This window comes from Primulina tabacum, chromosome 8 (assembly GCF_025594145.1).
Source record: "Primulina tabacum isolate GXHZ01 chromosome 8, ASM2559414v2, whole genome shotgun sequence".
Classification (NCBI taxonomy): domain Eukaryota; kingdom Viridiplantae; phylum Streptophyta; class Magnoliopsida; order Lamiales; family Gesneriaceae; genus Primulina; species Primulina tabacum.
Window position 1 is genome coordinate 10446963 of NC_134557.1, and position 72089 is coordinate 10519051.

At 35.0% G+C, this 72089-nt stretch overlaps 2 protein-coding genes across 2 annotated transcripts; both read right to left on the bottom strand.

Moving 5' to 3' along the window:
• Positions 1–12766: 12766 nt before the first annotated feature.
• On the bottom strand, positions 12767–17040 carry LOC142553713 (uncharacterized). Its single transcript, XM_075664160.1, has 3 exons — positions 16849–17040; positions 13975–14283; positions 12767–13012 (listed from the first exon to the last, which is right to left on the bottom strand). The coding sequence occupies exons 1-3, from the start codon at positions 16950–16952 to the stop codon at positions 12943–12945; spliced, it is 483 nt and encodes a 160-aa protein (XP_075520275.1). The 5' UTR covers positions 16953–17040; the 3' UTR covers positions 12767–12942.
• Positions 17041–34333: 17293 nt separating this feature from the next.
• Positions 34334–36564, bottom strand: LOC142553714 (cytokinin dehydrogenase 9-like). Its single transcript, XM_075664161.1, has 5 exons — positions 35878–36564; positions 35672–35799; positions 35318–35578; positions 34978–35240; positions 34334–34888 (listed from the first exon to the last, which is right to left on the bottom strand). Exons 1-5 carry the CDS (start codon positions 36476–36478, stop codon positions 34579–34581), a joined length of 1563 nt encoding a protein of 520 aa, XP_075520276.1. The 5' UTR covers positions 36479–36564; the 3' UTR covers positions 34334–34578.
• Between the last annotated feature and the right edge of the window lie 35525 nt (positions 36565–72089).

Genomic DNA, 72089 nt, shown 5'->3' on the forward strand with positions numbered 1-72089 from the left:
ACTAAGGAGCTTCAACGACAGGTAAGTGAGTTGTTAGATAGAGGTTTTGTGCGTGAGTCCATGTCACCTTGTGCTGTACCAGTTTTACTAGTTCCTAAGAAAGATGGCTCATGGCGTATGTGTGTAGATTGTAGAGCAATTAATAACATAACCATTAAGTATAGGCATCTCATACCTAGACTAGATGATATGTTAGATGAGTTGCATGGTGCATGTGTTTTTAGTAAAATTGACTTGAAGAGTGGTTATCACCAAATTAGAATGAGAGAAGGTGATGAGTGGAAAACTGCTTTTAAAATCAAATACGGGTTATATGAGTGGATGGTCATGCCTTTTGGCTTAACTAACGCTCCTAGCACCTTTATGAGGTTAATGAATCATGTCTTGCGTGCTTACATAGGGAAATTTGTTGTGGTTTATTTTGATGATATCCTTGTGTATAGCCAAAACCTGGAAAAGCATGTTGAACATTTGAAACTTGTGCTAATCACACTGCGAACTGAAAATTTATACGCTAATCTTAAGAAATGTGATTTTTGTACAAACAAACTTGTCTTTCTTGGTTTCGTTGTAAGTTCACAGGGGATACAAGTTGATGAGGACAAGGTAAGTGCTATTCGAGATTGGCCAACGCCTACTACTGTTGGTCAAGTCCAAAATTTTCATGGTCTTGCAAGCTTCTATAGGATGTTTGTAAAAGATTTTAGCACATTGGCAGCGCCAATGACGACAGTGATTAAGAAGAACGTTTCATTCCATTGGGGCGAGGAACAAGAGAAGTCTTTTAATCTTATTAAGCAAAAATTAATTAATGCTCATTTACTGGTTTTACCTGATTTTTCTAACACTTTTGAAATTGAATGTGATGCTTCGGGTGTAGGTGTTGGCGGAGTGTTGATGCAAGGAGGACGACCGGTAGCGTACTTTAGTGAGAAGCTCATTGGAGCAGCGCTAAACTATCCAACATATGACAAGGAGTTGTACGCACTTGTGAAGACGCTAGAGACGTGGCAGGACTACTTGAGGCCTAGGGAGTTTGTGATCCATACGGATCATGAATCCTTAAAGCACCTTAAGGGACAACAGAAGCTGAACAAGAGACATGCCAAGTGGGTGGCATTTGTGGAAACCTTCTCCTACATAATCAAGTACAAGCAAGGTAAGAAAAATGTAGTGGACGACGCATTATCACGGAGGTACGTACTGATCTCTACCTTGGAATCTAAAATTTTGGGGTTTGAGCATGTGAAAGAGTTGTATGTGCTAGATGAGGATTTTAAGAGTGTGTTTGAAACTTTTATACATGGTCCACATGAGAAATTCTATTTGCATAACGGTTTCTTGTTTAGAGAAGATAGGTTGTGCATCCCTAAATCATCCATTCGTGAATTACTTGTTAGGGAAGCACATGGGGGTGGTTTGATGGGGTATTTTGGTGAGGTTAAAACTTTAAGTGCATTGCATGAACATTTTATTGGCCACATATGAAACGTGATGTTGAGCGTGTGTGTGATAAGTGCATAACTTGTAAACAAGCTAAGTCTAGGACGCAACAACATGGATTGTATACACCACTTCCTGTCCCTAGTGAACCTTGGATTGACATATCTATGGACTTTGTTTTGGGGTTGTCTAGGACTAAGAAGGGGAGGGATGCGATATTTGTTGTTGTTGATAGATTTTCTAAGATGACACATTTTATTGCTTGTCACAAAACTGATGATGCATCTAACATTGCGGATTTGTTCTTTAGAGAAGTCGTTAGGTTGAATGGCATGCCTAGGACTATTGTTTCTGATCGTGATGTTAAGTTTCTGAGTTATTTCTGGAAAACTTTATGGGCAAAACTTGGCACAAAATTGTTGTTCTCTACTACTTGTCATCCCCAAACGGATGGACAAACTGAGGTTGTTAATAGAACTTTATGAACACTTTTGCGTGCAATATTTAAAAATAACTTAAAGAATTGAGAGGATTGTTTGTCATTTGTTGAGTTTGCTTATAATCGTTGCTTGCATTCTACTACCAATTATTTGCCGTTTGAAATTGTGTATGGTTTTAATCATTTGACTCCATTGGATGTGATGTCTTTACCTGTGAGTGAAAGGTTAAACATGGATGGCAAAAAGAAGGCCGAATTTGTTAGGGATTTGCATGAGAAGGTCAAGGCCAACATAGAAAAGAAGAATGAGCAATACACCAAGCAAGCCAACAAGGGGAAGAAAAGGTGGTGTTTGAGAAGGGTGATTGGGTGTGGCTACACTTGCGGAAGGAAAGATTCCCTCGAGAAGAGACGTTCAAAGCTATTACCTAGGGGCGATGGACCATTTCAAGTCCTTGAAAGGATCAATGACAATGCCTACAAACTCGATCTACCAGGTGAGTATAACGTGATTTCTACTTTTAATGTTAGTGATTTTTCGTTGTTTGATGTAGGTGATGAACAAGATTTGAGGATAAATCCTTTTCAAGAAGGGGAGGATGATGCGAACACGGGTGGTCAAGCTCCAAGGGAAGCATGGGATCCTTTAGAGTTGCCGGAGGGACCAATCACGAGAGGACGACTAAAGAAGTTCAAAGAGGGCACTACAAGGAGTAATGAGCAAGGAAGAAGGGCTTGTGATGCATGGGAGTACGTTTGGGGGCCAAAGAAACATTGTTCAAGCAATAATCAAAGAAACTGCAATCCAGAGCCTACATCGACCCCAGCACGGACCTGTACACGGGGTCCGTGTCCATTACAACCGAGGATGAAGAATTCCAGTGTGTACACAGACCCAGGCACGGACCTGTACACGGGGTCCGTGTCCATCACAGTGCCTACACGGACCCAACTCCGGACGTCTACACGGGGTCCGTGTACTAGGCGGCTTGGCGAGAATTTTTTCCTTATTTAGAGTTTTGATTTGTTTGGTAACTAGATAATGACACCTTTTTGATATGTAAAAAGGATATGAACAAAAATTAACAACAATTCAGATTATTATCGATAGTTTATCAAACTTTTGATATTTTTCTCTCAAACTTTTTCAAAGCTTCGCTTTGTGTTCATAAAAAATCAAACTTATCAAGGATTTATTCTTGTGGCGTTTGTCGATTGATTTCATACGGATTGTCAAGGACAAGTTCTTTGAAAGTTCGTCTGTTTCTCAATTGTTTTAATCGTGAATATTTGTTGCTAAGTTTTATAATTTAGAGGTGAATATCACAAACCCATACTTGATTCAAAAGATCGGGACAACACGAATTCCTTCTTCGTTATTGAATTGAGGGCGCAGTTCTTATTTAATCGTGTTTGCTATTCGTTCGTACGTGGATTCATATCAACAAGTCCGTTCATATGGGCAGTCAAAAAAGAGATGCAAGTTATTCTCATTTTCTGAACCACAAGACCACAACAAAAGACACCGTTTGGTTCGTGTGATATGATAAGTAAATGATATATAATAAGAGTGATTAAAAAAAAGTAAGGATAAACAACACATTATGATAAATTATATGATGTTTGACATGATTTTAACTTGTTTGATTTATTTTTTAATTATTTACTAAAATGCCCTCATCATATATTAATTAGTAATATATTTTTAAAATAATTGAATAAATAAATAAAATTTCTAGAATTAATTGATTTAAAAAATTATAAACAAAATTAAAATATTATATTAATTACTAAATTTTCATTAATTCCAATTTCCAAAAAACACTAAAAAAATCAATTAATATTATAGAGAATAATTAAATTTTGCTAATAACATAAATATGCATTTATTGTGATAATTAAAATATTAATGCAAATTTGAATATTAAATAATTGTTAATAACAATTATAATATTATGGTTAAAAATAATATAATAATAAAAATATGATAATAATACTTAAATTATTTATAATATTAGTCAAACTAAAAATTATATTTAAATATTATTAATTTTTTTGAATTTATAATTATTTTAAACTTTAGGATATTAAAAGAAAATTTAAATTAATCAAACATCATCCCTTCTCCCCCAAAAGATTATACAATCACCAACAAGAGGATAATAATGCTTACAGTGCGGGCTGAACGGGGGCCTATCACAATCTTAATCATGCACACCAAACACATGATAAGTGAAGGAATAAAAATCAATCACCCCTTATCATGCACACCAAACAATGTCTAAAGATACGTCAATACCACAATCCCATAAATTTTGGCAGCAAGGGATGTGGTTTCTTGCAGGTCGCCAAAGAAAGAACTTGACTTTTTTGGTGGTAAATGGAGTTTCCATAGTCGAGTCTAGTTTCTAGGTGCAAAGTGCATAACTCCTGAGGGTCATCATAAATTGTTCTGGCCTCACCAGCTATGTAGTACGGATATTCTTAAAAAAAATCTGAAGTATTGGAGATGGATACGTGACGGATACGGATAAGACACGTGGCTACGCGTGTTGGATACGAAAAATCAGTGGCATTGAATTTTTGTAGGTTTGACCATTCGAATATATCTTGGACACAACTAGGATATGTCATGTATATGACGATGATAGGTTTCTAGATACATTCGGTTTTTTATATATATAAATCACTGTTCTGAAGTTGTACGTTATGTATATTTACACAAATATGTATATATATTTCTACAATATATTTATATAAATATATATATTTCTACAATTTTTAATACTAAATATATATTTATAATATTTATATATTTTTTAATAATTGTCAAATTCTATCCGTATCGTATTTTATATTTTCAATTTTTTTCTGTTCGAAAACATGGGATTAAGGAAAGATTGCAAACATGTTCTCGCCGACTTGTAAATCGGCCCATTTTAAAGATTTAGACTGTGTGAATCACTGGTCAGGTGCTCGTAGCCATGCACCCCATTCTGTTTTCATATTCTCATCATTTGAAAAGAAGAGTGCCGCCTCACAAAATCATTCCGTGTGGCCCAAAGAACCACATACGAAGCAAAACGATGCGACCCTATCATGTTTAAAATGTACCAGAAACTAATTGCCTTCTGTTGTACAAATTTTCTTACAGCGCATCAAAGGTTTTTTCACATCAACTACTCGAACACGTATATATATATATGGTCTTCAAAAACCAGAATTATTTGAACTTTAATAACTCAGAAATTGACCAATAAAATTTTTCAGGTTGCTTACCAATAGATTCAGAGATGTACCCAACTAGAAAATCATAAATTTGGACCCAAAATGGAACAATATCAAGCCCTAGGGCGGTCAAAAATGACTCGAACAAGATTTAATACATTAACTATGATTTCGATTGAGAGTGAATTTCTAGAAAAACTTAATTAAGAAATATTGATTGATGATGTTAGTTTGAAAATGCCTTAAGGCTAAGATAAAAAATAAGCTTATAAGGATGAATAAACTTATTTAAAAATTGTAGTAGATTTTGCAAATCAAATTGGGTTAGCAGCTTGAAATATTTTTCTAATAAGACTAAGCGACTCAAGCAACTAAAATGAATAAAAGTGTGGAAACAGTTCAATACGAAAAAGTGAACAAAAATATACATAGAATATAGATAAGTAAATGACTGAGAGTAAATATAATTAGGAGTTTGTTTATGGAAGTTCGATGACAAAGTTTCTACATCTTTCATTTTTCTGTTTTAAGAAGGATTTTACCATAAATTTGTTTAGTACAACCCTACAAACCCCACTTCAGCTCGGTTCAACAAGCCTTCGAGCTGAAACTCCTAGCAACTACATAACAATATCAATCTGTTCAGAAATGAACTTTCATTGTTAATTATAATAGCAGGTCTCTCAAATTCTTCTACAATGTAATGATACCGATTATTAGCAATGTAGAATATAATATTTTTTTATTATAAATCTTAATTTATGTTTTCATTTATAAAATTATCTTTAAATTTATTAAAAATAAGAAAGTTGAATTTAAAAATAAAAGTTCTAAATATTGAAAATTACTGTGTGATGATATATGTAACGATATATTTATTTTTGGATTATTTCCAAAGAAATTCTATAAATCGGTCTCTCAATTTGTGAAGAAAAGCACAATTGAGTAGAGAGAAAGTTTTATAAATTGTGTAATTTGATATATTTTGTGAGTTTGAGATTTTTACTTTTTATCGTAAATTTTTACTTTTAACACGTTATCAGCACGATGCTCGAAAGTTCGGTTCTCCATATTTTTCCAAGCTTCAAAATACAAGAAAAATGTGACAATATTCAAAAGTAGAAATATTTATTTTACAGTTTATTTATTTTTATTGTGTATATATTTAATATGTAATATCATGCTATTATATAAGAGGAGTCTATGACACCTCATTATAATAACGTGATGTGATTATATTATTACACTGCTTATATAATTTTATTGTGTTACTGTTTATTAATTGTAAATATATTTGAATAATATCATGTTATTATATAAAAGGAGTCTATGACACCTCATTATAATAACGTGATGTGATTATTTCACTATGTATATATTTTTATTGTGTTATATAATTATATATATATATATATATATATATATATATATTTGTATAATGACAGTATTATATAAAAGGAGTCCCTGACACCTCATTATAATATTGTGATGTGATAATTATTTAAACATGATTAACATTATATACATCATATTATTAGTATAAAATTTACATATACAAACACTTAATTTTTACGGTCATAAACTGTTAGTTTTTATCCTATAAATATGACTTCACAAACACATTCAATCACTTCAAACTTACTCTTCATCCCTAAAAAAATTTATTCATCAAAATTTCAAAGAAGAAGATGGTTCTTTTAAGGTTATTTTGTATAATTATTTTGGTTAGTATACTCACTAGTTTTGTATTTATCAGAGAATATCCGCCTCGGATTTTTTATTTATTTTTAAGAATGCTTGTACTTATAACATATCCGTTACTTTGCATTGTCATTTTAATAGATTTATAACTTAACTAATAAAATGCATTGTTATTTTTATAGTACCACCATGTCAAATTTGACAAAGCTTGAATTTGTTGCGCTCGAAATTACGGGAAAAAATTATATGTCCATGGACTCTCGATGTAGAAATGCATCTTAAGTCATTGGGTCTAAGTGAGACCATTAAAGAAAATGGTATCTCAACATCACAAGAAAAGGCAAAAGCTATAATATTTTTGCGTGGACACCTTGATGAAGGATTAAAATGTGAATATCTCATTGAAAAAGATCTCATGGCTTTATGGAAAGGATTAAAAGAAAGATTTGAACATATAAAAAAGTTATACTTCCGACCAGTTCGTGATGAATGGAATACGTTAAGATTCCAAGATTTTAAGAAAGTCAGTGATTACAATTCGACGATGTATCAAATAATCTCGCAATTAAAATTTTGTGGACATGAGGTTACGGAATTGAAAATACTTGAGAAAACATTTTTCACTTTTCACACATCAAATATAGAGTGTGTGGATTTGCAAGATATTCTAAACATATTGCATATCTTCTTGTGGCGGAAAATAACAACGAGCTGCTAATGAGAAATTATCAGTCTCGAACCACTGGATCAACATCATTTTCAGAAGTAAATGTTGTAAGTAAAAATGAATTTAAACCTGGAAACCAAAATCAAATTCATAGACAAGGTTTTGGTCGAGGTCGAGGTCGAGGTCGTGGTCGTGGTCGTGGACGTGGAAGTGGTCGTGGTCGCGGCAATGGTTTTGAAAACAATCAAGATAGTTACTTCTATAACTCATCTCAAAAGGGTGTCACGAATCACCCACTGAAAAGGCATCATGAGAACGTGGGTGTTAATGAAAATAACTCAAAACGATTTGAAAGTTCTTACTTTAGATGCGGCACTCCAGGACATTGGTCTCAGTATTTGTCGAGCCCCCAAACACCTTTGTAAGCTCTATAAAGAATCGATAAAGGGGAAAGAAAAAGAGATCAACTTCACTTAACACAGTGGCCGTTTGAGTGATTGAACTTATTTTGATGCTGCAGATTTTTTGAATGTTTTCTCTGAAAATGATCAATATATTGGTGGAATTGAAATGTAAAATATTTTATTTTTCATGTGCTCATATGCTAATGTTTTATTATATAATTATGATATGCCTTATATTTTTCAATAAATTATATATGTATTGTCAGTAATTTTTTTCATTGCATATTTTTTGAAGTTCAAATATAAAAACTGCTATAAACAAAGCTAAACAAGGAACTAATCTCATGGAAGTTTGCATACCTGATAGTGGTACAACGCACACTATTCTCCGAGATAAAAGATATTTCTTGGAACTAAAACCAACAAAAACAATGGTGAATACAATATCAGGTCCTGTAGTCTTGATTAAAGGTTGTGATAAAGCACATTTTTTTGTTACCTAATGGTACAAAATTTATGATAAATGATGCTTTGTATTCACCATAGTCGAAAAAAATTTGTTGAGTTTTAATGACATAGATTTCCATGGGTACGATACTCAGACAATAAATGAAGAAAATGATAAATATATGTGTCTTACCACATATAAATCAAGAAAGAAATATGTAGTTGAAAAACTGTCAATGCTCCATATTGGATTGCATTATACATATATAAGTGCAATTGAATCAAACATGGTAGTTGATAATTCTTCAATACTGATTAATTGGCATGATCGATTAGGACATCCTGGTTCAACAATGATGTGAAGAATTATAGAAAATACACATGGTCATCCGTTGAAAGACCTGAAGATCTTTCAAAATAATAAGTTTCAATGCAAAGTATGTTCTCTTGGAAAACTTATTATAAAACCATCACCAGCTAAAATCCAAACTGAATCACCTATGTTTCTTGAACGTATTCATGGTGATATTTGTGAGCCAATTCATCTGTCATGTGGACCATTTAGATATTTTATGCTATTGATCGATGCCTCCAGCAGATGGTCACTTGTATGTTTATTATCAACTCGAATGTGGCATTTGCAATATTACTTGCTCAAATAATAAAATTGCAGAATCATTTTCTCAATCATACAATCAAGAAAATTAGACTTGATAATGCTGATGAATTTAATTCCCAGACTTTCAATTATTATTGTATGTCAATGAGAATCACTATTGAGCATCATGTTGCTCATGTACATACACAAAATGGATTAGCTGAATCATTACAACTGATTGCTAGACCAATGATTATGAAAACAAAACTTTATGTTTCTATATGGGGACATGTAATTTTACATGCCGTGGCATTAATTCTCATCAGACCAAGTGCATATCATAAATACTCCTCATTGCAGCTTGCTTTTAGTAAAGAACCAGACATTTCTCATATGAGAATTTTTGGATGTATGGTATATGTGCCTATTGCACCGCCTCAACAAACAAAAGTGGGACCTCAAAGAAAGATAGGAATTTATGTTGGTTATGATAGCTCATCAATCATTCGATATCTTGAGCCTCAAATAGACGACGTGTTTACAACATGTTTTGCTGATTATCATTTTAATGAGGAAATCTTCCCAATGTTAGGGGGAGAAAAGAAACATATCGAAAAGAAAATTACATGGTATACATCATCATTTTTACATCTGGATCCAATAACTAAACAATGTGAAAAAGATGTACAACAAATTGTGCACTTGCAAAGAATAGCAAATCAAATACCAGATGCATTTGCAGACACAAAAAGGGTAACTAAATCATATATACATGATGTAAATGCACATGCTCCAATTGAAATTCCAAAGAAACAAGTTGAAGACACTCATGATGTCATTAAACACTTGAAGCATGGAAGGCAAATCGATTCCAAGGATAAAAAGCCTCGAAAAATAAAAACCATAGAGAAACACGATGATCACAAAATAGAGAATCATATTCCAACAGAAATACATGATGATGAAAACGTAACGTTTTTGGGCCTATAGTCCTTACACCTGAAGGTGTAAAACATGTTGGGTACAAATGGGTCTTTATTCGAAAGCGAAATCAAAAAAATGAAATAGTAAGATATAAAGCTTGACTTGTTGCACAAGGTTTTTCTCAAAGGTCTGAAATTGATTATGAAGAAACGTATTCCCCTGTTATGGATGCAATTACATTTCGATATTTGATTAGTTTGGCAGTATCTAAAAATTTAGAAATGCGTCTTATGAAAATCCCTGAAGGATTTAAGATGCCTGAAGCATAAAGTTCAAAATCCAGATAATGTTATTATGTGAAATTGCAAAGATCATTATATGGGTTAAAGCAATCCGACCGAATGTGGTATAAACGGCTAAGTGAACACTTAATGAAAAAGGGTTATGTAAACAATTCAATATACCCTTGCATTTTTATTAAGTAAACAACATCTGGATGCGTAATTATTGTTGTATATGTTGATTATTTAAACATCATTGGAACGAATAAGGAAATTCAAGAAGTTGTGTCGTGTTAGAAAGAAGAATTTGAAATGAATGACCTTGAAAAAACAAAGCATTGTCTGGGTTTGCAAATTAAACAAAAAGAATGTGAAATATTTGTTCACCAGTCAAATTATACAGGAAATGTCCTTAAACGTTTTAATATGGATAAATCAAATCTTTAAGTACTCCAATAGTTGTAAGATCATTAAACATAGAAAAGGATTCATTCCATCCTTGTCAAGATGATGAAGTTATTCTTGGTCCAGAAGTATCATATCTAAGTGCTATTGGTGCCCTTATGTATCTTGCAAATTGTACAAGACCTGATATATCTTTTGCTATAAATTTATTGACAAGATTTAGCTCATATCCAACAAAGAGACACTGGAACAGAATTAAACATATTTTCCGTTATCTACGATGAACGACAGATTTGGGACTTTTGTATTCAAAAGATACCAATCAAAGCATAATTGGTTATGATGATGATGGGTATTTATCTGATCCACATAAGTCACGTTCCCAAACCGGATATGTATTTACTCGTGGAGGCACCGCAATTTCTTGGCGTTCACTGAAACAAACACTCGTAACAACTTCATCAAATCCCGCCGAGATTATTGCACTACATGAAGCAAGCCGTGAATGTGTATGGCTAAAATCAATGAATGAACATATCCAAACCTCATGCAGATTATCATTCGACAAGAAGCCCGTAACACTACATGAAGATAATGTTGCATGCGTTGCTCAAATGAAAGAATGATACATAAAAAACGACAGAACTAAACATATTATCCCTAAGTTCTTCGCATTCACCCAAGAGCTTGAGAAGAAAATAAAGATAGTGATATTCGTTATATTCAATCAAGTGAAAACTCATCAGATCTCTTCACAAAGGCACTTCCTATGACAATATTCAGAAAGCATAGATATAATATTGGGATGCTCAATCTACGAAATTTGTGAAGAATCGTTCGTGTTAACATGAGGGGGAGTTTACGTGACTGTATTCTTTTTCCCTTACTATGATTTTTATCCCAATGAATTTTTCCTAGTAAGGTTTTAAACGATGAAGTATAAAAATACGTAATGAAGACAATCATTTTATCATGATCATCATCATAAGGGGGGAGTGTTGAAAATAAGAAGGTTGAATGTTGGAAATAAGAAGTTGAATGTTGAAAATAAGAGTTATAAATATTTGAAAATTAGTGTGTGATAATGTATGTAATGATGTATTTATTTTTGGATTATTTATAAAGAAATTCTATAAATAGGTCTCTCAATTTGTGAAGAAAATCACATTTGAGTAGAGAGAAAATTTTATAAACTGTGTAATTTGATATATTTTGTGAGTTTGAATTTTTACTTTTTACCGTAAATTTTCATTTTTAACAATATCATTGATTTTAAGATTATTTTTTGTACGAATAAAAAAGGTCCAAATTTTATTGCACCGAAGTCCGAACCCTTCAAAGTCTAGGACTGACCCAATCTGTGTCATTTGTTCTCCTTGTGTCAGTCTGTAGAATAAGACGGTAGTTGTCGGTTAATGAGATCCTACTTATGTGGGCACTACCATCACTTCATTTCAACGGATAAGATCTTGCCACACATACAATTTCAAAAAAAAAAAAAAAGTGGGTCCTATATATGCATGGGCAAATCTTGATCATCCATCCTATCATGGGGGCAATGCCCACATAGGGCAGGATGAAATAAACCAAGGACCAAGGCCCCCCTTCCAAAATCCGGTCCAAACGAATTTCACCAAAGAACTGGAACAAATAAAGTTGACCCTCAATTTCATGAATAAGAACTCCCTTTACTGTTCTCCAGAGATGTCTGCCGATCAGTTCTTCGTCGTTCCGAAATTTATCAAGCGATCAGTCGGGAATCTCCACACCAACCATAGTTGAAGAGATGATGAATGTGGATCAGATTCAGATGGTGCCATGAGCACAACATCAGTCTCATCTGTGGACAATGACAAGTCTGCCATCATTGAATCCATAGTGCCAAGGAAATTTGAGAGCCAAGAGCTAGCAGGAGAAAGGAGGAGAAAGGATCGGACTTTCAACAGGGAGAGAAAGAATCTTAAATTATATGTTATATGTCCACGAAAATGATGAAATTTGAATTAATACTACATATATTTAAAGTGTATTATCTGCCAGAATTTGTTGAAGTACTCTTGAACATCTCATTATTATTTACGTTTTTGAACATATTATTTATTATGTACTATATCAAGTTTAGTATTATATTCAAGTTTCAAGTGCATATATATCAAAAGAAATAAATGCTCCCCTGGCAAGTAAAATGAATTGAAGAGAAAATTAAATAACCTGAAAATAAAGAGTCGATTGTGCAATAATATCATCTGCAATTTCCATCATTTGATCATAAAATTCAGAGTATTTCATCCATGCAAAGATGAGATCTATACAACAACAGTACACTAAGAATGTAATTTCTGAAATGACACGAACCTACAAGAAGAAAATGAAGCTTGAGGAACCTGTCACTAAGCTGGGGGCATCTACTCGGCTGGCGAATCTGTACTTCTTCTCACAAAGAGCTTGCTTATGTCCTCAGTCACCACGTTACTTCTACAAAATTCCATTCATGTATGGTTAAAAATGTGTTCATCGGTGGAAGTGCAACATATCATGTGTAAGGAACACACTACCAACTGTATGGACACAAAAAAATGTTCACGTACACTGGCATTTGTTGGATAAAACTGTTGAATTTTGAAGTAGAGAAAATACAGCGAAGAAAGAATGCTACATTACAGGATTTAAGTATGGAGACACTACACAGGATTCCTATTTACGTCATGAAACAACCATTCGAGTTTTACCCATTGGAACAATATGTCACGGATAAAGGCCTGCCTATATCTTCTGTTTCTCCATTCACTATGTTTCTTCTACTTTCAAGTACAAAAAAAAAAAAACATTAGCAAATTCGATCTTTTTTTTCAGCTGATGTTTGTATATATCCAGCCAGCTTACCTGGGATTTTCATTGGGGCACAGTTTCCAGCTTTCCCATATAATATATTAATAAGGATCTTACTTCGGGATCAATTGACGCCTAAGAGATCCAAAACCAATAAAGGTGCCTCTTAGAGTAGAGACTGTTACTCAACAAATGCAATCTAGCACTGAACTCATAAGCTGTGCCCTCCAACCAAATAAACAGCAGGGACAAAAATGACCTTCCAGTCAAAAAATTTCAATAAAGAGACCTTCCAGTCAAAAAATTTCAATAAAAATCATGTGAAAAGAAGTAACGAATGTCAAACTCTTCACCACAATAGTAACTCCAATCAGAAAACATTTATTGATAATTTCTACCTTTAAGTAACGAAAGAAGTTGCAAAATAAGTACATAACATCTTGACATGAGATTCCATCTTAGCACCACTACAAAACTTCGAGAATAATGAAAGAATTCAGAAAAATTACATCAGATGATGATTATATTGTCACCACTTAAGCTGAACCGAACGTGTATCAGATACAATCGGTATTGGTATTGTTGAAAAAAAAGTACAGTAAACGTACCTTCCCACAAGCTGAGGTGGAAGAAGACGACCGCCTAATGTATCTGGAACATTCTTTGAGTGAGGCAAGGACCCTTTCGGAAATTTACTACGAGGATTATCGGCAGGTAACATATTCAACTCCCTCTTTCGTGCTGCACTTCGAGCCATAGCAGCAGCAACTCGGGATGAGTGGTCTGAAGCATCTAAACCATTTGAAGGCACAGAAGGAGAGTTCAAGAGAAAAGATGCATCAGGAAGTTTCAGCTCAGAAGACTCTGACTGATTAGAAACATTTTTCATTTGTTTAGTAAGTGAAGATGCCGCTTTCCTACATTGTGGAAAGAACAATATTAAATTTAAAATAGAATGTTTCTTGTAAAACACTGGAATAGGGCTGAAAATTAATATCATCACAAAAAATCGAGGGCTATTATTATAGAATAGCTAGGAAGTATAGACACGGATAATGAAGAAATTGTGTTTGACATGCAATCAGTGATAAAGGGAAAACTATATGGAGGCAACAATTACACCCCACCCATCCAACTTAAATATTCAAGGCAAGCTGGCTATGAGATTTTGGCACATCAACAAGTCTACCAAATTCTTAGCACAGAATCAAAGGACATTCATTGGGACATCCATCTTGTTTAGAGGGGAAGTCTATGTGTACCTGTTTGGAGAGCAACAAAGAAAAGCTAAAAGAAGAAAACTAAGAATAGATAAATGGAATATGTAATTAACTGATGTGTCATTGCTTTTTGTAAGACTATATATCATGTATCCATACAAAATTTTTGATACGTGTGGACAATTCTGTCACAACAAAATGCTGCCACCTGAAACACATGGGCTTACAAAATGCCAATTCATTCTTTTTGTTTCCAAAGGAATAATATTTAATTCCTTTTTTCAACAGTACCATTCGAGCAGGTTATGAGGGGAAACAACAATTGGCTGAGGTCGTTCCTCACTTGTCCACATGGACTTAAGCATATTAATCAAGCTGTCAAGTGCCTACCAGTGTTTACAGGGAGAAGAGCCTAGCCCATGATAACCTTAAATGCTTGATGGAAATCCTTCCCATTTCCATTATTTACATCAACACATCTAGTATTTCACTGATGTGGTACTTGATATTGTCCTCTTTCGGACAAACCACAAATTTATCACATTTAAAATCCTTATCCATCCATGTGGCAGCATAAAAATGTGTTAAAAGTATAAAAATGTGGCAGCAATTTTAGATGGAATAAAAATGTGTTAAACTATCATATATTCAATCCTCAAGTCAAGGGAGACATGTAAAATTCCAATGCTCAATGACATTATTTTTGGCATTTGATGGATTCACAGAAAGAGAAAAGGCCAATTCCTAAATAATCAGAAGCGCTTAAGATGTGTTGTTCAATCCTAAGGATACTAGAGGAAAAAAAGAGAAAGGAAAGGAGTAAAATAATCACTATAGTTATGGGATCACAATAGATAGAGTATTTTTTTTTGTAAAAAGTTGAGCCACCAAAATTTGAGTTCAAAATCATCCACATTCCACAAAACAAAATACAGCTTTTACTTTCTCGAGTTCAGATTGAAACAGCCACAGAAAAAATAGAAATCGAAGGAAAAGACGAGTCCCTTTTACACAATAAATGGGTATAGCTTTCCATGCATTGAACTTCATTTAGATGCCAATGCAACAAAATAAAGGTTACAAGGAAACAAGTTTTTCAAGTTAAAGTCTAATACTTATTTGCTTTATTGTAGTCGCCAAGTCATTCCAATCAAATATCAAGGAAATAGTTCCTCTAATTTAGTAATTTTCTAAATTTCATATTCAAACCACAAATTCGCAGAGTGACGACAAAAAGTAAAAAATGTGATTTGTTAAAAAGTAAAAACCCACAAGAAGTATAAGCAGCCAATTTACACATTTATGTTTTAAAAACTAAAATGTGTTTGACACAAACTTAAGAGACATGATCGTGAAAAACTGAAACTATCTCAATGCTCAAAGAAGTGTGAACCTTGGAAGATCAATGCTTTTAAGCCAATTATTAACTGAGATATCAAGGAGCCATAGAACAAAAGATAAAAACTTACGCATGAGCCATGGATACAACATAAGTCCAATGCCGTTTCCCTAATTCTTTATTTAATTGAATTGACAATATGATGCAAATAACTTCCTCACCCCTTCCCTTCATCTTTTTCTCTTTTCTTATTCCATCATTACATTCAAGATCCAGAGAGAATAATTGACAGTAATTTCAAACACAAACACATGCAAAAATATGCGTATGATGCAGTATCAAGAACCTAAGTATAAACTTTCTGAAAGAGGTTACTTGCACATATGTAATTCTACTCCATACATTAAAAGAGGGGAGACTTCAGGGACTCCAAATGTCCATTACCAAATATACATTTTACCTCAATATGAAAAACCCAGTAATGAAAAGTGACAATTTTATAAATCAGCTTCATTGCGCACTCATCTTTTTTAACTGTCACTTGATGTTGATCAACCATAAAAACGCTATTTATTTTCAATTGCTCGTCTCAAATACATAGAGCTCAAAAAAATTGAGGATCCGAGGAATTTGAACAAAAAATTATCCAAATCATTATTACCTAACGAATCGAATTCCAATCTTAAAAAATAGCAACATGGCAAGCAAAGTTAATTAGTCATGCACATCAACATTGGTCCAGCCTGTGTCAAGAAATCAACATAGCCTAAGCTGGCATACTTACCGGGGCCTTTACGCATAAGATAATCTCAAACAATAAGACGAATTGCAATCTCGATTCTTGAAGCAAAGATTCACAGGACCAAGATAAGGGTTTATAAAAAATTTTAAAAAAAAAGGAAAAGGGAATCTTTGGGAACTACCTGTTGAGTTCTTGACGAGACGAAGCGTCGTTCATAGGCTGTCGTTGTTGAAGCTTCTCTGTTTCTTCTTCCTCTGAAGACGAAGCATAATCCACCAGAGACATGTCTCCGAATTTTTCACTTTATTTCTCGAGCGAGCTTTACAGAATAATAATAATTTCCTCTGATTTATGTGCGGTTTGGTTGATTTGTTTTTGTTTTTGTTTTTTTTTTTAAGCTTCTATGATCACTAACTAAATAATAAATATATTTGTATATTCAATATATGAGTATTATTTCATTAACGATATAAAGGTTGATATAATTGGTGACACCATATCAGTATTTATAATAGTATCGATGCAAACTCGTACATTTATTTTGTTTTGTTTTGTTTGAAAATTATTTTGCAGCTTAATTAACTTTTAAAAAAAAAACAATTTCGTTGTGAAAAAGTAAAAATTTGTGGTAAAAAGTAAAAATCTCAAACTCTCAAAATTTACCAAATTACACACTTTATAATATTTTTCTCTCTACTCAATTGTGATTTTCTTCACAAATGAGAGATCTATTTATAGGAAATCTTTACAAATAATCCAAAAATAAAATACATCATTACCTACATCATCACACACTAATTTTCAATATTTACAACTCTTATTTTCAACATTCAAATATTCAATACACACATTTTAAATATATTTTTCAACACTCCCCCTTGTGATGATGATCATAATGATTATCTTCATTACGTGTTTTTATAATGTCTCGTTAAAAACCTTACTAAGAAAAACACAGTGGGATAAAAACCATAGCAAGGGAAAAAGAGTGCAGTCACGTAAACTCCCCCTCATGTTGACACGAACAATTTTTCACAAATTTCGTAGATTGCGCATCCCAATATTATATATATGCTTTCTGAATATTGACGTAGGAAGCGCCTTTGTGAAGAGATCTGATGAATTTTCACTTGATTGAATGTGACGAACATCAATACATTTATTCTTCTCAAGCTCCTTGGTGAATGCGAAGAACTTAGGAGGAATATGTTTAGTTCTGTCGCTTTTTATGTATCCTTCTTTCATTTGAGCAACACATGCAGCATTATCTTCATATAGTATCACAGGCTTCTCGTCGAATGATAATCCGCATGAGATTTGGATATGTTGGGTCATTGATTTTAACCACACACATTCACGACTTGCTTCATGTAGTGCAATAATCTCGGCATGATTTGATGAAGTTGTTACGAGCGTTTGTTTCTGTGAACGCCAAGAAATTGCAGTGCCTCCACGAGTAAAAATATATCCAGTTTGGGAACAGTGCCTTGTATGGATCAGATAAGTATCCAGCATCGGCATAACTAATTATACTTGGATTAGCATCTTTTGAATACAAAAGTCCCAAGTCTGTCGTTCCTCGTAGATAACGGAATATATGTTTAATTCCGTTCCAGTGTCTCTTTGTTGGATATGTGCTAAATCTTGCCAACAAATTTACGGCAAAAGATATATCGGGCCTTGTACAATTTGTAAGATATATAAGGGCACCGATAGCACTTAGATATGATACTTCTGGACCAAGAATATCTTCATCTTCTTCACATGGTCGGAATGGATCTTTTTCTATGTTTAATGATCTAACAACCATTGGAGTACTTAAAGGATTTGATTTATCCATATTAAAACGTTTAAGGATCTTTTCTGTATAATTTGTCTGATGAACAAACATTCCACATTCTTTTTGTTCAATTTGTAAACCCAGACAATACTTGGTTTTTCCAAGATCCTTCATTTCAAATTCTTCCTTCAAGTATGACACAACTTCTTGAATTTCCTTATTCGTTCCAATGATGTTTAAATCATCAACATATACAGCAATAATTACGCATCCGGATGTTGTTTTCTTAATGAAAACACAAGGGCATATTGAATTATTTACATATCTCTTTTTCATCAAGTGATCACTTAGTCGATTATACCACATTCGACCAGATTGCTTTAACCCATATAATGATCTTTGTAATTTCACAGAATAACATTCTCTGGGTTTTGAACTTTGTGTTTCAGGCATCTTAAATCCTTCATGGATTTTCATATATATATTACTATCAAGTGATCCATATAAGTAAGCTGTAACAACATCCATAAGACGCATTTCTAAATTTTCAGATACCGCCAAGCTAATCAAATACCGAAATGTAATTGCATCCATCACGGGAGAATACGTTTCTTCATAATCAATTCCAGGCCTTTGAGAAAAACCTTGTGCAACAAGTCGAGCTTTATATCTCACTATTTCATTTTTCTCATTTCGCTTTCGAATAAAAACCCATTTGTATCCAACAGGTTTTACACCTTCAGGTGTAAGGACTATAGGTCCAAAAACATTATGTTTATTTAGCGAATCAAATTCAACCTGGATGGCTTTTTTCCATTTTATCCAATCCTGCCGATTTTTACATTCACCAAAAGATTTTGGTTCATGATCTTCATTATCATTTATGATGTCGATTGCCACATTATAAGAAAATATATCATCAATTTCTTCTATATCTTTTCGATTCCATATTTTTCCAGTATTAATGTAATTGATAGAGATTTCATGATTCTCGTCAGTTTGTGGTTCTGACAGAATATTTTCATCATCATGTGTTTCTTCAGGAACACCATTCTCTATTTTGTGATCATCATGTGTTTCTTCAGGAACATCATTCTTTATTTTGTGATCATCGTGTTTCTCTATAAATTTTCTTTTTCGATGATTTTTATCCTTGGAACCGACTGGCCTTCCACGCTTCAGGCGTTTAATGACATCATGAGTATCTTCAATTTGTTTCTTTGGAATTTTAATTCGAGCAGGGGCATTTGCAGCATGTATATATGATTTAGTTACCCCTTTTGTGTCAGCAAATGCATCTGGTATTTGATTGGCTATTCTTTGCAAGTGTACAATTTGTTGTACATCTTTTTCACATTGTTTTGTTCTTGGATCCAGATGTAACAATGATGATACATGCCATGTAATTTCCTTTTCGGTATGTTTCTGTTCTCCCCCTAACATTGGGAAGATTTTCTCATTAAAATGACAATCAGCAAAACGTGATGTGAACACGTCGCCTGTCTGAGGTTCAAGATATCGAATGATTGATGGACTATCATAACCGATATAAATTCCAACCTTTCTTTGAGGTCCCATTTTCTTTCGTTGCGGTGGTGCAATAGGCACATACAACATACATCCAAAAATTCTCAGATGAGAAATGTCTGGTTCTTTACCAAATGCAAGCTGCAATGGGGAGTATTTATGATATGCACTTGGTCTGATGCGAATTAATGAAGCAGCGTGTAAAATTGCATGTCCCCATATAGAAATAGGGAGCTTTGTTTTCATAATCATTGGTCTAGCAATCATTTGCAGACGTTTAATCAATGATTCAGCCAATCCATTCTGTGTATGTACATGAGCAACAGGATGCTCAACAATGATTCTCATAGACATACAATAATCATTGAATGTTTGGGAAGTAAATTCACCAGCATTATCAAGTCTAATTTTCTTGATTGTATAATCGGAAATTGATTCCTCAATTTTATTATTTGAGCAAGTAATCTTGCAAATGCAACATTTCGAGTTGACAATAAACATACATGTGACCATCTGCTGGAGGCATCAATCAATACCATAAAGTATCTGAATGGTCCACATGGTGGATGGATTGGTCCACAAATATCACCCTGAATACGTTCAAGAAACATTGGTGATTCAGTTTGGATTTTGGCTGGTGATGGTCTTATAATAAGTTTTCCAAGAGAACATGCTTTACATTGAAACTTATTATTCTGAAAGATCTTCTGGTCTTTCAGCGGATGACCATGTGTATTTTCTATAATTCTTCGCATCATTGTTGAACCAGGATGTCCCAATCGATCATGCCAATTGGTTAATATTGAAGAATTATCAACTACCATGTTTGATTCAAGCGGACTTATATGTGTATAATGCAATCCAGTAGGGAGCATTGGTAGTTTTTCAATCACATATTTCTTTCCTGATTTATATGTGATAAGACACATATATTTCTTATTCCCTTCATTCATTGTTTGAGTATCATACCCATGGGAATATATATCATTAAAACTCAACAAATTTCTTTTCTATTGTGGTGAATATAAAGCATCATTGATCAAATATTTTGTATCATTAGGTAACAAAAATTGTGCTTTACCACATCCTTTAATCAAGTCTACAGGACCTGATATTGTATTCACCGTTGTTTTTGTTGGTTTTATTTCCAAGAAATATCTTTTATCTCGGAGGATAGTGTGCGTTGTACCACTATCGGGTATGCAAACTTCAGCTTTGCTCATAGCATTTTCCATTTTTTGAACTTCAAAAAAATATGCAATGAAATAAAATTACTGGCAATATACACATATCATAATTATACAATAAAACATTATATGGATACATGAAAAATAAATTATTGTACATTTATATTCTACCACTATATTGTTCATTTTCAGAGAAATCATTGAGAAAATCTGCAGCATCAATATTGTTCATTTCTATCCCACCAACATATTGATCATTTCCAGAGAAATCATTCATAAAATCACCAGCATCAAAATGAGTTGAATCACTCAAATGGTCACTGCGTTCAGTGAAGTTGATCTCCTTTTCTTTCCCCTTTAATGATTCTTTATAAAGTTTACAAAGGTGTTCAGGGGCTCGACAAATTTTGGACCAATGTCCTGGAGTACCACATCTGAAACAAGAACTTTCATATCTTTTCGAGTGATTCTCATTAACACTTGTATTCTCATGATGTCTTTTTTGTGGATAGGTTTGAGACGCTCTTTTGAGAGGAATTATAAAAATAACTATCTCTATTGTTTTCAAAACCACGGCCTCGACCACGATCACGGCCAATTCCACGTCCACGTCCACGTCCACGACCTCGACCTCGACCTCGACCAAAACCTTGTCTTTGAATTTGATTTTGGTTTCCAGGTTTAAATTCATTTTTACTTACAGCATTTACTTCTGGAAATGCTGTTGATCCAGTGGGTCGGGACTGATGATTTCTCATTAATAGCTCGTTGTTTTTTTCCGCCACAAGAAGACAGGCGATGAGTTCAGAATATCTCGCAAATCCACGTACTCTATATTGTTGCTGTAGAGTAATATTTGATGCATGAAACGTGGAAAATGTTTTTTCAAGCATTTCCGATTCTGTGACCTCATGTCCACAAAATTTTAGCTGCGAGATTATTCGATACATCGCTGAATTATAATCGCTGACTTTCTTAAAATCTTGAAATCTTAACATATTTCATTCATCACGGGCGGTCGAAAGTATAACTTCCCTTATATGTTCAAATCTTTCTTTCAATCATTTCCACAAAGCCATGGGATCTTTTTCAATTAAATATTCACATTTCAATCCCTCGTCGAGATGTCGACGCAAAAATATAATGGCTTTTGCCTTTTCTTGTGATGTCGATATGCCATTTTCTTTTATTGTCTCACTTAAACCCAATGACTCAAGAAGCATTTCTATATCGAGAGTCCTTGGCATATAATTTTTTCCCGTGATGTCGAGCGCAACAAATTCGAGCTTTGTCAAATTTGACATGGTGGTACTAAAAAAAATTACGATGCATTTTATTAGTTAATGAATATTGCAATACAAAGTAATGGATAAACAACAAGTACAAGCATTTGTAAAAATAAAGAAAACACACGAGGAGGATATTCTCCGATAAATAAAAGACTCGTGAGTATGATAACCAAAATAATTAAAAATAACCTTGAGAAAGTCATCTTCTTTTTTCTTCGAAAATTTAGTGAAGAATAATTTTTAGAGAAGAAGAGAAAGTTGGAGTGATTGAATGTGTTTATGAGATCATTATAGGGCAAAAACTAGCCGTTTTATTACCGTTTATGACCGTTGGTGTATAAAAAAATAAAGGTATGTATTTGTATAATTTTATGGTAATAATATGGTGTATATAATATTAGACATATTTAAATAATTATGTATATCATATCATATTATTATAATGATGTGTCATAAGATATTTTATTTAAAAATCTTATAGGCTTTTATACTTGTCGTATCCCTTACCAGGAGTGTGGGATGTCGTCTTAACATCCTCCCAGGATTTATAAGAAGTTTTTGAAAAATTTATTTTTATTATTAATAATAACATTATATTATATATTAAATATATACACAATAAATAAATAACAGTAAAATAAATATTATTACTTTTGTTACCTTTTTCTTCTGTTTGGAGCTTGGAAAAGGATGGAGGACTTTTAGAGCTTCGTGCTGATAACGTGTTGTGAAAAAGTAAAAATTTGTGGTAAAAAGTAAAAATCTCAAACTCTCAAAATTTACTAAACTACACACTTTATAATATTTTTCTCTCTACTCAATTGTGATTTTCTTCACAAATGAGAGATCTATTTATAGGAAATCTTTACAAATAATCCAAAAATAAAATACATCATTACCTACATCATCACACACTAATTTTCAATATTTACAACTCTTATTTTCAACATTCAAATATTCAATACACACATTTTAAATATATTTTTCAACAAATTTTATATTATTAAAATAAAATTAATATTATAATTACAAAAATTGATTAAAGATCATACAACAATTTGATAAGAGACTAAATTGTAATACGGTGAGGGTCACACTATCCAACCAATTTGGTTGGTTTCCTATTCTACGTCTTGATATTGATTAATAATTAATAGGGCTGAGCATTCGATCGGTTCGGTTATCGACCGAACCGAATTAACCATAACCGAATCGAACTGAAATATTTAGTCATAACCGAACTGTGAGAACCGATTTTTTTCACCATATGATTTAAACAATCGTAAGCAAATTTAAGAGTATAGGATTTTGTTGATTATTGTATTAAAATAAGGTATGTATATTGAGGAATATTTTTATGGAAAATCCTTAATGTCAAGATATTATTACATGCACTTGTACAAGCTTAATTTCGAATTTGGGGAAGAAGATTGGCAAGATTGAGATATCCTACAAGATCTAAAAGATTAAGGCAAGCAATTTTCGAAATTCTATGCCTAAGATATTGTGAGACATGGATACAAGGAAGCATACAAGGTAAATTGGAAATAATCATCAACTTGTGCACAAAGAAAAATCCTTACCCTAGCCACCATATTTTCGAAAATATTAGGGTGGAAATCAAGGATTTAAATCCCACGAAATTGGAAGATAAATCAACAACAATGGCAAGGAAATTGAAGTCAAATATTGTAAGATTTATGCCAATCTTGAGCATGATTTTTGTGCCATAATTAGCTCCATCCCCCTCCCCTATAAATAGGCCATCACCCCCCTCTCCACAACACACCAAAATCTCAAAAGTCCTTGCTGAAATTTCGAGAATTTCCAGCAGCTCACCTAGCCAAACTCTGCCCGAAAATCGTCCCAAAGTCATCCAAGAATTCAAGCCGAAGTGCTGCCCGATCGAAGAACAAGAAGAGATCCAAGTCTAGCATCGTGCACTCCACGTTTTTTTAGCCATTAAAAATACTGTAAGTGGGATTGTTTTTAAACTTAAAGTTTCGGTTTTATGCATATGAAATTTTCGGTTTTTTTGGTTTCAAGATTCGGTCGAGCTCCGTCTCCCGTCTATAAGTTTTTACAAAATTTTGGTACGTTTGCGTGTTGACACTATGAGGATTCCCTGAAAATAGGTGGAATTCCAACATATGACCCTTCACAGTGTGATAGAACCGTTTTATGGCCTCGTCCCCTTAGAGGATTAAAACTTAGGGACTGACGTCAGTAAACCGTTAAAGGTGAAAAATCGTAGTGTTGTTATGATATGAGTACGATGTTACGATTATGAAAAGCATGTTGTATGTGTATGTTGTTTTCGAAAATGTTATAAAATTTTTATGTTGTGATCGATATCCCCCACTTGCTGAGTATTTCCCAAAATACTCACCCCCCTTTCAACCTGCCCCAGAGAAATCCGAGGAGGAAATCGAGGAGGAGGAATCGAACCAGTTTTGGGGTTGGTGAATTGCGAGACTTCAAGATTTAGATTAAGTTTATGTTATTATTATTCAGTTTACGTTTCCGCATTAACTCTGTCGTTTTTTTTAAATTCGGTATTGTAAGACAACTGTTATTTCGTTGAGATTATAATATATAAACTGGTTTCGGTTTACACTGTGCTACAAAGGCTTGTTGTTTCGATTATGTGATTGTTAAACAACGCCGGTGTCAATCCCGAGTCTCGGGGCGTGACACGAACCGACCGAATTATGTCATAACCGATGAAAAACCGAGCCGAATGGTGACCAAATTAACCGATTAGTTTTAAAAAAAATTGTGATTTAACTTTAATTATATATGTACTTTTTCTTAAACACTACAGTCTATAAAAATGCATAAAAACATAAAATCACACACTTCACAAATGTATAAATTTTGTTTGAACACAATCAATACATATTTTATTGATTTTAAAATTAAAATTAAAATATATATAAAATTGATAAATAATAATATTTATTATATCGGTTAATTCGGTTAACCGATTTCAAAATTTTGAAAACCGTAACCGAATCGAATTAACCGATATAACCGAATTTTTTAAATTTGGAAATCGAATTTCCGAAATAACCAAACCGAATTTTCGAATTGGCTCGGTTCGGTCGATTAATTCGGTTTAACCGAAATCTTGCTCACCCCTAATGATCAAGCACACGAGATGTAATTTTTGGTTTTTAAAAAGTGATTTTTGAAACTGAAAGGAATTTTATTCATTGATATATTTTTCTTTTAATATCTTTAATGTTTTGTCTTTCTAGACATGAGAAATTGATGATATGATCTCGTGTAGATTTAATATTTGATATGAGACTATCTTTAAGATATGATATCATAATATCTTTAAGATATGATATCCTTGTTTTAAAAAGAATTTGTTTTCCTAATGAAATGTTTTTTTCTATGTTTTAATAGGACTCAAATGAGAAGAAAAAGGGAGAGACCGAGAGCATAAACATCCTGGAGAGACGAATTCATACAAAGAGTTTTCGAGATCGAAGCAATCTCGTGCCATTGTTAAAGTGTTGCTGTGAAGTGCTGATAACATCTGAAGACAACGCCTAATCACTGTTTAGATTAGTGTGTTGATTTTTGAAGACTTTTCACTTCTCAGTTGATGCATCCTCTGTATAGTGGTTATACGGTTTGTTAGAGGTTTAGGGTGTAATTGTTTTTTTCTCGCCTTAATTAGGGAGTTGTTTTATTCTTTCACTAGTATTGGTTTTTTTTTAAACTTACAAGTTTTTCTAGTGAATTATTTTTCCCTGAGGCACCGCGCAAGTATTTTATACTTGTGCATAATTTATATCTCGTCTCTCGTATTGTTATCATTCCAGTTGCGTGTTAATGTGTTAAACTATAATTTCCGCTGCATGTTGTCGTGGGTGTTACAACACCTACGCACAACACCTACATTCTGATACACACAACACTCACCCTCATCACATTTACACTGTGGAAACGGAACTTTCAGAAACTTATACGATGGTTCTCGAGCTAGATTAGAGGAATCTTTCCCTACTTTAGGGATGTTAGTGTTTCTTATATATGCTGTTAATATTGCATTAGTTTATTAAAAAGTGGGATGACTATAAAAGTATATTTAGTTTGGTGTCATATTGACCGGCAAAATTGTTTATATATAGCTCAAGTTTAATTAATAGTATGTATAGATAGATAGAGATAAACAATTTGTGATGATAATGAAAAATAAAAGCGATAGTATTTGCATATGTTTAATTGCCATAAATTTTAAATAGGGGCCGAATATTAAAAGTTTTAGTGCTTTTTAATGTGTTTTATATTATATTCATCTTAATACTGTTAAATCAAATTAGAGTTTAGAGTGGTGGATAAACTCTTTAAAATGTTTTTCTTGAAAGTGAGATGTTCAAACAGTTTTTAACCTGTTAGAACTAGGATTCTCAAACGACTAGTTTCACTGACCACTAAAAGTAAAAAAGTACGTAAACGGTCTGATTTGACTAGTGATAAAGTATGTATCCAAATAAGACAACAATTAATAAGCAATGTATGGAAACAATAGAAGCAAGAAAATAAAGTGTTTAAAGTAAATGAGACAAATATTTATGAATGTTCGAATATTAATAACACCGCTTCATCCAAAAAGAAAGGTCTCTATTAAAAGATTTTGACTTTACAACAACTTGTAACAACATACTTCAACTAGGACTTATCACTACTTAAGTTGAAATTCTTAGTGACCATGTTATAAGGTCTGGAGTTGAAGAAATCTCGGTTCACCAGAAGACAACACAAAATATTCAACGGTTGCTTGTAGGTTGGTGGAGTAGTACAAAAAGATCCTTGGATGATTTGATATTTTCTGATAGACATATGTTAAGTGAGCAACTTGAAGTAAGATTGCTAAAGAGTGCTCAATAATCTGGTGATAATGCAGACTAAGAGATGTGCGAGAGTTGGATTTTTTTATGATCTGAATTTGCGTTTGTATAGTTGAAAAGCTCCAAAGGTCGAATAATATTTTTCAACGATCATATGCACTTGTTCTTGACAGAATGTCCTTGTCGCTATCACCATCGTACACTATAATAAATTTCATTAAATGTCCCTATGCTTTTTTTGGATTTAGCTCGAATAACTTCCGAGAAGTTACTTGACTTAAGTCACTTTGAGAAACATTTTGTCACATCGAGACTTTGTGGAACATTGTTCTTCCATGCTATGGCTGGTAATTTCAGAGTGGTTGGAAGTAGAGTATCTACTTTGGTTTGCTCATATCTAACCGAAAATTGGATGGTAATGTTTTTTTATTTAATATGGGTCCGGTCAGAAATCATATTATCTGCAACTTGAAAAGAATAGGACGTTTAAGCTGTTAGACTTTTCATCAGCGGTCGAAAAGCTTAAATACATGAAAATAACGATTGATTTCCTGAAACAACTCGATGATATTATTTTGTCAATAACTAAAACTTAGGGTAATAGAAATATTTTAATAATTTTTCTTTTTTCGGTGATAAGAAAACCAAGTTGCAAGTCTATACAAAAAGTTACATTTAGACAATATAAGCGATGATTGAATGAGAACGAATTTCATTGAGTGAATGAAATTCATTTTTTCAGGTGCTTATATCATAATACACCTACAAAGAAATACAAAACATATCTTCTATGGCTTGAACTTCCACCGCCGTCACCTCCTCTATTTCTTCTATCTCCATCTTTTTTTTTTCTTTTATCGGCTCTCTTAAACTCTGTATGCATAGCCCTTTCCGGTCATTGTTTTAGCTCTTTTAACTTTTTAATCAATCACTTCCCCTTTGTTGGCATCACCACATTGCATATATTCAAGAATTTCTTGCAACTGGCGGCCAAAAGTATCGAACAACTCATCCATATGATGTTTGACCTGAACAACTTGGGATTTCAACTCTGTGTCCATATGAATTTGACTTCGAGAAATCTGTGCTGAGAGTTTTGGGTTCGTGGTGATGGGTCGAATCTTTAACTGGGTTTGTTCGGACTTTGATATTCTGAACAAAATTTCAATGTTACCTAAGATCTTGATCACTTGAGCCTTGAAATTGTCGAACATTACCCGATGAGCATAGTTTTTTGACCTCTATGTCATTCATTGATTGAGAGATGATGATCAATTGAGACACGAGATGATCAGATGGAGTCCTTGTGGGAGAGATTTTTTTTCGGATAAAAAATTGTTCGGAGAGGGGATTAGGGACCGAATTGTTGTGCCACAATACCACATGTTGGACTTGAGATAATGGCATTGACAGTTGAAATTGAGACGTTTTCTGGCTGTGGATCAGCCATTTATTCCAAATGTTCAAATTCCCAAATGACTTGCTCTATCTCTTCAATTCGAATGACCAACTCCTTACCATTCATGTTCTCAGGAGAGATCATTTTATTTTCAATATATTTGTTACTGCAGGAGTGGTTGGCATTGATTCCAAATTCATATCTTTGTCCGCATAATTTCTTATTTTTATCGACGGTGAAATCTTCAAATTAACATGGGAGAGGAAGGGTCCATCTCTCTTTGATCAAAATCAAATTGAGATAAATATTTTACTGTTTCTTTCACATAGATTAGATGAATCTCTGGGAGTGATTCTGATGGCATGTGTCCTTGCGGGGAGGATGGAAGAGCTTGTTCATTAGATGGTTCATATCGGTCTCTTGACCACCAGTCTTAAGGACAAATATATCAATGGTTGGATTGTTAGGGATTTCTTCCACTGTGGTGGGTATCTTAACCTATAAGACTGTTTGAATGAAAGGGTTTACTTCTTTGTTAAGCACGAAAAATTCATCAACAATTTGATCTTTAGGAGCTGCATCTTGAATATCTTCGGCCTGGTTCATGATCTGAGTTTCTCCAAGATCAAAAACTGCTTCAACTGTTGCTTCCTAAGCAGCTGGAAGTTCATACTCTTTTCGCATCACTATAACTCTCGGAGACACAGAAAAATCGTCCATTTTCAGCTGGTTGATCACCACTGCATCATCCTTGGCGTCGGGACTATGAACAACAAAATTATCTTTTTTCTATTAAATTGATTATCGTAGGATATTTTTTTAGTTCGAATTCTATGAAGTTTCGCTATTTGAGAACATTTTCTGCTTGATTGCAGCAACTTCTTTCACTATTTTTTATTTTCTTAAAAATTCCAGATGGACAGCTGTAAAAATCAGTCATTTTCTCTTGAGAACTTTGGTTTACTCACTCCATACCGAGATTGATTGCGGCCTGAATGTTTGAGATCTTGTCTTCCACCAGTATAACCTTTCTCTTGGCCTTGTGATCAATCAAAGATAGACTGGATTTCATTGAAGTGATGTCACATTCTGTGATGGTGATACATTTGGACATAACAGATAATGGAATAACTTCAATTGGAGCCGATCGTAATGGTTCATTGACGTGTTTTATCAATTTTGTTTTCTTCATCTTCGGCCTTTTATCCTTTTACGTTGTCTTTACATCGTTTTCCTTAGGCTCCCTCACCTTCTTACTCACATTGAAAATTTGAGTAAGAGGTTTCTTCTCCCGATCATCTTAATAATCGAATGAAAGAACTAGCTTCTTTTTTGTGTTCTTGACCCGTGCCTTGTACTGCTTGACTAGCTTCTTCTTCTTCTTTTTTTGTTCATGTTCTTCCCCCTTTTCAATATTAACAGCAAGAATTTCTTCGCCAGTTGGAACATTCTTCTTAACATATGTTGTCGCTGTGGTCCAATCAAGTAACTTGACTTTGTTGAGTTTGAAGACATCCACCATCTTGATTTTCAAGAGTACCAAGAGATAGCCCAATGGGATGGCAAACCCTTGAGATTGTGCTTCTTTCTTCACCATAGCCATGAAGATGTTGAAGAATATGTCTTAACAAATTTACATTGATATCTGAGGTGATGGTTTCCATGGCCAGAAATTTCTCAGTGGCGATCTTATCAAACGAGCCTACCTTATCCAACAGTGGCTTGCTAACAATGTATGCTAGAAGCCTATACTCCAGCTTCAAATCCTTTTTCTAGGCAGTAGGCGCGACAAGATAAAATCCATAAACAATGAACTTGGTCCTCCAATGAGCAAAATTACCATTAGGGATAGCAAAAAAATACTGAGTCTAACTGTCATAAAGGTCGAAATTTTCGGCAAATAGCTTCTGTGTTATCGATATGTTTGAACCCTGGACCATTCAAAAGACTGACCCATTCTTCATTTTGGTTGTTTCAAAGAGCTCATTTAGCGATGTTTCAAAAACATGGAAACTACATCCTAGAAGTTTGTGTAGTCCATATGCTTCGATCACGTAAAACATCTTCAACATGGATTCATCTTTCATGTCCCAACACCGAGACAAAGATGATGGCAAGAATGTTTGTAGAGTAGGAAGTAATCTTTGTAAGTTGGTTGGAGTGAACGACTTGACTTGATGTGCAGAATGGTTAGAGTGCAAGAAAGCAAAAATTCAATAAAACATAAGGATTTTGAAGATTAGAAGTAATCACAAAGAGATAAATTAGGTGAAGAAGATGCATATACACAATCCGATGTAATAGACATGACAATCCATGTGTCTATAGGACATTGGTTGAAAATTAAAATTTGAAATGTCAAAAAGTGACCGGTTCATATATTCGAGTAAAAATGAATTAATTTTAAAAAATAATAATAACTTTTAGGACAATAAATACAAAATCAAGACTAATTCAAAACTTGAAAAGACAAAAATAATTAAATTTGGACCGTTCATTAATGATTAAAATACCTTAGGAAGAAATGATCAAAGCATATGATAAAATCAAGTTTTCACAGCTTTTAACCAAAGCGGTCAGAGTTGTATACTAGTTTGATTATTTATTTTATCATCTCGACTTTTGTTCTCCCTAAATATATATATTAGTTCAAATAAATTAAACCAAGAATATTGCGAAATTAAGAAAACTTATTGTCTGGTAATGGCTTGGTGAATATGTTGACTGTTTGTTGATATGTTGAAATATAATCCAGTTGGATGTCCTTGTTCATTACATTATATCAGATGAAATAATGTCTAGTATCAATATTCTTCGTCCCAGAATGTAAGATATGATTGTAGGGTATTGCTATGACGCTTGTCTTATCACAGAATATTGGGAACTCGTCAGTTTGAATTTCATAATTTCTTAATTGTTTCTGAATCTATAGTAGTTTTGCACAAAAATTCCCAGTGGTTAGATACTCATCTTCATCCGTTGATGTGAAAATAATTTTTTGCTTCTTCCTGAACCAGGATATCAGTCTATCTCCTAAGAACAGGCATGATCCACCGCTTCTTTTTCGGTTGATCTTGCAACTTACATAATCTGCATCTGAATATCCGATAAGATTAAAACTTGAGTATTTGGGATACCAAATACCAACACATGAAGTTCTTTAAAGATATTTAAATATGTGTTTAGCTGCAGTATAGTGAGATTGCTTAGAATTAGCTTGAAAGCGAACAAACAAGAAAATAACAAACATGATATCTACCTGGCCGACGGTCAGATAGAGAAGTGATCTGATTAAACTATGATGTCCACTGATATTCCCCTTTCGTCTTTATCTGGCTTGATTGATGAGCTTATTGGGGTAATGGCAGCTGCACAGTTCTCTATGCAAAACTTTTTGACTAAGTCTTCGGTGTTCTTGGTTTGGCTAATGAAGATGTCATTTTCTAGTTGTTTAACTTGCAACTCGAGAAAAAATGTGATCCATCATATTCATTTTGAATTTTCCCAGCATTACCTTGGATAATCTCTCACAAAGATTTTGATTAGTTGAACTAAATATTATGTCATCAACATAGATTTAAACAAGTAGAATATGATCACCGTTAATAAATTTGAGTAGGTTTTTATCTATTGTTCCCATTACAAAGTCATGGTCAAACATTAATTTAGATAGTGTATCATATCATGCACGATGAACTTGTTTTAAACCATACAAAACATTATCAAGTTTATAAACATAACTAGGATAAATATGAATAACAAAACCATGAGGATGTTCAACACACACTTATTCATTTAATAAACCATTAAGAAATACTAAATTAAGATCTATCTGATAGACCTTAAAGTTCTTAAAGTAGCATATGCAAGAAATATCCTGATATCTTCAAATCTAGTCACATGAGCAAATGATTCATCAAAGTCTATATCTTTGTGTAACTAATCTTACTTTATTTCTTAATATTGATTCATTCTCATCTATTTTATTCCTAAATACCCATCTAGTTCCAATAATATTTTCATTAACCGATTGGGGAACTAGATGCCAAACCTTACTTCTCTTGAATTGATTAAGTTCTTGCATTGCATCTATACAATTTTTCAATCTCCTAATGCTTCATCTATTTTCTTAGGTTCAAGTTAGGATACAAAGACAATATGCATGAATTCTATCATTTGTTTTCTATTCTATGATAAACGGTCGAATTATCGATGAACAATTCGAGTGGATAATGTACATTCTACTGGAGGCTTGATCTAAATGGATTTGGATTTGGATGTTGAACTGTTAGATCTTCATTAGTTTTTGCATTATCCTCTTTTTAATGTATTTATGGCTGGTGGTTAATCACCAAATCAATTTCTTCAACCGATTGATTTTGAGCAGATTGTCGGCTAGACTTACTTCATGAATGATTTCAGTCGTTCTTATTAAATCTATCTCATGATCATTGCTATAACTAAAGTTAGTAGCATCCAACTTGCCTCTTAATTCATGTATATTGCTACTATTATTATCACGACATATAGAGGATTCATCAAATACCCATGCATATATTATTCAACGGTTAGGGTTCTATAATTATAAACTCTATAAGCTTTATTAACCAAAGGAAATCATAAGAACACATCAACATCATATTTAGCATAAGAAGCATTTAAGTGTGTTTTTACTATTATTGTGAATGAAAAACTTACAATCAAATATGCAAAAATATGATATTTATGGCTATTTGACATTCCAGATTTCGCAGGGGGTCTTCCCATGATTCTTATTAATCATTTATTTGTTTTGTGTATAAAATGTAGTGTTGATAGCTTCTTCACAAAATCTTTGAGAAATTTGAATGGTACTCCAATTGTACTGGATAACCAACAAATCTGAAGAGAATGTCACGTGTCCTTGTCGTCTTTCCAAATATAATATTAAGCAATATATTTCCTTGGACAATAGCTAGATATAGTAACTAATAGTTCTTTATTTCTGTTACAGATTGAATGAGATTTGTTCCTTTCTGATTATATTCAAAATTTATACTCTGAGAAGACTGGCTATTGTACACAGAGATTCTCTTCAGATAAGTCAGTATGCGACTCAATTGGTCTTGAATAGTAATAACCCAACTGACTTAGAAATCCAGATCGATTATCCTTATTGTTCCCCTTAGGGTCATCGGTCCGAACTAGTTTACTTCACCTATATACAATTGCTTAACTGATTTATTAACTCTCTTTTATTATATTAGTTCAATATTGTCAGTGTCCATCAGATCAGTTTATTATCTCCAAAACTTAAATCAAATTTTTTCTTTGAAACACTATGAAAGATGAAGCCTGTCAATGAGCTATATAAGTGTTAAAGGAATTGTTTATGTCAAACAAACAATTAGAAATACCTTGAGCTTTTCAAAATAGGTCCGAGTCAAATAACTATGATTCGATAACTCAATTGCACAGATATGCAAAATACATGATTTTTCGAAAGGGTATTGTATGGCTAAAATCTTTATTATTCACATCATTCTAAAATTGGAGGAGCTAGTTAGGCACTTGATTCTAAAACTGGGATGAACTGAATCCAAACATACACATTATATTCTAAAGCTAGAAACTAGAGGATAATAAGAATGGCCTTCATAGATGCCAAGGATTGGTCGAGTCAATTCTTGGTTCATGTACATATTTCATATCGCCAAAATGAGTAACTTGCCAACGTACACTTGCGATTGCTGATTGATCTTGATCTAGATTGCGAATAATATTTACAGTTTTTAAGAATGAATGATATTTTATCATCATCTATATACAGTAATTAATCTCAACCCTGCTTTTATCCTATACTAGATTCTTGAACTAATAATATGTCATAAAATGGATATAGATCTCTGAAAAACCCTTTGCCCTGGAGCAAGTATAGCGAACGGGTCATAAGCTAATTTCCTCTGAACAAAAGTTTCCCACCGTGCACCAAAATGCCTTCGCCACTCCACTTGTGTAGTATAGAAAGGTAAATATTGCTTCACTCCTAAACTGGCCGCTTCACAGAAATCCAAAATTCTTTTGTTCAGGCTCAAAAAGTTCTGCAAGCCGTCGTTCTCCGCCGCATGTGGAAGAAAGGCCACCAAGTAGAAAATGTCCTCTTCTGGAAGTACAACCGAGGTTTTGTTATCCCACCTGGAGTACAAGGCAAGAGTTTATATATGTTTAGTTCCTAACTTCAACAACTTTGGATATCTATTGTATTCAATGAATGGGACTTTTACTTTGATTTGTTCACTGGGTAGACAAGGACTGGGCCGTTGTTTGTGTCCGTTAACATGTTCCCAAAGACAACCTCAGCAAAGTTGTTGATTTTGCTTCTTGGAACAAGAAGATTGAGCCATGGATGAGGAAGATCCCATAATCCTTTCGACCGTAGTTTTAATTCTGCCGAATGCACCCGGTCCAAGAATTTCGTGTACGAGACTTCTGTGACAAAGAGCGTTGAAGGGATGTAGTTTAGTTCAGACAACAAGAACTTAATTTCCTGTGATAAAAAAACACTTGATATTAGTATTCTTTTGCTATTCCAATGGTTCTAAATTTTTAGTTAGTTTCATTCACCTGGTTTATATTATCGGACTCCTCAGGGTCAAAATTTTTAGTCAATTCCAGGCAAAACAATGTCTTTCCATCTGATACAAATTTACTGGCTTGCTCTGGCTCTTCTGGGCTGAAAGATGATCTCCAGTTGTTAACGAGACCCGTCTTGTTTACGATCACAAGGCCTTCTATGTAATCAAATGTGTTTTCCGCGGATATCAAATTCTCCTGATCTCTAGAAAATGTTGAAAAATCTGAATAAAGTACTCGAATCCACTTCACCTGTGGACGATTCAAGTAAAAGTATGATAAGCTATTCTGCAAGACTTGAACAAATTTTTTTTTATGACAGATTCAGGGTGTTGTTTCTCGTACCATCTTCGGTGCCGGCTCTAGAGCGATCCGAGCACGAGTTATAATTCCAAACTGGCCGAGCCCCCCCAAGACACCATGAAAGAGGTCGGCATTCTTCTCTGCGGAACAAACGACTACTTCCCCTTTTCCTGAGTTATTTCAGCCAAAATAATGAATCAAGAATGATATTACGTCATAAATCATCTTTACACTCAAATATATATTACCTGTCACAACTTCAAGCTGGTACACGTTACTGATCTGGGGACCGTGCCGAAAAGCCTGCCCGCTGATCCCGGCATTCGACAACGTCCCACCGACTGTTAGATGCAAGTAATCCGTCCAAGATTTGGGCGCCAATCCATATTTCAAGCACTCGTGCAGAATATTGATCCACAATTCTCCAGCTGAGACATCCACAAAAGGGAATCTTCCTCTATGAATCTGCATTTCTTGCCCACTTATTAATGATTCCATATTGATCACAATTCCTTGCGGCGCCTGCGATTGGCCCTGTAGTGAATGGCCATGTCCTCTAGCTGCGATCGTAAGCCCCGAAGCCGGACCCATCTGCAGAACATGTTTTACAGTCGAGGCGATGTCGGACACTTTCTTAGGGAAAAGGACCGCCGACGGGAGGAAATGGTAGCGGTTGCCGAAATCTCGGGCGGCGAATTCGTTTCCATGGAAGCTAAAACTGCCCTGAATTTTTAATGAAGAAGGGATTACGGGGAAACAGAGGCTTAGTTTGATCACCATGCAGAAGAATACCAACAAAATCGAGAGATTTGGCGTGAAAAGAATGTTGCTTCGTTCCATAAAAGACATGGATATATTGTATGTGTCAAGCTTCTTGGTGTTCTAGAAGTGGAAAGTGAGGAGTTGTGTGTTCATTGGTTTGAGGAGTTTTGAGGAGGGGATTTAAAGGGATTTGGGTTCAATCTTTAAATAAATAAATAAAAATATTAAATTTGATTTATATATTCAATCATATTATATAATTTAAATATGTACATTAGAGGACCTTTAAATTTATTGATATGGTTTTGATTTTGGACGGTTTTGGATTTTTATTTTATTTTATTTTTTTATCTTAAGAAACCAGAAACAAATCGTGGCAATTTCGATTACGTGACCCAAAATGTTATTTGGGTTATTGTTTGTGAGTAGATCTTTTGTGAGATGGTCTCACGAATTTTTATTTATGAGAGGAATCAATCCTACCGATATTCACAATAAAAAGTAATATTGTTAGCACATAAAGTAATACTTTTTCATGGATGACTCAAATAAGATATCTGTCTCACAAAAACGACTCATGAGACCGTCTCACATAAGTTTTTGTCATTGTTTGTTCTAAGAGAACCACGGTCCGATCAAATTAATCTGGATTCGAATTTAGTATAGATTTATTTTATGCCGTCATGTGTTTTTTATTTGCAGTCCCAAACATGAGTATAATGTGGAAAACGGGCTCCTTCCTAACCAAACTAAAATCATATTCTTTGGATTAAAGAAACTAGACGATGAAGTTAAAATTTGGCAAAATAAAATTAGATGGCCACTATTTTGCATTATTCTAAGTTTTATAAATTTAGTTTAGAAACATATAGGAACTTTCTCCGACAATCCAAAGTGGGATTCACCAAATCTTCAATTTTTAAAATCCATCAATAATGGCAATTTCCTTGATCTTTCCACATTGTTACCATGTCAAGTCCTTCAATGTGTGTTGAAAGTCAAAGCAACTTCTAAGTCGACATGATTTGATCAGGGGACATATCAATTCAGTCTTTTTTTTTATTTTTTTATGTGAGAACACTCCGTCGTTAATTAATAGTCAATGTATACTTTATACACATCCACTTGACATAATAACGTTCAAACCATGTTACTCAGATAAATCACATTGGACAAGTCTTGTGAAACGAGATTGTCAAAAAAGTTCTTTCAGTATATTTTTTCCCACTAAACCTCGATCATTTCTGGAAAAGTGTTGTACATGATTGATACATTAGATACATGTAACAACAGAAAAACATATTTATTCTTAACATACGTGGTTCGACGTAACAAGATAAATACAAGAATATAAATAAAATCGTTATATTAAAAAAAAAAAAAAAAAGAGCACAAGAATTTAAAATACTTGTTGACTTTAGAGTTTGATGATTTACTCCATGGGGAAAATAAGATAAATTTGTTGTTAAAAGCTAACATCACGTATCTAAAGGGGAGATTGGATGAGAGGGACTGACAGATCTTCCTTGTATAGATATGGTTTTAGCCAGCAGGCATGGCCAACTCCATTTGAAAAAGGTCCATACAACACGTGAATTCCGAATTAATGCGTTTTCTTGGAAATTAAGGGGATTGAGACCCTTCCCAATGGGTAAAAGGTCTCCTCTCTTCCCTTCCATCGCCGGACAGACCCGAAATTTATTTAGAAAACACCGACTTTTTCATTTATTCGCAAATAAAAACTTAATTATTGGATAGTTTATATTTTGTAATAATAAAGTATTGTCGAGACCCGATCTAATCTTTTATTATGTTGTTATTACACAAGAGGGTGGTAGATACTAAATTTTAGTATCATGATTGTTTTTGTTTACATGGAAAAATGTCATTTTTCACCATTTAATAAATATCGTAACTTAAAAATATTATAATATATTTTATATATATATATATATATATTAGCTGGGTGTGTGATTATGTTGCGAAGTCGTTTGTAGGCCTTTGTTCCCAACATGTGGACCAACCCGATCTGATTCTCCTGTGTTGAATTAGATTGCAGATCAAACACGTTTTAGCTTTGTTTGCACTGGCTTACTTCTATGCTATTCAAATCTCCCTCTAAATACTGTAAAAAAAATAGATAAATAATCAATTGGATGTCATTTTTCAAAGAGTTGAATCAGTCTCGGCTTACTGTAATGACACTGATGTTGTTGTGCAAACAAAATAATCAAGGTTTTATCAGCGATTCAAACATATGTTGAGGAAGTTCCACATAATCTGGGAGATTGTGGGAAAGATAAACTTATCAGTAGAGAGAGTTGCATCTACAGATAACGTTTTTTATTCACCGACGAAGCCTCGGCCTAAGTCCATTATTTGAGAAGAATCGTGAAGCGATGAGTTCGAGATATATGGATAGTTGGCTATAGGGTAAGTGCGAGATTGTTAGAGTAGGTGATCAGCGAGCCAACTTGTGTCTTTGGATTTATTGAGGTTTCTCTCTCAACTTAAGATCGTGAAACTTATTATGAAGCGTAATGTATATTCTAAATAAGTTTCTAGTCGATTCAATTGCCTAAAATAAGAATAAAGGTCACTCGAACTTGAGACTAGCGTATATGATATACACGTCATGTTTCATTAGTAAGGGCATAAAGATGTCCATTTATACAGATATGTGATTATTTAATGATGCACTGGACAACCCTCCATCGGACTTTCCAAATGGTTTTCATTTATCGAGCGAAAAAGTCTGTGATTATGGTTGTACATCATTAGTCCTTAGACCAAGGACAATCTTAAGGCTCTGCATTCTAGGATTCATTTTGATCCGTTTACCGACTTAATTGAAGGTAATCAGATGGCGAAGTTGGGTGAAATTTTGAAACATATGGAGCCAATTCATCGTAGTCGGGGATTCATCGCGCACTCACGAATGAAGATATCCTATGTGATATGATGAGTTAATAGTGCAAGGAATCTTTGGCCAAAGTAAGACATGTGGATTTTAGAAATGAGTTTCTCCAGTTGCACATATCATGTCACTATTATTACTCAAAGATACATCACATCATTATCGAATTTATTTGCAACTCTCGATATACCAAATAATTTCAAATTCGATCGGAATATATGTATTGAAGCAACCGTACTATATGCTAACTATAACTTAAGGTTTTTACAGACATTATCTGTGATACCTAGAGGATCATGGGGCGATGCTACCAGACGCTCTTACCATGATCTGATAGGTGCAATCAGATTTCAGTGACGTTCTTGATCAATGGGTTGATGGAAAAAATGTGGTTAATTAGGGTAAGCCCGAATAAGAACAAATTTTGCTCTAAATCACATGAAGTTATGAACCAACGACTAATTGTATCTCTGAACCATTGAGGATCACACAAATATTGGATTATGTGTTTCCGTAGAGACACTCAAATTCAAATAGTAGAATTTGACGATTGTAGTTTGATGAAGATCAAACAGATTTCTTATAAATAAGTTTTTAAGTTGATTCCAAGTAAAGGAAGTTGTGGAATTTAACTTAACTACTAGTTAATTGAGGAAGTATTGACTGTTCTAGTGGAGGAGTTCACAAAACTGACAACTGTCAAAAATGGACCAATATTAAATTCTGTCTTTCGAAATTTTCATTAGGTGAACAAGATTTATACTCTCGATATATCGATGCTGTCTGATTATCAATCGTGGTATAATGAGTTCACAATATTTATTTAGTACATTTATAATATACTAATTAAATAACAAATTATTAGTAATGACTACTAAGTGTAAAATTCCCATTGAACATTCTAGAAAAGTCGAGAATAAATTAATTAATTAATAATTCATTGAGTAATTAAATAAAATTTATTTAATTTAAAGTATAAATAAATATATGTATATATATGTATATGTGTGTGTATATTGTATTATCAAAAGTTAATAATAATTTAATAATGCATGGCATTTTCAAAAGTGAAAAAACATACATGAGAAATTTTTTAATAATTGAAAAACAATATCATAAAAAAAAGGAGAGTCTTGATTAGACGATGAAGAAATTTTTTATGTGTCTAATCAATAGATGAAAAAAATGCACATAGCAATTTTTATTCCACCAAATTTTTTGTTTCCCTGTCTCCTCTCACAAAGGCTGAGACCCTTCCTTCACAGCACCACCGTCCTGACATCTCTGCAACACGGTTGAAATTTTGAAATTACAACGATCAACTCTCAGTCGCAAAATTTTGTTTAGATCTCTACTTCGATCTATACGATGAATTCGATTTCTGATCGTGGACTAGATTCAGGAGATTGAAGAACGTGGTCAATTCTAGTATATCGTTCAAATGCATTTATAAGAAGGACCAATCCCGCTAATCTTGGACTGCTTTAATGTCCAACTTTCTTAAACACAAAAGTAAATCAAATCTAAACACGTTACAAATGGTTTAAATCATTCGATGTCTAAAGAAGTTATGATTGTTAAAACACAAAATATTTAAACTTCCACCAATATCTCCATAGAACAATAATTTTTTTCCTATTTTGGGTAAGGAACTTCGGTTACGCTTGCTAGGATGAGTTTTATTAAGACCGAAATGTTTGATTTTTTTTTAAAAAAAAACTCGAAATTACTCGATTAAAATATATTTGAAATTCATTGAATCAGCGTCACCAGTGTCTAAACTAATAGAGAGAATGAATATGACTCGCTCGCCATCGATGAATAATATTTCCTCACATTTTTTTTTTTTGGTGGGATTTTTTCTTCAATCTTCAAATGTAGAATAGATTATAGATTTCAATTGGGTGGATCGACCCGACCTATTTTGAAAAAATATTCAAATAACACTAATTTAAGATCCGTTGATTCATTCCATATCCATCATGCGTATTAAAAGTTTTCGTTGCAAATGCATTGTGTGTGTTCAAATTAATATCATGTGTTAAATATATGTAAATGTATTTTTATTTTTAAAATGTTTTTTTAGTGATTTTTTTCTAAATTTTTATTTAATTACTTATAATTCACGGAAATGTTTGAGTCTTAATAGATATTATAGTTTTAAAATTCGATAATATCCTTCAAATAAATTATTATTCGAATACATATTTATATCTTTTTGCTATCAAATAATAAAATTTTATACCCACGATCTAATTGGAAAAATATATCTGAAAAATTGAGGAAAATAATTATTTTTAAAAAAATTATTAAGTTAAGTATTAAAAAATTATGGGTTTGATATCTTAGCTCTGTAATAAAAAAAAAATGAATGTGTATATTTCTAGACTATATATGTAATTTGATGTCAGTGTTACATTGACAGACTGAATTGAATAGTATAAATGTCTCAAATTTAATATATAGTCATATATTATTATTAAGATTATTATTATTATTATTATTATTATTATTATAATAATAATAAAATTGAATTCATGTCACGCATAGTAGTATTTTGTGAAAAAGGGCCAGTAAGGGAGGTAGATTCAGTGATGTGTTGCAGGGATATGATTCTTTACTTGAAAGAACAAAAACAAAGCTGAGCAATATGTTAGTCAATTCTATCTTGATTTTTGTTACATATGGGCTTTTAAAAGTGAGACATACATATATCGTGTTTTTCATGGATCTATACGGATTTTGGATTTGACTCGATAAAAAATGGCAAAAGATATAGAGTAGGTCTCTTGTGAGACAGTTTCACGAATCTTTATCTGTGAGACGGGTCAATCCTACCAATATTCACAATAAAAAATAATATTCTTAGTATAAAAATTATTATTTTTAATGGATAACCCAAATAAGATATCCGTCTCACAAAATATTGTGAGGTGTTTATTCATCCCTTCTAAAGCAGCTCCACCGTTCCTAAAAAATGGTACCATTGTGGGTTTTCTCAACCTCTAAACCTATACATATATATTGATTGCATCGTTCAACAAAATCCCCATGTTCTCCAAAGAAGAGTTTGATTATTGGAAAATTAGAATACAAGCTCATCTGACAACTCATGATAATGACATATAGTATATCATTACGGAAGGACCAATCAAAATCATGAAGGTCAATACCACAATAGTCATTACCTATGGAGAATCTCAGATGATAGAAAAGTCACGATCAGAATAGACCACCGATGACAAAATAAAGAAAACCTTGATAATGTGGCAAAGTCCATATTATACAAAACTCTTAACAATAACACATTTAGTAATATCAAAATGTGTGCCACTAGAAAGAGAATATAGAAATTTTGATTCAGTTATATGAGGGCAATGATCAGAAAAAAGAAAATAAACTAAAAAATTGAAAATATCAAGATAAAGCCCGGAGAATCTCCGAACGTCTTTGATGAGCGATTCAGTAGCATCGTCATCAAGTTGACAACCCTTGTAAAATAGTATACCAACAAGAAAATGTCTTTGAAGGTAACGATAGTCAGTCTAAAGGAATGAGACATAAAAATTACGGATTTGACAGTTATAAAATTTGAGGAACATATTGAATTTGATAGTTACAAAATTTGAATAGCCACAATCTAATTGAAAATATATATTTAAAAAGTCAAATCATAAAAATTACAAATTTGATGGTTACAAAATTTGAGGAAGATAATGAATTTTTAAAAACAAATTGAACAAAATAAATACTAAATAAACATGATTTTGACGTCTTAGCTCTTTAACAAAGAAAAATAATGTGTATTTTTCTAGAATATATATGTAATTTGACGCTAATGTCACATTGATAGACCAAAATAGTTAGTATAATTGTATATATACAGTAATATAATAATAATAATAATAATAATAATAATATTATTATTATATAATAAAATTGAATTCAAACCAAGCATACAGAATAGTAGTGTTTTTGGGAATATGGGCCTGTAAGTGAGGTGATTCACTCAGGGATATGATTATGTACTTGAAAGAACAAAAACAAAAGCTGAGCAAATCAATTCTATCTTGATTTTTGTTTCATATGGGCTTTTAAAAGCGAGACATACAGATATCATGTCTTTCATGTGTATATACGGTTTTTGGATTTGACTCAATAAGAAAACAAAACTAGTTTGTGAGACGATATAATCCATCAGGCTCGTGGGATACATTGACACGATTCATATTTATCATAAAAATAATATTTTTAATTAATTAGATCGGACTAGAGATTCGTCTAAAAAAATTTATTGATGAGACGATTTACAAGAGTTTTGTGATAAAAAAAATACATTCTTGTTTGTGATTTTTCTGAAATCAATTAATATCAAAACCCAGGTACACTAGAAATCTAGGTACTTAAACCTGGAGGTATGAAGTTCTTGTGTCCGAGGAGATGAAAAAACCATTTTCAAGAGTGAGAAATTTTTTATGACTAATAGGTAATGGAAAATTCCGTGATGAAAAAGGCTTCGGACGAAGCTCGCTTACGAAATATGTCTATGAGAGAACCAAAATCAGGATAGATCATTATCATTACATTTTCACTTACTTATGTAGTTTAGTTTAGACTCAATTCATCTAAATACATAAATTTAACTACTGTGTGTATGTGTTTTATATATTTATATATATATATATGTGTGTGTATATATATATATATATATTAGTACAATTAAATTAAATTAAGATAATGTGTATATAAGGGTGTCAATTCGGGTGGTTAGTACTATTCAAAAATTGTTCAATCCGAACCCGAGCTAACCCGAAAACTCTCGACTCGAACCTGAACTCGAATCAACCCGATCAATCCGATTTTGAATTTTTTTAAATTTTTTTTAAAAAAAATTAAATAAAATTCAAAAAATAAAAATAACATTTTAATTTAAACACATAATAACAAAATCTCCCTCGTATATATGATTTAATTTTGAAATCCTAGTAGTAGAAAAATAAAATATATTTAATAAATCAAATAAATTATTGTTTAAAAAATAAAAAATGATCAAAATAAATATTAAATTATGAAAATTTATGATATAAATATAAAATAAATATTTTTTCAGACATAGTAAAAATGTATGTAATATTTATTGATTATATATTTTTTTAAAAAAATTAACATTTCTTGGTCAACTCGGGTCAAACCGGGTTGACCCGAACCCCTCAACTCGAGCATTTTTTTCGGGTCAGCTATCGGGTTCAACCCGATCTGTCCGAACCCGAAAACTCCAAACTTAAACCTGATTTTTTTTTTTTTTCGAATTGAAACGTGTCAGATCAGAGGATAGTGTCTGATTTTGACATCACTGTGTGTATATGAGGATAGAAGTATTGACACCACTGTGTATAAGAAGATACAAGTATCATTAATATGGTTTATTATTATAATATATTTCCCATAATCACTCTTATAAACCGGCAGCCGACTAATAAGACTTGTGGGACCAGAACGACCAAATCGCTCTGTACTTGGTACCACAACATAATTTTAAACATGAATTAAACGTAACCAACTCAAAGCGTACTTAAAAAACATATTAGATTTTATGTACATCAATATAGTCTACTTGATTTATCGTTCCAGTAAAAAGTAATATTTTTTACATAACAAATAATACATGTAATTCAAATAACCACATATCACGTGACCAGTGACAAATAATATTTAGACATAAAAAATAATAATTTTTATGAATTCGATCGGATCGAAAAATTCGACATATAATAATTTTCATAAATTTGATCGAGTCAAATATCTGTAACATAAAGTTGATCATGGCGATTCTTTTATGAAAATATAAAACATTTGCAACAAATTATTACAGAAAACAGGTAGAATGATGGTCCAAACTATCTACTTCGAACCACAAAGCCTCTCACATATATATCGGAGCATATTCGTAAGTATTTTCTTCTGAAAATACTTTTTGAATATGTTATCATAGATTATATGAGCAATTTAAATTTCTGCCTCATATCAAAGAATATAGAATTAATTCTACATGTTTTTAATTAATTTCAAAAACATTATTTTTTTATTTTTTATTTTTTTACTTGCATGTGGATTATTATTTTATTATGTAATAATAATGAAATCCTTATATTCAAAAAGATTTGAGATTCATCGGTAAAATAATACACTATTCTGATCTTTATCTTAATATTTTCTTGATTTTTAATTTTGGATCGTTTGGACCACAAATTTTAAAGCAAAGGCTGTCGGACAATGGAATGAAATGAGATGAGTGGTGTCAGTATTGTTAAAAAAAATAAAAATCAAAGTACACGTTTTATATGATTCTGTTACACATCATCTTTGAATTTGTGTTCAGACGAGGGGTGCATAGTGAAGATGCATCATTTGTCATTTCAAACTATTTCATTCTCAAGTTTGTTTTTATCCTCTCACGACGTGACATTTGAGTGCTTATATCTATAATATACTTGTGAGATGTTTGTTTTCATTTATTAAGAGAAGTGTGTGATCTGTTTGAAACATAGTAGTGGTTGTACACCATAAAATATTATAATTAAATTCTTTTCATCTCGCACGTATTTTTTACCCTAATAATTTTTAAGATTTTTCACGTAAATCTTGGTGTCCAGTTTTATACTTTATTTTCATATTATTATCCCAACGTGTCGCACTTGGAACCAACAAGTGATATCAGAGCATTTGTTTAAATTTTTTTAAAATTCAGAGTATGCCATGTGATTGCAACCTAGAACGATCTTCCACATCAGAAAATATATTTTTTTTATTAAGTCAAGATTATTTTGTATGTATACTAAATTATTGTAGATATAATGACGAGCATGTACGAGATAACAAAGTTAAATGTGAGTAGTTTTATGATGTAAAAAATAAAAAGACAAGTATTTTTAAGAAAATATAATTGTTTGGCGGTTATTGGAGATAAACCGAGAGAAATTACGAACGATCGAACGTAGAATGAGATGAATAATAATGTTGTTGCTAATTTACACCTGGTTATAGCAGACGAAATACTGTCAAGTATCAATGAGATAAAAACGGATAAAAATATCCTGGATACTTTGACAAAAATGTATGAGATTCAAGTCAATACCAACAATATTTTCCTAAAGAGGATTGTAGAACCCGTAAATCAGTCTACGTATAAGCCATGCATAATTCTAGTATTTTAAATTACATTGACTTCATTGCATGATTATTTTAATGCTTTTCTTTGAAGTTAATTATTTTATTATTTCATGCAGTAGTTTGATTTTTCAGTTATTTCAGTGAGGCCGGACTGGAGTTGGAGCTTTGAGATAGAATTTAAGATTCGATAAATATTTTCAGACTTTATTTTAGCTAGCAAGTAAGTTAATTTAAATTAATAAGGAGGTTTGAGAATTTAATTTAAGTTACTTGAGGTGATTAAGAAATAAGCTCATTTAAGTTACTTAATTAAGGGATTAATTCACTAAATTAATTAAAGGATTAGTGAGGCTTTTAAGGGTTATTAATTTACTAGATAATTAACATTTTCCCCCTTCATTTATTTGGGAATTTTCGGCCTTAGCATCTAGACCACCCCCTTGCCAACTCATCACCCCTTTTTTTGACCCATTCTTGGTTGAGTTAGTATAAGGATCTTTTTAATTCTTGGTCCACCTTAATTAAGTAAATATTGAACATTATCCTAGTCTAAAAAGCTCAAGAATTCGGCCATCACCATTCTAGATCCCTCCAAGATTTATTTGATTAGCAACAACAATTCAAAATTTAAATGAGAGTGGACTTGGTCATGATTTGGCCTTATATCTTGCACCCACTTCCCTCACTCCCCTAACCATCTTTCCCCCTCTCCTTTTTCGAAATCTGAGTGAACTCCTTAAGCTGAAAACCGTGAGGATTCAATAGGCAAAATAGAGAGAAAATCGAGTAGAAGAAAACAAGAGAAGCAACTCCGTCTCCTCCGTGCCGCGTCGTCGTCGTTTCGTTCGTTTTCTTTCGAAACGAAACCAGGCATGTCTAGATTCTTTCAAACCTCAATCAAGTCCTATTATCAATTATTTTTCAGTACATGATCATGTTTTAATGAGCAAAAACCGAAATTTTAAGCAACTAGAACAAGGAATAATTCTGCACAGATTTTCGGTTCTACCATGCTTCACGATTGGTATGTTTTGTTTCGATTTCAGGGATGGCTCGTTCCAGGGGCTCGAAGCTGCATATGAACATGTACTAGGACATGTTAGGGTCATGATAGAATGTTGGTTCCAGCCCCATACACAATAGAATTCGTCAATGACAGCACATCCCCCATGAGTGTCATATTGAGCTTCAAAAATTCAGTTTTGTTGTCCAAGGGTAAGGATCTGATCATGGCTGCCCTAAGGCCTATAGCCATGGTTGGATCACTCCCCTAGCATGTCTAAGACGAGACTAAGTCGCCCTTTTGGTGGCTTGGTCCATGGCTCATCGGTTTTCAATTTAAAAACAAGAACAGCCCCCTCCCCTCTCGGCCCCCTTCGGTTTTGACAGCATATGAGTTCGGCTTTGGTTGGGTCGGTATGGATCTTGGTTGGCCTATGGCCCTTAGCCACGGTTCATACCATGCCCTTAGATGTCTAGATCGTGCCATGGTCAATCAATGGCCACTGGAACGAGTCGAGACAACAAGCGAAGCACAACACCACACACGCACGCATGAGGGCCCTCGGTAAGAGCTTTTGGTTGGTTGCTGGAATGGTGATGATTTTGGCTGGCCTAGGGCCCTTAGCCATGGTTCAAATCATTCCTTGGGATGTTTTTAAGAGTCTCTGGTTGGTGGTTCACGCCCCAATGGCCGGTAGTCTCGAAAACAACACAAGATACGCGATGGTACAGCTGCTGGAAATTTACAGCAAGTTGCTGTGTAGGTTCGGAGGCTCGTTCGAGTTCTCGGTCTGCTTTTAGCCTATGGCCTTGGACTGGACAGTGCCCCATTGAGTTAGGAAGGTCATGTTTTTGACCGTTTGTGATTCGGATCATTTTTGAGGTCGTACGAGAATTTACGGTGCGATGTGCCAAATTGACTCTCGAAAGAGCGTTTCTTGTTTTGGCCTCCATTTCATCGAGGTTTCGACCCTCATCATTTTAGGGGCATTAGTTCATAATTTTAAGCGTATTTTAATCATGACTATACGTCGGTTCAGTGTCGGTTCGGATTGGTTCGGAGTCATGATTAAATACGAAGTCATTGGGTGTTATAGTCGCATTTTGAACTTGAAGCGCATAGTTGGCCAAGTTTAAGCTATTGCATATTTTTTCATGAAATATTTAGGTTGCAGCGAGCCTGGGAACGATCCAATCCAGTTGGTAAAATTACAAGATTTTTCAGTTATGCCATTTAATTATATTACGTGCATGAAAATAGAAAATACTTATTTTTGAGATTTATGCGATATTGCTTGTGGTCAATTCACTATTATGGGAGCATTATTTTATACGGTCGCCAGTGACCGATCAGTTCAGTTTGGTACCACCCGATCGCCAGTGACCGGTCAGCTCAGTTCAGTTTGATACTCCCCGGTAGCCAGTTACCGATCAGTTCAGTTCAGTGCAGGGGCCACAGGCGTAGACCATAATCTCAACAGAAAATTTTTATCAGTTATTTCAGTACAGTATTTACTATGACTTTCAGTTCAGTTATGCACGTATTATAATTGCTCAGTACAAGTTATTTTAAGTATGCCTCATGACATGATATTTTATGCATGCAAATTACATTTTCTCGTTACCTACGATATTTGCATGCTGAGTCTTTAGGCTCACTAGACTTGATTGTTGTAGGTACTGATGAGGCCAGGGCCGAGGGCGGGGACCAGTGAGCCAGCTTGGGTCGGCAGTAGTGGCACCCGATGACCTCAGTTTCAGCACATGTCATTTTATGCTCAAACATTTTTACCAGTTGTTGGACATTCTTTGAATTGTTATTTTTGGCAAACTTTATTTTCTTCCGCTGCTATATTTTTTTTAAACATTGAACTTGATTCATCAGTTGATTTTATGGATGAGGCACTCCATTTATTTTAAAAGAAAAATTTTTAATTTTCCGCAAATTTTCAAAGTAAGAATTTTCGGGCCTTTACAGTTGGTATCAGAGCCAGGTTCTGTATAGGGTTACACTACTACTGACCACGAGAAGCTCACGAAGCCATGCCTTCGGTCTGTAAGTTTTACAGTTCAGCATTTTATTTAAAGTACGAATTATTTTGACAGCATGCTTCCATGAAATAATTTCGACCAGATTTTCAGCATTTCAGTGTTCATTTAAAATAAATTATGGAATTATGCATGTTAGTTACGTATGGGTTATGTTGGAACAGTATGCCCCCTAGACGTCAAGTAGGACGCCCGAGAGGTAGTGGCGAGCACCGTCGCGAGGACGATGACGATCAGAGACAAGAGAGGCAGACACCTCCTCCTCCTCCTCCACCTCCACCACCGCCCCCACCTGACATGAGTGCCCAGATGCTAGCTGGGATGACACAGTTCTTCGCACAGTTTGCGGGGAACAATGCGGTGGTGACTAGGCCAACAGGGCCAGAGGCTGTTTACGAGCGATTCATGAAGATGCGTCCAAAGGAGTTTTCTGGGACGTCTGACCCCATGATCGCCGAGGGATGGATCAAATCCCTCGAGGTCATCTTCGAGTTTATGGAGCTGGGAGACGCAGACCGAGTCCGATGTGCCACCTATCTGTTCACTGGAGACGCCCGCTTATGGTGGGAAGGAGCGTCAGTAGCCCTGACCTTGGCTACACTTTCATGGACACGCTTCACGGAGGTTTTCTACTCCAAATATTTTGCTGAGGAAGTTCGCACCAGGTTGACCACTGAGTTCATGAGCCTGAGACAGGGAGACATGACGGTTACGGAGTTCATCCGTAAGTTCGAGAGGGGCTGTCATTTTGTGCCCCTGATCGCGAATGATGCCAAAGCCAAGTTGATGCATTTCCTGGTGGGTCTACGGCCGATCTTGCGCCGGGATGTTAGGGTGTATGACCCTGCTACTTATGAGATTGCCGTCTCCAAGGCCCTAGCCGCAGAGCAGGATCTGCGGGATATCGAGAGGGATCGCCAGGGCAAGCGCCCAGTTCAGGTACCACACCGCCCTCCTCCTCATCAGCATCAGCAGCAGAACAAGAGGCCTTTTCATGGACCGCCTAGAAACAGAGGCTAGCAACAGCAGCAGCAGCGGAGACGCCCAGCCCCGAGGACTTATGAGCACCCAGTCTGCCCCAGGTGCTCACGTCGCCATCCTGGAGCATGTATGTCTGGCTCAGGAAAGAGTTTTAAGTGTGGCAATCCAGACCACATGTTACTGCAGTGCCCTCAGAGGAATCTGACTACCCAAGGCAGAGTTTTTGCTCTCCATGCCGCGGAAACCAACCCGGAGACTATGTTGTTGACAGGGAGAATTTTTATATCTGGTTCCGCTACCAAGGCCTTGATAGATTCAGGGGCCACTCACTCGTTTATTTCGGAGGTCTTTGCAAACTTTCTCAAGATCAAGACCATTGGGCTAGACATAGCCTTTTCAGTAGTGTTGCCGTCAGGTGAGGAGATGGCAGCCACCAATGTTATCCGAGATATAGACCTTGAGCTGCACGGTAATCTTGTTTATGCGGATCTGATTGTGCTATCGATGCCGGAATTTGACATTATCCTAGGGATGGACTGGCTATTGAGGAACAGAGTGTTGATAGACTTCCAGCGGAGATCCGTTCTTGTCCGACCGCCTGGAATGGAGCAGTTCTTATTTGAGCCGGACAGGTACTTTCCTTTACCGCGCATTATTCCTTATGTTCAGGCCAGGAAGCTCATGCATAGAGGGTGTCGGGCATTTCTAGCGACCTTTTTATCTGTCCCCGAGGAACCCAGTCAGTCAGCCTCAGATGTTCCGATTGTCAGAGATTTCTTAGACATTTTTCCCGAAGATGTCTCTGGTATGCCACCCGAGAGAGAGGTGGAGTTTTCCATTGAGCTTATGTCAGGTACGGCTTCGATATCCAAAGCGCCGTACCGACTAGCACCGACAGAGATGGCAGAGCTTAAGAAGCAGATTCAAGAACTTATCGACAAGGAGTTCATTCGCCCGAGCTTTTCACCATGGGGCGCGCCGGTCTTATTTGTGAAAAAGAAGGATGGCTCGATGAGGCTTTGTATTGACTATCGGGAGTTGAACAGGGTTACAATGAAGAATAAATACCCACTGCCGAGGATTGAGGATCTGTTTGACCAGTTGCAGGGAGCTTCGATTTTCTCCAAGATAGATCTGCGTTCCGGTTATCACCAGTTGAGGGTGAGAGATGCTGATGTCTCGAAGACAGCTTTCAGGACTCGTTATGGTCACTACGAGTTCCTAGTGATGCCGTTCGGTCTGATGAATGCGCCAGCGATCTTCATGGATCTCATGAATCGCGTATTTCAGCCGTATCTTGACCAGTTTGTGATAGTGTTCATAGATGACATTCTCGTCTACTCCAAGAGTCGGGAGGAGCACAGCAGACATCTGACCACAGTGTTGCAGACATTGCAGAAGTACAAATTATTCGCAAAGTTCAGTAAATGCGAATTCTTGTTAGAGAAGGTGGCGTTCTTAGGCCACATCGTTTCTAGCAGTGGTATTGAGGTAGACTCAGCAAAAGTTGCAGCAGTCAGAGATTGGGTTGTGCCTCAGAATGCATCCGAGATCCGCAGTTTTCTTGGGCTAGCAGGATATTACAGAAAGTCCATTCAGGGATTCTCCTCCATTGCCGTTCCACTCACAGCACTGACCAAGAAAAATGTGAAAATTGTTTGGAGCGAGGAGTGTCAGAAGAGCTTCGATATTTTGAAGCAAGCTCTTATCTCAGCACCAGTTTTGGCCATGCCATCAGGGCCCGGTGAGTTTGTCCTTTATACCGATGCTTCGAAGCTCGATTTAGGTGCAGTTCTGATGCAGCATGGGAGAGTGATAGAGTATGCTTCTCGACATGCTGAAAATCCACGAGAAGAACTACCCTACCCATGATCTAGAATTGGCGGCCGTAGTTTTTGCCTTGAAGATTTGGAGGCACTATCTATATGGAGAGAAATGCCAGATCTTTACCGACCACAAGAGCCTCAAGTATTTCTTTACGCAGAAGGAGCTGAACATGCGTCAGAGGCGTTGGTTGAAGCTTGTGAAAGATTACGATTGTGACATTAGCTACCACCCGGGTAAAGCTAATGTAGTTGCGGATGCATTGAGCAGAAAAATCGCAGTGATGGCTCATTTGACGATTCAGAAACCTCTTCAGTTTGAGATACAGAGGTTTGATCTCGAGACTTATCCTCGAGGTAGAGTTCCTCGTCTATCTACCTTGACCATTCAGTCTTCCCTTATGGACCGTATTCGCAGTGGTCAGTCAGCAGATGAGCAATTAGAACAGTGGAAGAAGAGAGATGAAGCCAAGGACAGTGTCTTGTATACAGTCAGCGACGGTATTGTGAGATACCGAGACAGGATATGGGTTCCTAGCAGTGATTCTATCCGAGCAGACATCTTATCAGAGGCCCATATGTCCCCGTACTCCATTCACCCTGGGAGTACGAAGATGTACAAAGATCTGCAGGTATTGTATTGGTGGCCTGGTATGAAGAAGGACATCAGACGATTTGTGTCCGAGTGTCTGACCTGTCAGTTAGTGTAGGTCGAGCATCAGAGATCAGCAGGTTTGCTCAAGCCTCTTCCTATTCCTGAGTGGAAGTGGGAGAACATTACCATGGATTTTGTGACCGGATTGCCGAAGTCAGCCAGGGGATCGAATGCTATTTGGGTGATTGTAGATCGTCTTACCAAATTAGCGCACTTCTTGCCTATTAAGACGACATTCACCATGATTCAGCATGCAGAGCTGTATAACCGGGAGATAGTCCGACTTCATGGTGTTTCAGTTTCGATCGTATCCGACAGAGATCCCAGGTTCACTTCCTCATTTTTGAAGAGTTTGCATTCGACTTTGGGTACGAAGTTGCTGTTTAGCACAGCTTTCCATCCGCAGACAGATGGGCAGTCGGAGCGAGTTATTCAGATTTTGGAGGATCTTCTTCGCGCTTGCGTCATTGATTTCTCAGGGAGTTGGGAGTCGAACTTGCCATTGGTTGAGTTCACCTATAACAACAGCTTCCAGTCTTCTATTGGTATGGCTCCGTATGAAGCACTGTATGGCCGCAAGTGCAGATCTCCTGTCCATTGGGATGAAGTAGGAGAGAAAGCAGAGTTGGGTCCAGAGATTGTTCAGCAGGCAGCAGATGTAGTAGTCAAGATCCGTGATAGGATGAGGGCTGCTCAGAGCCGACAGAAGAGTTATGCCGATCAGCGGAGGAGAGATTTAGAGTTTGCAGTGAGCGATCATGTCTTTGTGAAAGTGGAACCTATGAAGGGTGTCATGAGATTTGGGAAGAAAGGGAAGCTCAGTCCGAGATTCATTGGACCGTTTGAGATCCTCGACAGAGTTGGGACGCTAGCTTATCGTGTGGCTCTTCCGCCGAATCTGGCCGGAGTACACAATGTGTTCCACGTCTCCATGCTGAGGAAGTATATGGCAAATCCTTCGCATGTGCTGAATTTCGAGCCGTTGCAGCTTACTCCGAACTTGTCTTATGAGGAGAGACCGGTGCAGATCCTAGACAGACAGGAGAAGAAGCTTCGGAACAAGCTGGTTAAGCGAGTCAAAGTCAAATGGCTCAACCATTCTGAGGAGGAAGCTACGTGGGAGTCTGAGCCGGAGATGAGAGATCGATACCCCGAGTTATTCGGTGAGTTCTAATTTCGAGGACGAAATTTCTTTTAAGGGAGGAAGGATTGTAGAACCCGTAAATCAGTCTACGTATAAGCCATGCATAATTCTAGTATTTTAAATTAAATTGACTTCATTGCATGATTATTTTAATGCTTTTCTTTGAAGTTAATTATTTTATTATTTCATGCAGTAGTTTGATTTTTCAGTTATTTCAGTGAGGCCGGACTGGAGTTGGAGCTTTGAGATAGAATTTAAGATTCGATAAATATTTTCAGACTTTATTTTAGTAGCAAGTAAGTTAATTTAAGTTAATAAGGATGTTTGAGGATTTAATTTAAGTTACTTGAGGTGATTAAGAAATAAGCTCATTTAAGTTACTTAATTAAGGGATTAATTCACTAAATTAATTAAAGGATTAGTGAGACTTTTAAGGGTTATTAATTTACTAGATAATTAACATTTTCCCCCTTCATTTATTTGGGAATTTTCGGCCTTAGCATCTAGACCACGCCCTTGCCAACTCATCACCCCTTTTTTTGACCCATTCTTGGTTGAGTTAGTATAAGGATCTTTTTAATTCTTGGTCCACCTTAATTAAGTAAATATTGAACATTATCCTAGTCTAAAAAGCTCAAGAATTCGGCCATCACCATTCTAGATCCCTCCAAGATTTATTTGATTAGCAACAACAATTCAAAATTTAAATAAGAGTGGACTTGGTCATGATTTGGCCTTATATCTTGCACCCACTTCCCTCAGTCCCCTAACCATCTTTCCCCCTCTCCTTTTTCGAAATCTGAGTGAACTCCTTAAGCTGAAAACCGTGAGAATTCAAGAGGCAAAATAGAGAGAAAATCGAGTAGAAGAAAACAAGAGAAGCAACTCCGTCTCCTCCGTGCCGCGTCGTCGTCGTTTCGTTCGTTTTCTTTCGAAACGAAACCAGGCATGTCTAGATTCTTTCAAACCTCAATCAAGTCCTATTATCAATTATTTTTCAGTACATGATCATGTTTTAATGAGCAAAAACCGAAATTTTAAGCAACTAGAACAAGGAATAATTCTGCACAGATTTTCGGTTCTACCATGCTTCACGATTGGTATGTTTTGTTTCGATTTCAGGGATGGCTTGTTCCAGGGGCTCGAAGCTGCATATGAACATGTACTAGGACATGTTAGGTTCATGATAGAACGTTGGTTCCAGCCCCATACACAGTAGAATTTGTCAATGACAACACATCCCCCATGAGTGTCATATTGAGCTTCAAAAATTCAGTTTTGTTGTCCAAGGGTAAGGATCTGATCATGGCTGCCCTAGGGGCCTATAGCCATGGTTGGATCACTCCCCTAGCATGTCTAAGACGAGACTAAGTTGCCCTTTTGGTGGCTTGGTCCATGGCTCATCGGTTTTCAATTTAAAAACAAGAACAGCCCCCTCCCCTCTCGGCCCCCTTCGGTTTTGACAGCATATGAGTTCGGCTTTGGTTGGGTCGGTATGGATCTTGGTTGGCCTATGGCCCTTAGCCACGATTCTTACCATGCCCCTAGATGTCTAGATTGTGCCATGGTCAATCAATGGCCACTGGAACGAGTCGAGACAGCAAGCGAAGCACAACACCACACACGCACGCATGAGGGCCCTCGGTAAGAGCTTTTGGTTGGTTGCTGGAATGGTGAGGATTGTGGCTGGCCTAGGGCCCTTAGCCATGGTTCAAATCATTCCTTGGGATGTTGGTAAGAGTCTCTGGTCGGTGGTTCACGCCCCAATGGCCGGTAGTCTCGAAAACAACACAAGATACGCGATGGTACAGCTGCTGGAAATTTACAGCAAGTTGCTGTGTCGGTTCGGAGGCTCGTTCGAGTTCTCGGTCGGCTTTTAGCCTATGGCCTTGGACTGGACAGTGCCCCATTGAGTTAGGAAGGTCATGTTTTTGACCGTTCGTGGTTCGGATCATTTTTGAGGTTGTACGAGAATTTACGGTGTGATGTGCCAAATTGACTCTCGAAAGAGCGTTTCTTGTTTTGGCCTCCATTTCACCGAGGTTTCGACCCTCATCATTTTAGGGGCATTAGTTCATAATTTTAAGCGTATTTTAATCATGACTATACGTCGGTTCAGTGTCGGTTCGGGTTGGTTCGAAGTCATGATTAAATACGAAGTCATTGGGCGTCATAGTTGCATTTTGAACTTAAAGCGCATAGTTGGCCAAGTTTAAGCTATTGCATATTTTTTCATGACATATTTAGGTTGCAGCGAGCCTGGGAACGATCCAATCCAATTGGTAAAATTACAAGATTTTTCAGTTATGCCATTTAATTATATTACGTGCATGAAAATAGAAAATACTTATTTTTGAGATTTATGCGATATTGCTTGTGGTCAATTCACTATTATGGGAGCATTATTTTATACGGTCGTCAGTGACCGATCAGTTCAGTTTTGTACCACCCGGTCGCCAGTGACCGGTCAGTTCAGTTCAGTTTGATACTCCCCGGTAGCCAGTTACCGATCAGTTTAGTTCAGTGCAGGGGCCACAGGCGTAGACCATAATCTCAACAGAAAATTTTTATCAGTTATTTCAGTACAGGGCTCCAAGGAGCAAACATTCTATTTACTATGACTTTCAGTTCAGTTATGCACGTATTATAATTGCTCAGTACAAGTTATTTTAAGTATGCCTCATGACATGATATTTTATGCATGCAAATTACATTTTCTCGTTACCTACGATATTTGCATGCTGAGTCTTTAGGCTCACTAGACTTGATTGTTGTAGGTACTGATGAGGCCAGGGCCGAGGGCGGGGACCAGTGAGCCAGCTTGGGTCGGCAGTAGTGGCACCCGAGGACCTTAGTTTCAGCACATGTCATTTTATGCTCAAACATTTTTACCAGTTGTTGGACATTCTTTGAATTGCAATTTTTGGCAAACTTTATTTTCTTCCGCTGCTATATTTTTTTTAAACATTGAACTTGATTCATTAGTTGATTTTATGGATGAGACACTCCATTTATTTTAAAAGAAAATTTTTAATTTTCCGCAAATTTTCAAAGTAAGAATTTTCGGGCCTTTACAAGAAGACTTTATAATGTTCGGATGATGGAAACCTCATAGATGACTGACCATATCAAAGCATTAAATACTCTATTTGTCCAATTCACCTCTGTGAGACATAAAATAAAAAAAAATGAACATGTAAAGCTTCTAATTCAAAGTTTACCACATTCATATGATCAATTTATCATCAATTTAACCAACAATATCCTTATAGGTTCTCTAAAATTCGACGCTGTCATAACTGCGGTTCTCGGAGAAAAAAGCCGACGCAAGAATAAGGAAGATACGTTGGTAACTTCGAAGTAGACAGAGGATTTACCGATGATATGAGGAAGATCTGTGGGCCATGACTCCAGTAAGAGACAAAAACGAGGTAGATCAAAGTTGAGAAGTAAGAAGAAAAATATTTACTGCTTTAAATGTGACGGTAAATGGTACTTCAAGAAATATTGTATGAGTATTGAGAAGAGTTCTACAAAGAAATATGGTCAGTACTTTAGATGGTAGTGAATATTATTCAGCGAAGCAACAACAGTAGAAGAAGGTGGACAAACGTTTTGTGACACATGGATTATGGATTCAGGAGCGATGTGAAACATGAAGTCTCAGAGAGAATGATTCGATCAGTATGAACTAATCTCATGAGGATCTGTATTCAGAGGAAATAATCATATGCTTGGAAATCACTGAGGTTGGTACCATCAAAATAAAAATATTTGACGACATTGTTCGCACCATACAGGAGGTACGACATGTGAAGGAGCTGACGAATAAGCTTTTGTCTTTGGGAAAATTGGATAATATCGGGTGAAAAACCCATATCGAGAACGAGATCATGAAAATTGTGAATGACACACTTATGATTATGAAAGAGGAAAAAGTTTCAACAAATCTATATGTATTTTTGGGAGAACACACAAAGAGGGGAAATTAGTTGTGACATCAATTGGTTTAGGAGAAGAATTAACGGTGTTATGACATAAAAAGCTCGATAATAAGTCATAACGAGGATTGAAAATTCTATTAGAACGGAAGATGTTGTCAGGGTTTACAAAAGTTTCTCTAACCTTTGTGACCATTGTGTTATTAGTAAACAACACAAATTAAAGTTTGACACTTCTATTTCCAAAAGTAAAAGCATATTGAAGCTAATTCATTCGAATGTTTGGCAAGCACCAGTTGTATCCTTAGTATGAGCGATATGCTTTGTCTCGTTCATTGATGGTTTCCCTATAAGATGTTGTGTGTATTCAATCAAGAAGAAATAAGATGTTTTCCAAGTCTTCAAGGATTTCAAAGCGTGGGTTGAACTTGATTCTGAAAAGAAAATCAAGGTTTGAGGACCGAAAATGAAGAAGAATATGTCAGTGACAAATTTGATGCATTTTCAACATGAGAGCATCAAAGGACAATCAAAACATGATGCATTTTTCAACATGAGGACATAGTGACTCCTATATTATGAGCATTAGATACAACAGACTGAGTGTAGATCATTGTATATATATCAAGATGAAACGTCTACTACTAAAAATACTACTAGAAATTTTTTTAAGCTATTTTTGAAAATTACAATCAACACATGCATATTAAAAAGATCATTTACTACTAAATGAAAATACTGCAGTTAAATAATTTTAGTCTCGTCAAATCCATTGACTATGGTTTTAAATGAACTCTAATGTAACATCCAAAATCATGCTAAATCATCAACATAATAAAAGATGAAAATGTATAAAAATAACAATGTTTTACTCCTAACTCATAAACATATAATGCGGAAAATGTATAGTCATCGGGTTAACGTGCACACACTCAGCTCCGCCTACTCAGTTTTCGGTGCCTCTAGTCTCCACATCATCATCCTCACCTGCATCAATCACACCTAACGATTATAAAGACTCAACACACCTGAACCGTTTTACCAAGTACGTTTACATAAATGCAACAGTGAAAAGTACTGTAATTAAAATATATTTCATGATCTTAAAAGCATGAACTTAAACATAATATGTCAAAGCATAAGCGTATCCATAACATATATCATCATATCAACATAAACATATTCATTTATTTTTATTGAATTTAGATCATTAGTTGTAACTTTTGTATCAGATCTAATTCGATGGATCCATCTACGTATAACCGCGGTATTCGGCGGCGGGGACATCAGCGACAGTAATACTCATCACAGAGCCTTGGTCTTATATGTTCGTGTTCGTGTTCTTATTAGTCACAACCAACTCCCCTCCTTCAAAACATATCATCGTATTCATCATTTATAATAATCATGATATACGTACATTTTTTTAAAACCAAGCATGCAACGTATTTTTCGTATTTTCATAAAAATTCACTGTTCATATTAACATATACATTTTAAACATGCAATTTTGGTGATCAGGACGCTGCCAGGACTACTAACTCGATCCGGGTGCAAAATGACCATTTTGCCCCTGAAAACCCTAATTAACCATTTTATCCCTTGGACCTCAAAATTTCGACCCAAAGTCAACCAGACTTATTAAAATACCTCAAACATATTTATCACCTATTTCTTAAACGTAAACTCGAGCCCATGAAAGAACTTCTAAAATTCATTTTAAAACTTGGACTAGGATCCCGGTTTTAATCTGAATTAACTCGAAACTCAACCAAACTTTTCCCAACTTAAACTATGACTTGAACCTACATGACCAGCCCTTAAAGTAATTAATTTATACCACCTAAGGCCCTCAAAAATGACCGAACAGCTGCTGGAAAAATCCTGCACCTCGTATCCTTCAAACACTAATGCACCTTGCCCTCGAATTCTCGACCCTTAGGCAAATTGGCTTGGACCAGACCCAAACCAACCCTTCCTAGCTCACCATTGGCCCCTCTTGGACCGGCCTAGCCCATGCCTACATCCCCATGCACGTGGTCATGCACGGTTCCAACCAATCAAGCCCCTCACGAGGCCCCCATCAAACAAGCCCTCTCGATCGGCCCTCGGTTCATGACCAGCCGTGCTTGGGCCTCCCTAGACCACGGCTTGGACCCTCCAAGAAACGAACCATGGCCTGGTTCAACCCACGCAGCCATGCCCCTCTTCATTTCCTCACCCGATTGGCCAAGGATCACCAAACACCATAGAATTCGATCGGCTCTCCCATGGCTCGATCCAAATCCAACCCCAGCACCTAGACACCCTCGATATGAACGTGCACAGCCCTTACAAGCCTTACCTTATCAGCCCCTTACATAAAAAAAGGAAAACATGAGCAACATGACCAAGTTTATGCATATTTTCATGTCAAAATCGTGTAACACAATGCAATTCAATGGATCGACGTATTATCATGAAAAAAATATTAAAAACGCATATCATAATGTGATTGATGAGAAAAAAAGAGGTATAGGGCATGCCTTTGAGTATTTACACTCGAAAACCTTGACACAAACCCGTAGAACGAGCACTGGAGGGACGAGGGAGAGTTCCTTTGAGAAACTTTGAGAAAAACCAAGGAGAGTGGCTGCTGGAAATTCGAAAATAAGCTGCTGAAGGTTAGGGAGGGGGAGGCCGAATGTATGGAGGTAGGGTTTAGGGTTTGGGAAGATAGGGTTAATTATAATATTTAGTGTTATTGGACCCTTAATTAAAAATAATCAGTTTATGAAGAATTTTATATCTATTATGTATTAAAGTAGTCCCATTAAGCCCAATATCCTCTAAATATTCTCAACACATATCTTCTAAATATTACCAAATATTTTTTTTTTTAATTTATTTCATTTTCGAATACACATACCACACATATAATTAATTAATTTCATAATATATTATTTAACTAAACTTAATTAATTCGCTAAACATGACACAACTACATGTGTATTCGATTCGACTATATTGCAATTTTTAAAATATCTAATTTGTAATTATTTCTCAGTCATTTTCAATCCTCTATATGAATAGTGATACTCCATAAATAGTGGATTACTGTTGCATACTTCTAAAATGAAAGAAACAAATAGAACACGGTTCGAGAAGATTTCATCCTTCGTAGCGAAGGATTCCTCCATCACATAATGGATTAGATCTCTGTGTCAAAGTTTTTCATGGCATTTAATACATTTTCTAAATAAATATTTTATTTATATTTCTGTATATCAACATTGTGGAGAACAGATATGCTGAAGTGTGACATTTATATTTAGGTTTAAATCAAATCCTATGAAATTGGAAAAATCAACTATTCTTATCTGGTCCCCCTTTTTCACTTTCTTTCCGACGAAAGTAGTGTTTTCATGTCTCATTCTTAGGGAATGGGAAAAAATAATCATGAGTTGTTTTCCTCTCGTGTTCATGCCCAGCATCATGACATGTTTTTTCTTATACAAGTTATCAAATACTTTTTTGTTACGATGGATTCGAGTACTTAGTCGTTTTATTAAAAAGTTATATATAATGTTATCAGTGCTGCTCAAACTCGACTTATTAAGTATCATATTTTGACTGCTATTGCAACGAGTCCAATTTACCGTTCCTAAAAAATCTTCTTCTCAATATTTGCACGACTTTGCAATTTTCTAATTCAAACATATGACGTCGCCTTCTGTATTATTTGTAAGATTCGACGCTCATGACTTTATTTTAAATTATAATCGGTGAAAATTACGCAACTCGATATATTTAACAGTACACAACACAAATATTGTGTTTGAATCAATGTATTAGTTATGAGAATTACTATATCCAATAATTTATTAAATCCTGGTATATATTGTTGCATGTCCATCGTGCACACCTATGTGAGCATCAGTGAGTTGACACTCATCTATTGAATGTGATGAAACATAGAAAAATTATATATCTAATTGGTGAGTGTCGTCTCATCGATGATGCTCATACAAATGTGCACGATTATTGTTCTGTGTATCAACACTGACTGATCATATTCAATCAATATAATAAAATATGAAACATCATTAAATTCTGAGACATGATATAAATTTTGTACACGTCGGAATTCATTACCATGCAATGTATTCAAGTTTGCAATAATTGAATTATTGAAACATATCTTTTTGGCTCCATCTCTCAGATCTCCCTCTCTCCAAATCTCCTTACAATGAAGCCGAGGTAATCTTGTTTCTCATAAAGGAGGCAAAACCACATGTCCAAAACTTTTCAATATTGGCTGTTAATTCTTGAATATTCGGTTCTTTAATTTTCTCTGAAGCTGATAAAGAATAATGACAAGGAAATATATGTTTTTTTTATCATTAAATATTTTTCATAAATTGTTGATTCAGATGATTGGTCATAATTAATTTGGCTAAACAATGAAAATAGTCGAATTAACACGAACGCATTGGTCACGGGATCGTTGAATTAAAATGCGAGAAACTACGATTTTGGTTATGATTATTTGTCTTTATGCGATTTTGGTTTTTTATATTATCAAATTCTAATTTTAGTTTGTTATATTTGATTTTTTGCAATTTTAATCTTTTTTACACATGACGTTGATGTGACATCGACATGACACTTGACGTATGCAATGCGACATCAGCATTCCTACCAAAACATTATGCAATTATCAAAATTTGAAAGATAAATAACTGAAATTTAAATTTATCAATATAGAATTGAACTTCAAATATAATATCATATGTATTCTTATTCATTATATTTTTGCTTGTTATAACTTTTTCCTAAAATTTATAATCAGGTAATGAGTTGTACTTATCAAACAACCTACAATATTATTTTATCATCAATTAAAAGTCCTTGTCATACAAATATTGCAATTAGAATTTCTCTCTCATTTATATATAGCATTGATCACTGAGTTGTCCCTAGTAACTAGCTATTTCTTGTCATATTCTTATCCAAGAATGTGAATTATTGCTTGCAAGAAAATAAATGAACACATCAAATCCATTTATTTGTCCTTGAAGACAGGTTATGATGCTATTCCAAGCATATTCATGATATATATTCTAAATATTGTATGTAAATGAGACATTTTAATCTTTATTATGGATGGATTTATAATCGCAATATTGTCGTGAATAAGACCGATTTATGAAAATTATCGGATTTACCAGTATTTTAATAAATATGACGAGTTGAGTTAGATGCCCCCATTCATGCGTTTAGTCCTGGATCTTGAGTGTCAGGTGTTCTAGCTAGAATATCGACGAGTTAGAAACATTTGGCTGAGGATTTGGGAAGTTCCCCACTGAATTATCCAGACTACTCTACATTCTCGTAAACGGTTTCAAATAATCGTAGACCAGTACTCCAGCTAGCTCGTAAACGGGTCCAAAATAGTCGGTAGCACTAGTAGAAAAATCGTTTTTTACTTCGCGTATTCAATGAAGTAATAAGGTAGTTAATTGCCGAAGTATATGGACGTGAAGTAATAGATGTACCTTTTACTTCGCATAATAACCGAAGTTGTATGATTGAAAATACTGAAGTCTTTGGCCGGTTTTCCTTCGAAAACCGGTCCAGAATTGGACCGGTGCCGAAGTAAGAAATGTGTTTTACTTCATCGATTATTGTAAATAATGAAGTAATATATTATATATAACTTCGTCTTAATTATTATTTAGCGAAGTAGTTTATAATATTTTACTTCATTATTTACAATAATCGACGAAGTAATTCATCTGAAAGACCTCGTAGTTATGTCTTTTGATGAGGTAATAGACACAAACAACTTCACAATTTATCCTATTTGTGGAAGTAAATATAATCTATAACTTCAGCATTTATCCTATTTGTTGAAGTATTTTATATTATGTTACTTCACAATTTACATTTAGTGACGAAGTAAGTGGTTCGAAAGACTTCAGTAATTTGTATTTTGATGAAATAATTGCGCAAAACAACTTCGCTTTAACAGAACAATGTTGAAGTAAATTAATTCTATCACTTCGTCTGATTTCTTATTGACGAAGTATTTAATATTATGTAACTTCACAATTTGCAAACAACAACGAAGTAATTTACCTATTACACTTCATTTTTTTTTTATTTTGATGAAGTAATTGTTAAAAAAAGACTTCGCAATATATGACTTAATACACTAATATAATTAAACTCATAAATTATCCATCTAAAAATTATTAATATCCACGAATCCACAATTACATATTCATCAATCCACAAGTAACCCAAAAAATGTATCCACAAAACCAAAAGTATATCCAAAAATCCACAATGACAAACAAAATATTTGTCCCAACATACACAATCCATCTAAGCACCTACATAGGAGTAAACAAATTCACTCCATTCACTTCTAACCTCGTCATATTGACATTGGGTGTAATATTGGTTCTTGATGCATCCTGCAAACTGAAATTTGAAACATAAAAAACGTAAGGCTGGATGATTAAAACATAAAAAACGTAAGGTTGGATGAGCCGCCAAGCTAGCTAGGAAAATTAAAACTTAATCTTGGAACACAAATATAATTAACCCATGCTTAAAAACAATTATAAGAATTTCCCATGTACAACATATTTTTTTTCGAAGAACAAGCTGTCACAAAAAAGTAAAACCATATTAATTTGAGGATTAACGTAAAAGAATTAATATATGAGACAATTTTGGTATGATTAACATGATGCATGTACCAATAAACGCAGACAACAAGAGTCTCGAGTTCAATCCGATATGAGGGAACCAATAAGAACAGATATAGACCAAAAAAACAGGAAAAGACAAAACCAGATCACCTTAAACTCCAACAAAATCTGAAGCCACCCAACTTCTTGTTTCAAGAAGCGAAATCAACTTAAAAGTAAGAACATATTGAATTTGTGCCACTTGGAAATGATACAAGAATCTTGAAAAAAAGACAACACTTACAGTCCAGAATCATACTCCCGTATATGATTTCTGGGCTTCAAATTTCTTGATAAAACCAACAACCCACCAAATAAAACAAATGAAAAGAAAGTATTTTAACCAAAACATATATCAGCAATAAACAGAATAAACACAAATCCTTAAGATTACAACACAGAAGATATGAAAATCAGGAACAAAATTTCCTTTTTTTATCAATAATATAAAATATATCACAATGACAACAATTCATCTCAAGCAATTATCTCAACAATAAAATATATCCCAATGGCAACACATTATCTCAACAATAAAATACATCCCAATAGCAACACATTATCTCAACAACAACACATTATCTCAACAATAAAATATATCCCAATGGCAACACATTATCTCAACAATAAAATATATTTTAATGACAACAATTCATCTCAATCAATCAACAAATTTATCCCAAGAAGAAACTCACCATCTTCTCCAACTGTGGATCATCGCAATCGACTATGTAAGGCTCGAGATTTATTAGTCTTCATTGATGTGATATTCGGAAGATATGAGTATGCATGACATGTAATGAGAAACACTGAATGAGATTATGAAGTGGTGCATGAAATATAGACCGCACCCGCGGTAAGGAAAGGACCGCACCCGCGGTTGAGCTCATGAATTGTGGAAGAATTACAGTAGCATGAGCGCACCCGCGCTACGAACAAGACCGCACCCGCGGTTGATAGACAGAGAGTTGGAGATTAATTACGGAAGTGACACCGCACCCGCGGTGAAGAAGTACCGCACCCGCGGTGAAGAAGTACCGCACCCGCGGTGCATGGCCAGTCAGGTATGAAAGTTGCTACTGGAGATTGAGAGTACCCGCGGTGTTGTACCAGTAGGGTCAGCGCACCCGCGTTAAAAGACAGAGCGCACCCGCGGTCCAAGCTTCGGGGAAAGTTGATGCATATCAATACATGGAGCGCACCCGCGGCGCAAAAGTGAGCGCACCCGCGGTGCGACGTGCAACATGAAAAATAAGCCACGTTTCCTCGTGTTTCATGCAATATATATATAAGAATTGCACACCTTTCCTTCAAAAATTCAGAAAAGGGTCGAAGCTTTGAGAGAAAAATCCTTACGCCTTTGTAGATTTGTGATTGTGAAAGATCAGCCCGTTAGAATTGTAATCCGATTTCAGTACGGTGTTCATATCGACGCAGGCTACAACTGGACGTAAGTTTCGTTACGTTTAGACATGATTCGAATTTATGATATTGTCAGAATTGAATATGAATCAGATATGATGTTTCTGCTACAGTAGACATGGTATAACTGAAGTCAGATTAAAGAATAGACTGTTTATGAAATTGTTATGAATTTCAGAGTTGATTGAGTTGAGATTCTATATCAGAGTTGTGTTATTATTCAAATTATGAGTTGTACTGGTACTGGTTATGAATTCTGGTATTATATCTGTGATGTGGAGATAGACGGGGTTATCGTGACTGTATTGCTATGCCGTCGAAGTATCAGTAGATTGATATTGATCAGATTCAATAATGATTTCGATTGTATCGTGATATTATTGATATGAATTAGATTGTACCTTGTTCAGATATGGATCAGATTATTTACCGATTTGAGTATTGATCATAACAGGTCTTGAATTGAGTTATATACTGATATGGTATTTATATGATTGTCATTATCAGATTTGGATATGGACAAATTGGAATACAAGACTTCGTCTTCATCAGACCGAGAAGAGAAAAGTATAATTCATGTGAATTCGGGAGATACGACTCGAATCAGACTTGGTTGGAGTTTCCCTAAATCACATACTAGATTTATTATTTATATTTGATTATGATTATGTCTTGTTTATAGATTTATATTCAAGCATTGAAATAGGAGAGTCATTGGCAGACTTGCTAAACTAGACGTTCGGTGGTATCGACGCTTCGGATCAGATTCAATCCGATTGCAGACATTCGATACAGACAGGACCGAAGTCTAGGAATAAGACGTATAGTTACCCCGATTGGGAGGGTAGGTGACAGACAGTGACGTCTTATTCACACCGGGATCCCTAGAGTTAGAGTCGAGTCGAGTCAAGATATGAATTGAATTGAGTTGCATGCTTATTTTATTTTGATTTCAGAGATTATGGAATCCATTGTTACTGCATGCTTATTTTAAGTTGGTTTCCTAGACTATGAAACCTAATTGCTTTTATGCATGATAATATGCTTTATGATTTATATTGTGTATATGCATGTATACATGTTTTATACTGAGATTTATTCTCACCGGAGTATCCGGCTGTTGTCTTGTTTGTATGTGTGCATGACAACAGGTGAGACAAGATCGGGGTCAAGAAGATGATGAGAGATCGAGATTAGAGTGGTGATTCCGGACTTGGATGTAGACTTGGTTTAATACTTGAAATTTAGTAGTTAAACCTTAGATTAGTTTGAACTAGAAGCATGTTGTACAAGATTTGTATTATTATACTGGTTTGTATAATAGATTGATTCCATTACCTTCCGCCTTTTAAAGAAAAAAATTTTTAGACCCTGTTTATCTTAATTGATAATTAAATCCCAAAGATGATTAAGATGATGTTTAGCGTCCGGGTCCCCACAACAGGTGGTATCAGAGCGATAGATCCTTTAGACTGAGATAGAAGAGAATGAGCGAGGTAGAGTGAGTTTTCTTTCCTTGCATGTGATTGCTAGCATGAGATTTATTTTAACGTTGATTTACATTATGTATGCTAGCATGATATTATGATTTACTGCTTTAAAATACATGTTATCTAATTATCTAATTTGAATTGGTAATATGTATTATTGAGTATGAATCAGATCTGATTCATGATCAGCAGTAAGATGATCAGAGAAAGATTGGAACAGATTCGTAGTATTTGAGTACTAATGGTTTGATAAGCAGATATACCTCCACGGAGAATTCCAGAAAGGGGTAGTGCTTCGACTGAACAGATAGATGTATCAGAAACTCAGATGGAAATACAGTTGGAAGAATTTCAGTTATTTCAGCCGCCGATTCTGAGTGGTGTCGAGACGTCTGAAGATTGTGAGAACTGGTTTGATGACATAGAAATACTGTTTGATTTACTTGATTATTCAGATGAGCAGAGAATTAAACTGATATTCCACCAGTTACGAGAGACTGCCAGAAGTTGGTGGATTACAAGTAAAAGAATGCTAGAACAGAGAGGTACAGTGATTTCGTGGGAAATATTCAGAACTGAATTTTAGTCGAAGATTTTTCTCAGTTTCGTACCGGGAGGACAAGAAAGCAGAGTTTGAGAATTTGAGACAAGGTCAATTGAATATTGAAGGATATGTTGCTAAATTCTCTACTCTACTGCGTTTTGCTCCTCATGTAATTGGGAATGATGAAGCTGTACGTGGATCAGTTCATCAGAGGATTGAACTCGGAGATAGTCGCATTGATGAATATGCAGCGACCTTATCATTTTGCTGATGCCTTGAGCAAAGCGAAGAGAGCGGAGGCGAGTCTGATTAGACAGCTAAAAAGGGTGTGTGCGATGCAACCCCAGACACAGCAATCCCCTCTCCGATTTGATCGCGGCAGCACGACTGGAGAGCAAAATTTGCTGAAAGCTCGAAAGAAACCATTCAAGAAGTTAGGGAGCGGACTGAGTGGTTCGTCTAGCTCCAGTAGTTCCAGCCCGAGTCATACTGGAGTATATTGCAGAACTTGCGGAGGGAGATATCCCACAGAGCAATGCCAGGGAGTGACTGGTAGTTGCCATATTTGTAGACAGCCGGGACACCTCGCTAGAGTTTGTCCTCAGAGGAGTCCCCGAAGATTTTAGGGAGCAGAAGACCGAGGAACAGACATAGGACACACCTGATGATAGAGTGGCAGGTATTGTTCTTTTATGATTATATTGCATAGGTATTGAAATATACTAATGCATTCCTCTACGATTATCTTTGACTGAGTTGCATTGGGATATGCTGTATCTGTTGAGTCTGATTGTACTGTAGTATTGATTCCCTTACTTGTTGGGAAAGAAAGATTGATATCAGAGATTTCTGTGAAATATTGTATACTACAGTAAGATGAGAATGAGGTCGAGTTAGATTATGATGTACTTGTATTTCTGAGTTGACCGCATTATTGATATTAATATGCTGAACAAGTACAGAACTATTATAGATTCCTTTCAGGAGAGTATAGAATTCAAACCAGATATGGCTGATGAGTAAAGATTTCACGGTAAGGATTCTAGATTTAGAATTCCTTTGATATCTGTATTATTTATGACTCGATTATTGATACAGAAAGGAACAGATGGTATCCTTATGTATTCAGTAGACATACTGAAATCGAGTCTAGAATTGGCAGATTTGCCAATAATGTATGAGTTGCTGATATTTTCCAGATGAGATTTCGGATTTGCTTCTGATTGAAAGATAGACTTCAGAATTGAAATGAGATCAGGTACTGTTTGTTTTATTAGAATTCAGTACAGAATGATATTGAATGTGCAGAATGTCACTGAATGAAGTGAAAGAATTGAAAGATCAGTAGAAGAGTACGGGCAAGGAGTTACATTTGATTTAGTGTTTCTCGGTGGCATATTTCAATATGTTCAGAGATATTCTGATGAATTCATGCTTGCTGTATCTATGACATTTTGATATGATTGCAGCATCTGACTGATTGAATTGAGTATCTAAAGATTGTATTGAATACTCTGAGAACTGTGAATATTGTATACATATATTATTCAGATATGAATCCTGCTTGAAACAGATTGTATTCAGAATATGCGATATCTTAAGTTAGGTATACCGATTGATTTTGACACAGTAGAGATCATGATCAGTAGATAAGAATAATACCGATATCAGAAAGAGCAGAAATGTCAAAAATTTCAGAAATTTATGTTTGGTCTGAATTGACAGATTTTCGTACACGATTGTTATTTTGTGTTTGCCTGAGTATTGTTATATTTCTACAGCCGTATTTGATACAGATCAATGTGAACCGTTGAGATTATATACAGTTCAATCCGAATCAGAGTTGAATTCGAGAATTTCAGTAGATCAGAAATATAATCAGAATGTTCAGAGCTTAATTTCAATAATCAGAACAGAGCATCGATCAGAGTGACAGATATGTGATTTTACGGTATGAGAATGATTATCTTGTGATGTCAAATGTTTCAGAATTGCACAACAGAATTTGATATCGACAATCAGAACCGAATACCAGGTAGGTATTTTTCTTTAATTTATATTATTAACTGATTGTTTATACCAAATAGTTCGAATTGAAAATGACAGATAGGGTCAGAAGCGCACAGAAATGGATTCAATAGTCGTTCAGGTAACAGAAAGTATATGATATTCGAACAGATAGTTTTGATATAGACAGATTAAATCAGTTATGGCAGAATTTATGCTGAAATGTTGGCAGAATTGTACTGAAATGTCTGAACCGCCAATAAATGAAGATAGAAAGATAGAAATCAGAAGAGTTATTACAGAATTCGTATATTCTTAACTAGACATGGGGAGTATATTTCGATGAAATTTCGTAATAAGACCACTGCAATACTTTCCAGATTGTGATATGATATGATTGTGATTGACAGATTGTTCAATCTATATCTATTAGTTTGTACAAGATGACGTACAAACATGACCAAATGACACAGATCGATGTCAAAGAAATGGTCAGATTGATCAGAATGTAGAACTAGACTATATCAGATTGTGATTTTGATTGAGTTTGTAATTGTGGCAGAACGTACCATGAACTCATTCATATATTATCCACCGACTGATAGATAGCCAGAGCGTACTATCCGGATATTGATAGATATCCAGAGAGCTGCAGTGCTGGATGCTAGCACCAGTTGATATGACATATTGTCGCTGTTAGTGTACGATCATAGTCATCAGATAACCAGATGGATAGTGAAATAGTTACAGACGATACATTGTACAGTGAGTACTGCAGATTTCTTTGGTATAAAAATAATATCTCGAAGATACCTGAGATAAGATTTGATACAGTCAGATATATGACAAAGAAAATGTAGCTAATTCAGAAGAGAATGAAGATAGCTCAGACCAGACAGACTTAATACGCCAACGTTGAATGATGACGATTGGTATTTGGGGCCGAAGATTTAATATATCCTTGACTGGGATAAACAGAATTGATATCAGCTAATGATATTGATTTGGTATGAGCCGTTGATTGGCATATACGGATGTTGTATAGCCAGTATTTTGCGATTGATTCGATTAAAATGATTTCGAGTGGTATTATGATTTTATGCTTCTTGAATGATTACTCTAGTCTGGAATCAGAGATCCGTGAAAGGAAGAAAATTTAGAACGAAGAATATTCTACTGTTGCATATACAGTAAAGTCGACGGAACATTAGAAATATTCCTTGAAAGACAGAATCTGATATGAGATTAAGATTTCAGAATGGATTCATGGAGATGAGTTTTGATTTAAACTCTGTATACATTCCTTCTGATATGTCTGAATTGATTACTTGCGAGTTCGAGGACGAACTCAGATCTAAGAGGGGGAGAAATTTAAGGCTCGAGATTTATTAGTCTTCATTGATGTGATATTCGAAAGATATGAGTATGCATGACATGTAATGAGAAGCACTAAATGAGATTATGAAGTGGTGCATGAAATATAGACCGCACCCGCGGTAAGGAAAGGACCGCACCCGCGGTTGAGCTCATGAATTGTGGAAGAATTACAGTAGCATGAGCGCACCCGTGCTACGAACAAGACCGCACCCGCGGTTGATGGACAGAGAGTTGGAGATTAATTACGGAAGTGACACCGCACCCGCGGTCAAGAAGTACCGCACCCGCGGTGCATGGCCAGTCAGGTATGAAAGTTGCTACTGGAGATTGAGCGCACCCGCGGTGCTAGACAGACCGCACCCGCGGTGTTGTACCAGTAGGGTCAGCGCACCCGCGTTAAAAGACAGAGCGCACCCGCGGTCCAAGCTTCGGGGAA

Bases quoted from the DNA above. Each gene is read 5' to 3' on its own strand.
- LOC142553713 (XM_075664160.1), bottom strand. From the start codon at position 16,952: ATGTCTCTGGTGGATTATGCTTCGTCTTCAGAGGAAGAAGAAACAGAG. The intron at 14,284-16,848 runs GTAGTTCCCAAA...TCCACAATGTAG, and splicing joins TCTCGTCAAGAACTCAACAG to GAAAGCGGCATCTTCACTTA. The intron at 13,013-13,974 runs GTACGTTTACTG...GGAATTTTGTAG, and splicing joins CCACCTCAGCTTGTGGGAAG to AAGTAACGTGGTGACTGAGG.
- LOC142553714 (XM_075664161.1), bottom strand. From the start codon at position 36,478: ATGTCTTTTATGGAACGAAGCAACATTCTTTTCACGCCAAATCTCTCG. The intron at 35,579-35,671 runs GTACGAGAAACA...AATCGTCCACAG, and splicing joins TAGAGCCGGCACCGAAGATG to GTGAAGTGGATTCGAGTACT. The intron at 34,889-34,977 runs GTAAAAGTCCCA...CTTGTACTCCAG, and splicing joins TACCCAGTGAACAAATCAAA to GTGGGATAACAAAACCTCGG.